The sequence below is a fragment of the Hylobates moloch genome, unplaced genomic scaffold (genome assembly GCF_009828535.3).
Source record: "Hylobates moloch isolate HMO894 unplaced genomic scaffold, HMol_V3 SCAFFOLD_13, whole genome shotgun sequence".
In the NCBI taxonomy this organism is placed as follows: Eukaryota; Metazoa; Chordata; class Mammalia; order Primates; family Hylobatidae; genus Hylobates; species Hylobates moloch.
In genome coordinates this window covers 52,127,383-52,196,324 of record NW_026652288.1, presented here as the reverse complement: position 1 = coordinate 52,196,324, position 68,942 = coordinate 52,127,383, and the positions used below count along the sequence as shown (strand labels likewise).

At 49.4% G+C, this 68,942-nt stretch overlaps 4 protein-coding genes and 1 long non-coding RNA gene across 7 annotated transcripts in view; 1 reads left to right on the top strand and 4 right to left on the bottom strand.

Moving 5' to 3' along the window:
- The window catches only part of KRT71 (keratin 71), a 9,228-nt gene extending 5,776 nt beyond the window's left edge, over positions 1-3,452 (bottom strand). Inside the window, exons 1-2 of the mRNA XM_032173670.2 lie at positions 2,938-3,452; positions 333-547 (exon numbers count right to left, since the gene is read on the bottom strand). Coding sequence (XP_032029561.1) covers positions 333-547; positions 2,938-3,384 — 662 coding nt within the window. The 5' untranslated portion in view covers positions 3,385-3,452. The remainder of the gene's footprint in view (positions 1-332; positions 548-2,937) is intronic.
- Positions 3,453-14,984: 11,532 nt separating this feature from the next.
- On the bottom strand, positions 14,985-22,991 carry KRT74 (keratin 74). The gene is made up of 9 exons (XM_032173669.2): positions 22,455-22,991; positions 21,600-21,814; positions 21,091-21,151; positions 20,525-20,620; positions 19,835-19,999; positions 19,039-19,164; positions 17,371-17,591; positions 16,862-16,896; positions 14,985-16,371 (listed from the first exon to the last, which is right to left on the bottom strand). The coding sequence occupies exons 1-9, from the start codon at positions 22,923-22,925 to the stop codon at positions 16,172-16,174; spliced, it is 1,590 nt and encodes a 529-aa protein (XP_032029560.1). The 5' UTR covers positions 22,926-22,991; the 3' UTR covers positions 14,985-16,171.
- An 11,435-nt stretch (positions 22,992-34,426) lies between these two features.
- KRT72 (keratin 72) lies at positions 34,427-50,242 on the bottom strand. 3 transcript variants are annotated; one of them, XM_032173666.2, is made up of 10 exons: positions 49,807-50,242; positions 47,679-47,893; positions 41,690-41,750; positions 41,211-41,306; positions 40,279-40,443; positions 39,651-39,776; positions 36,458-36,678; positions 35,773-35,807; positions 34,803-35,012; positions 34,427-34,675 (listed from the first exon to the last, which is right to left on the bottom strand). In XM_032173666.2, exons 1-9 carry the CDS (start codon positions 50,230-50,232, stop codon positions 34,822-34,824), a joined length of 1,536 nt encoding a protein of 511 aa, XP_032029557.1. In that variant the 5' UTR covers positions 50,233-50,242; the 3' UTR covers positions 34,427-34,675; positions 34,803-34,821. The 3 variants fall into 3 exon arrangements, with proteins under 3 accessions (XP_032029557.1, XP_058282271.1, XP_032029558.1); XM_058426288.1 differs by having other exon boundaries at positions 34,427-35,012; XM_032173667.2 differs by lacking the exon at positions 39,651-39,776 and having other exon boundaries at positions 34,427-35,012.
- Positions 50,243-56,273: 6,031 nt separating this feature from the next.
- KRT73 (keratin 73) lies at positions 56,274-67,644 on the bottom strand. The gene is made up of 9 exons (XM_032173665.2): positions 67,166-67,644; positions 65,254-65,468; positions 64,292-64,352; positions 63,591-63,686; positions 62,700-62,864; positions 59,887-60,012; positions 59,299-59,519; positions 57,950-57,984; positions 56,274-57,156 (listed from the first exon to the last, which is right to left on the bottom strand). Exons 1-9 carry the CDS (start codon positions 67,610-67,612, stop codon positions 56,900-56,902), a joined length of 1,623 nt encoding a protein of 540 aa, XP_032029556.1. The 5' UTR covers positions 67,613-67,644; the 3' UTR covers positions 56,274-56,899.
- On the top strand, positions 58,555-64,318 carry LOC116481040 (uncharacterized). The gene is made up of 3 exons (XR_004251405.1): positions 58,555-60,110; positions 61,024-61,518; positions 62,577-64,318. It is a non-coding gene; the product is annotated as an uncharacterized LOC116481040 (long non-coding RNA).
- Positions 67,645-68,942: the final 1,298 nt, after the last annotated feature.

Genomic DNA, 68,942 nt, shown 5'->3' with positions numbered 1-68,942 from the left:
TTTCCTCAGTTACCCTTGAGAGCAGTCTTGGAGCCAGATGCACTTAACCCTCCTCTTACATGAGAGGAGAACGTGAGTGGTTTCCCCAAACATTCCCTAAATTCAGAGCCAGAGATAACCCTCAGCCCACTGGGCATTTGTCCTAAGAGTCAGGCCAGAGGCTGGAGGAGCAGAGAGCAAGTTCCAGAGTTTTGTTGGGATGATTCTGCTTGGTATGACCAAGAACAATGCCCCCCACCGACCTCCAAAATGTTTAAGCTGGGGTGACTGCCAGGGGTCCCTCAGAGGGACAGGGGCAGTTGTCCAGTTACAGGGGGTCTCCTCCTGCTCACCTCTTCTTGTAGTCCTCCACTACGTCCCGGACATTCCTCAGCTCTGAGTCCAGCCTCACCCTGTCCCCGGACAGCGTCTCCAGCTGCTTCCGCAGGTTGCTGATGTAGCCCTCGAGGATGGGCTCCAGGTTGTTCTTGCAGTTGTTCAGGTCCAGCTGCTGCAGCAGCTCCCACTTGGTCTCCAGCACCTGGTTCTGCTGCTCCAGGAACCGCACCTGGAACCCAAATCCCGGAAACTGCTGAACCCCTGCAGTAATAGTCACACATGTCTCTCATGGGGCATTGTGCAAAGCTTCTATCTGCATTTTCTCCTCAATAGAGCTGAAGGAGGTGGGCAAATCATTACCCTCTGCCGTGGAGAGAAAACTGAGACGCAGAGCAACTTAGCCTCTTTCCAAGGCCCAACAGTTTAAGAAGCAGTGGAGCCCGGAACCGAATCTAGACACGTGTCCCTGTAACCTGTGCATCCAATCACCCAGCGCTCACCATGGCCACACCAACTCGGGGCATGGCTGTGATTGAAAATACCAGCAGAGAAGCCAGGATGGGTCCACCATTTTGGACAGTTGATCATCCTGAAGAACAAAGTCTGCTCTTCATTTCAGGGCATGTCAGAGCTCAGTAAGGCTGGGGCCAAGGGCTTCTAGGTATTTTAAATGCCTAGAGCAGGCACCAGCTTCATCTTTGCTTATAGCTTCTCCTCTCCCTCCTTGGTCCTGCTCCCCAGAACCATCTTCTCTACAACAAGCATGGCACATGGAATACCATGGACAGATGGAGCTGCTGATCCCATTGTAGCCCCTCACTGAGCCAGGAAACCAACCAGAAGGAGATGTCCATACACACCTCTTGTTTGGTTTCTGGGGATGGGGAGCACAGTTTTTAAAATGTGACTTCCCTTAATCTACATGAGCACAGCTACTGCTTGAATAAGGTTGTCTTCCCCCAGATCAGAAACACAAGACATGGGAAAACTATCTAAGATTCAGTGTTGAGATATAATTATTCCCTGAAAATTTGTCTCTAGCCCGTCTTCCAGCATTTGGTCTGGTTTAACCAATCCTGAATTTTTCATGTGATCTATGAGGCTGAGCATTAACCACAGAGTAAATCCTGCATGTGAGACACCACAATACACACCTGCACTACTGAACACATCTGGATGCCGAAAGGATTTACCCGTCTTCTCTGGCTGCCTGAGGTTAAGGGACTGATCTCTGGAGACTGAAATTATTTGGGAACTCTCCAAGCCTTTCAGCCTCCTTCCCTTCCCTCTGGGCAGACCATCTTTATAAACAAGATGTGACCATCCTCATGTTCATCTTTCTTCCCATGTCTCCAGACTTTATCCCTCTGTAGGTTTTGACCAGCCAAGCCAAGAATCAATCAGTCCACTTCCGATCGCCCGGACCCCACCTCAGAACACTTTGATCTTCCAGATATGAAAAGGCTTAGAAGAATAAGAAGCCACAGAGCCAGTCCTAGCCCCTGAGGCTGAGCCAAGGGCAGCAGGGACTCCTACAGGCAGGAAGTCTGAGCTGCAGGAGCTGGCTAAGATCTGGTGGCCACGTGACCGTCTCATCCATAGGCTTTGTCCTGAGTTGACCCGTCCTTGGTGGCTGACTGCCACAGAGCCAACAGAGCCCTCCAGTATCCTCCTCTGGGTCTGGAGGCAAAAGGCTGAGGGTCCGGCCTCTCTCTTCCCTTTCCCCAAATGACCCTGGGAATGCCATTTACCTCCATGCCTTCAGTGACTCATACAATGGGGATAATCATTTCTTCTCTGCCAGAAGTCAGGGGCCTATCTGCTGTGTCATCTCTTCAGGTCTCTAGACACCTTTGATTCCTCCCCCAAGCTTCCCTCCCCCACCTTCCAGAGATAAGAAATGAGAGTCACAATCACAATCATTTTTGGAGTACTTAGTGTGCGTCAGGCTTGTGACAAGATCTTCACCTGCATTTTCTTTTATAAGCCTGACAACAACCCCAAGACGGAGGTTATTATCTCCATTATAGAGATGAGGAGATGGCGACATGGACAGGCAAATAACCTTCCCAGAGCCACTCAGCTGGCCAGCAGTGACACGAGAGCGCTGTGGAGTCCCCTTCCCCAGTGCCCTCTTCTGCCTCTCAAGAAAGTCTTCAACTGACTGGAGCAAATGCCCAATCAGAGGGCTTGAAGCGGCCCCTTCCTGCTGCTTCTGATCCCCTGGGCAAGTGACTAGTGGGCAGGACAGCAAGCCAGGGGAGGAGGACAGCTTCCCTGCTTACTCTGGGTGAGACTGGCTCTCACAGGCCTTTTCTGCACATGGCCTGCAGGCCTAGCAATGGTACCAAGCTAGTCCTCAAGAGGAAGGACCACGTCTCTTGCTGGGAGCCCTGAGAAGCCTCTGCCAGTAGAAATTGACCTGCCTCTGTTTTCTCTCTGGAAAGACAACACAGAGAACCTTATACAGGTCACCCTGTTGATGGGATGTACCTACCTTGTCCACAGTAAAGTCTTCCTCACATCTAACCTCAATCTCTCCTGCTGTAACAAAATCTTATGTTCCAAGAAGAGAAGAGGAAGGCCGTTCACAAGTTCCCCAGGTCCTAGAAGACCCACCTTGTCGATGAAGGAGGCGAACTTGTTGTTCAGAGCCTTGATCTGCTCTCGCTCCTGGGCACGCACTTTCTGGATCTCAGGGTCCAGCTCCACGTTGAGGGGGGCCAGAAGGCTCTCATTGACGGTAACCTGGTGGATGCCTCCAGGTGGGCATACAGTTGGGCACACAGGCCCCAGGGCCACACTGCCAAACATGCTGCCAGCAAAGCCACTGGCCCGGCCCCGGCCAAATCCATAGCCTCCACTCTTCCCGCTGCCACTGGCCACATTGAGGGAGATGCTCCGGGCACCCCCCAGGCTGTAGAGGCTCCGGCTCCCAAAGCCCCCACTGAGCCCTTTGCTCCCTGCCCGGAAGGAGGATGAGCTTCCCCCCGAGAGCACAGCCGAGCAGCCACTGAAGCCCCCCTTGGCGGCAGCTCCCGACTTGCAGGTGAATTGGCGGCTCATGCTGCTGGTGGAGACAGAGCTCAGGTGCAGGAGGGAGGAAGGCAAAATCCCAAAAGGTTCTGCTGGTTGTAGTGAGGACTGGCAGGTGCCTTTATATGTGCTTGGCACTGGGGCTTGTGGATGGGCAGTCAAGAGCTTAATTCGTGGGTTTGGCTTGCCTGGGAGCAAGAAGTCATTTTCTCTATGCTGAGCTAGAGATCAAGCCTTCTCCACCTCTGAAACAACATGAAACCCTCAAATTGCTGGGCTTGCAAGCTTTGCTCATGTAATTTGGGTCTTATCTGATTAACCTGCTGTTATAGGGTAATTTGCCCCAGGCCCCAGCCTCTCCGGGGGGATGTCACTGGCACTGCACCATCCCTATCCTGATTAATCTTCTCTGGGTTGTTGGCTTCCTCCTGGGGATGCAGCAGGTGAAGACAGGATGGACTTTCCTGGATAGTTCAGGACACTGGGCAGAGTACTGGGGCCTCCAACTTCTGTTCTCCTCCTTCGTGGAAATGGACTGATCATTCAGGCATCACCTCTCCCCAGGCCTCCTGGAAACATAACCCATAGAGGGCAGCTGCTCTCACCCATGGGCGTATTAGGAGGTGGAGTGACCCTCTCCCTAGCATGGGACAGGAGCAGCCCAGGCCAGAGCCAACCATGGGCACTATCCTCACTTCACCCCTCTCAAACACCAATAATAAAGCAGGCTGGAGGCTTCAAACACTGGAGAAAATGAGGAAGAGAAAAGGAGGATGGAGTTGGGGCAAGTGGCTGAGAAATTCGGGGACTCAACTGGAAGGAGGCACAGAGAAGACAAAGACAGAGGCTGGCCCATGGCCTGGAGGGTTATGGAGATTCCTGGGTGGTCCACTTCATCATTTCTGTCTCTCCTCCAATGTGTATCTACTAATAAGACTAGGAACAACGTGAGGACAGTAAGCATCTGTTTAGAGTTCAAATAAAGAAGCTGTTATCAACATGAAACTTAACTCCTATTGCATCTCTCCAGGCCCAAGTGGGCCACGAACAAGGCTGGCTGAGCCCTCCCCAGGAGTGCAAGACTCCGGGCAGGCTCAGGCCAGAAAGATCCAATGGGGGTGACCCAGTAAGCAAGATGTCATTCTACTCCAAACAGTCCTTTGATGCCAGCCCCAGAGACTCTGACTGTGGCCCCTGCATCCTAGCCACTGGCTCCCGTGATGGGCCCCAGCTACTCCCATGATTGCCATTGCCACTGTGGTCCTATTCAACCCAAGGCAGCTCTGTCCCTGAAGATCACCGAGCTTCAGCTGAAGATGACCAGCTCCAGCCCAGAGATCCCTGCTGGAGCCCCATGGGTGAGCTGCAGCTTTTGGCTGGGTGGGACTCAGGAGGGAAGAAAATCTGGAGACAGGCTGGTTTGGGGCTCTCTCTCATATTGTTTAGGGGAAAAGCCTGGACCCCAGTCCCTCCCTCTCCTCTGCATTCCTTCCTCTACTCTTGCCCCTGCCATTTTGTCTTCTTCATTCTTACTGAAACTACCAGAATTTTTCTATCCCTCCCTTCTCTCTTTCTCACCTTCTCTCCCCATCCCTCCTCATCCCTCCCATCCATCTTCCCTCCATCCTTCCCTCTCAGCCTTTCGCCATCTCTTGTTCCGTCACTTCGCCATCCTGCTATCCTCCAGGAGGTCTTTCTGCACACACACAGGCCAGCTCTGAGCTCTCCTCACCTCCCTCCACTCTGAACACATCCTTAGCATGTGCTGGAGGGGCAGCAACTCTGTGACAGCTCCTATGGGGCTCCTCGGAAGTCATGTCACATGTCATCTTAGGTTTTCTTTGTAAGGCTGGTAGAGTCTTCTCCAGATTAGAGGCCACCTAGTGCACTCTGAGATGGAGCAGGGACCCCCTCATAGGAGCCTGCAGGTCCCCTCAAGCATGGAACTAAAGGAAAATCTTCAGTTCCTTCAAGGGAAATTCTGGGCACCTTGCTAGCCTGGAGAAATAAATAAGCAACTTGATAAGCAAGAAGGTAACAGTAGCCCAAAACAACAGCCACGAAAGCTAGAATCATGGGATATTTGGTTTCCCTATAGAAACTAAAGATAGCATCTTAACATATGTCCCTGACTTGTTTGTCAGAAACCCAAACCCCACCAAAAGGGATGCCTAGGCACATAGACCTCAGATAAAGGGACACTCGGCACTGAGCTCTGACCACCACTCTTTGTTCTAAATTTCTTCCCGAGGGGCCTAGAGAATGTCACACCCACAAGCCAGAGCCAACATTCTTTTCAGCTGACCCCAAATTATTAAACAAAGTTTCTCTTCCTTAACCAATTGCAAATCAGAAAATCTCTGAATCTGTTTATGACCTGTAAGCTCCCACTTAAAAACATCCTGACCAAACACCGCATGTTCTCACTCATAAGTGGGAGTTGAACATTAAGAACACATGAACACAGAGAGGGGAACAACACACACCAGGGCTTGTTGTGGGGGGAGGGGTGAGGGGACGGAACTTAGAGGATGGGTCAATAGGTGCAGCAAACCACCATGGCACACGTGTACCTGTGGAACAAACCTGCACGTTCTGTACAGGTATCCTATTTTTTTTTTTAGAAATAAAATAAAGAAAAAAAACAGACATCCTGCCCTTCTAGGCAAAAGCCAACGTGTAGCCTTCATGTATTGAGTTTTGCCTGTAACTTCTGCTCTGCTGAAATTTACCCCGCCTTTAAAGCCTCTAATCTTCACGCCATCAGGGAGGTTGAGACTTCAGCATTAGCTGGTCCTTCTTGCTTGGTGCCCTGCAAATAAACGCCTTCCTTTCCATTGCTGCAAACCTCAGTGTAGATATCTGGTCTTCCTGGGCCGGGCAAGTGGACTCCAGTTTGGTTCTAGAATTCCTGCCTCCCTCCCATCCTTCCTTTCTTCCTTTGGTGGACTTCTACTGAGTGCCTGCTGTATGCTGGCACCATGCTCAGCACTGGGGACACAGGAGTTAGTGGTGTGCACTGAAGATTTGAAGGTTTTCTAGAGCTCTTGCATGTGGTCCTCCATCTCTAGCTCTGCTGACTGCATTTCTTGACATGCATGGCAGAGCCCTAGCCCAGCCTTCAGTGTCTCTGCTGCTGCTGCAGCCTCCCCAACCCATCCCACAACCTCCTTCCTCGATGCTTCCTGCCCCTGCCAAGGACACCTCACCCACTGGCCCCATCTTCAACTACCTCCAAAATTTTGCCAAGCTATTCTTACTCAGCTTGGAACCCCTTATCTCCCGATCTCCTCTGACCCCAATCCCACTGCTCTTCTGAACTCCTGCTTAAAACCCTGGATTTTGCAGTCTCCCCTCCCCAGCGTCCCGATTCCTCTGTCCCTTGACACCCATGCGCAGGTTGCTGTTTCCTAGGACCTGGGTCCTGGGTCCTGGGGAGGGTCCCATGTCCCAGACAATTCCTCCCTCTGTGCCTTCCCTGAGAGCCCAGGACCAGCCTCTGAACATCCCCTCCCCTGGAGAAGCAACAAAACAGAGCAGAGTCAGGGCATCTTTAAGGGACTTCTAGGCCTGTGTCCACCTAGAGTGGCACCAGGTTGGAGCCCAGGCTGCAGGGATCTGAATTCCATGCCACCACTCAGCAGCACAGTTTGCTTGGTCTCTGTAAGCCTCAACTTCCCCAGCTGTAAATGAGAAATAAACTCCTGGTGAGATAGTTGTGATGATAACACATATTAATCCAAAGAAAGTGCCTGCTTTATAAAATACATAATAAATGTTATCAACAACTGAAAGCAGAGAGCTCAGTAGAATTGGGGAATTGGCCTGTCCTCCCCTCTCTCCTTTCTCTCCTCTGGACCAGCACATTCCCACACAGTGTCATCTGATGTTGGAAGAAAGGAAGGGAGTGGGGTTCCCACAGGCCCCAGGCTCAAAGAATCTGCCGACTCAGACCCTCCTTGATATTTGAAAATTCGCCATTAAAAATAAAAATAGTAGGCCGGGTGTGGTGGCTCATGCCTGTAATCTCAGCACTTTGGGAGGCCAAGGCAGGAGGATCACTTGAGGTCAGGAGTTCAAGACCAGCCTGGCCAACATGGCGAAGCCCCATCTCTACTAAAAATACAAAAAAAAGAAATAGCCAGGTATGGTGGCTCGTGCCTATAGTCCCAACTACTCGGGAGGCTGAGGCAGGAGAGTGGCGTGAACCCAGGAGGTGGAGCTTGCAGTGAGCTGAGATCGCGCCACTGCACTCCAGCCTGGACGACAGAGCGAGACTCCGTCTCAAAAATAAATAAATAAATAAATAAATACAACATCCACCATCTAATAAGTGCTAGCCAAGTACAAAACTCAGTAGGAGGCACTTTACAAACATTGTCTCAGATCTTTTGGTATTGATCCTTTTATCAAATATTTATTGGGCACCTACCAAGGGCTGAGGGGGGCCATAAAAAGTTTCCTGCCCTCAAAGGATTTAGTCTCTGGATCCCTCCAAATGCAAGCAACCCTGGGAGAAGCAGCTCATCAAGCTATTAACAAGTGGTTAACACCTTAGCATGAATTAGTTAATCAGACACTGGCCATTAGGCATGAGACACCGAGTGTTGTTGATGAGGCCAGTGATAGAGGAGGAAGGAGAGCTGGGGACCTCCCACAGGAAGGGAGGACCTAGGTGGGGCTCCTGAGGTACCTGTGTTTTTCTGGAGGGAAAAAAGGAGAAACTGAAGGAAACCAGGACAGGGCCACAGCTCACTAGGGGGACTAAACCCCCACTCCGCGCAGTCCCGCTTTAACTGAGAACTGGGAAGATCTAGGGGTGGGAGGAGCCAGCACCCCTGCTTGGGGAGTCCTCTGGCCTGGTGGGGAGGCAGGATCTGAGCTGCCCATCTGGCTTTGTTTTTCTTTCACGCCCTCCATGGGAGGGGGTCCAGCTTTCCACATGAGAATTGAATTCTGAGCAACGTTTGGGCAGGCGTGGACATCTCCGGGCCAGTTATACCCATCTGTGAAACAGTCGGGGGAATGCATCATATCAGAGGATCAAACCCCTAAGATACCAGGAACATCTGGCTTGGACGTTCAAGAAAAAAATTAAATGGTGTGTTACATTACATTTGTGTGGCTGGGTGAGAGGAAAGGGGAATGCACAGATGTGGGGACACTGAACCCACAAGGGCTGCCTGGAGGACACAGTTTGGATCTCAGTCTCTTACGGGAAGAAGGCTTGGATGGACAGGCATGGAGGAATGAGGAAAACTGCCCTGTGTGGCAGGAGGCGGGTCATTTGTGAGGAAAAGACCCACCAGGCTGGAGCAATCATGAATAAAGGACGACTTTGGGTTGGGGGACTCTAGATGCCAGGCTGTGCACATGATGGGGCAGGCAAGTGATGGGGAGCCATTGAGGGCTACTGAGCCAGGAAGGGCCTGAGCAATCCATGTTTGGGACAGCAGAATCCAGGTGCTATGTGGGCAGGGTTAGTGGCGGTGGAGAGAGGCTGGAGGCACCGAGAGAGGGGCAGGTGGTTCTCTGAGCAAATAATTGTCTCCAAAATTAGAGAGAATGAACTGAGCTATTTGGATGACATCAGCCCAGGTCCTGCCAGCCCTCCTCAGCAGATGAACCCAGGAAATGAGCATGTCATCTATGGATCCCCCAGAAGCCCCCCTCCTGGTACCCCCCTCATCTTCCAGTGGTTTCAGATAGGCAGAGCTTTCGGCCGCAGCCAGCCGGATGGAGCACAGTGCCGGGGGCCTGGCCACAACCCGCCGCTCATCAGGGGGCAGGACAGCTGGTCAGCATTTTTGCAGCTGCCAAGGCTGAGGGTGTGCCCACCCCAGAGGAGCTGGGATATAAAGGACAGGAGGGCTGTTCTTCCAGGCACAGGTCCCCTCCCATTCTGCCGTATTTCTGACAGAGAGGGCCTGCCCCTCTCCTCATTTCCTCCTCACTCAGCTCCGTGGCTGGGAGCACCTCCTTTGAGCCATGCTCCAGCCCCGCGCCAAGCCTCTGGCAAAGTGCATGGACTTGAGACTCTGAGGACCCAGGTCCCAGTCTTGCCTTGGCCACTCATGAGCCGTGTGACTGTGGGCAGGTCTCCTGCCTTCCTAAGCCTCTGTTTTCACATCTCTAAAAAAGGGGGTGCCAACACCTGCTCCACCTACTCCCCAAGGTGGTTGGGAGGCACCTTGTAAATAAGAATAATGGTGACGATGATAATAATAGCAGTGGTTAACACATATACAATGTGAGTGCTGTGAGGCATCCTTCTAAGCGCTTCACATATATTAATTCATTTAATTCTCACAACAGCCCTATGAGGTAGGTACCATTATTGTCCCCACTTTACAGATGAAGATGCTGAGACACAGGAAGTTAATTAAGTAGCTTACTCAAGAGAGTAGCTCAACCAGGATTTTTGTTGTTGTTGTTGTTGTTGAGATGGAGTCTCACTCTGTTGCCCAGGCTGGAGTGCAGTGGCACGATCTCACTTCGCTGCAACCTCTGCCTCCAAGGTTCAAGCGATTCTCCTGCCTCAGCCTCCCGAGTAGCTGGGATTATAGGTGTGGGCCACCACACCCGGCTAATTTTTGTACTTTTAGAAGAGACAGGGCTTCACCATGTTGGCCAGGCTGGTCTCAAACTCCTGACCTCAAGTGATCCGCCCACCTTGGCCTCCCAAAGTGCTGGGATTACAAGTGTGAACCACCGAACTCAGCACTCAACCAGGATTTGAGCCAGGGTTCAAACCCAGGCAGGCTGGCTACAGTCTGTGCCCTTAGCCTCCACACCATCCTGGCTTTCTTGAGTACAAATGTCTAGTGCCCCTGCATGTCCTATTCCCAGGTGAGCATGCCCACCTCTAACCCTCACCAGCTCTGGTCTCTGCTCTCTCCTGTCCCTCCAACACCTGAACCACAGTGTGAAAAGCTGAGCTCATCACTTTCTATCCCTAATATGCCCTCCCACCCCACGAGTGCCCACGCCCCCACTCACCCAGGTGCTCCCCACTCTCAAGAAGTCACCTGCCGTCTCTTAAGGCAGTTGCTCTGCATCTATTGCCACGGCATGGCCCAGACTGCCCCGCATCCTCTCCCCTCTGGAATTCTGGCAGCAGCCTCTTGGGTGGTCCTGCCGCCAGCCCACCCTATAAGCCTATGGTTTCCAGGATCGACGTTTCACACACTCCTGTCTTCCTGTCACAACCCTCCAGCCAGCCACATCTGACCCCTCAGTCCCCTTTTCAGCCTTCTTTGCTCTTTTGGAGAAAACAGATGTTATTTCAGGACCTGGGTGAGGATGGGGTTGGGGATGCTTGTGAGGCCCTGACATGTTTCTTATGGGCAGCTTCCTTTTTCCTGATGTCATGTTTTGGGCAATTCTCCCAGCCTCCTGCCTACCAGGCAGGACATAGCTACTCCAAGAAGCCTCCCCTAAGCCCTCCCGAATTTCCCTGGTTTCCACCCCTTCCCTGTAAGGGTCAGGCTGCAGCTTTCTCCTGCTGCTCAGTTTCTGGGAGCATCCCTCCACCCCAAAATGACCAAAGGCTCCAGGGCTTAATGCATGAACTGTGAGCACTGCATGTCTTACCAGCTGACAGACATGTCCCAAGGCATATTGGAAGATGTGTGTGCACATCTGTATGTGAACGGCTGGGAGCAGAACAGGTGTCCAGCCATTATGAACATGGCTGTCCTGGTTGTCCATGGCTGACATCTCTGATTGGTTACTGCCTGCTTGTACCAGCTGTTAAATGTTTTGCATCTTCCATAGACATCAGCTTTGTGAGCCTACAGCCTCATGTCTATGCATGTGTACATGGGTTTCTGATGACATTGCACCTGATAATTGCTCCCATCTTCTATTAGCTGTTGCTTTCAGACCCCTGAGTCTCCATTATTCTCCATTAGTGGTTTCTAACAGGGAGCTGATTGTCCCTTTTTCATATATTTTCAATATATTCTTTTTCAATAATAGCCATGAGGGGAGGGAGCAATGCAGTGACTCCCAGCTGGTGACCAAGTGAGGGAATCAAATCCATTCATTCATTCATTCAACATCTCTGAGACCATGAAAGCAGGAGAAGTCACGACAGTTTAGACCTGAAAGAACATCCCTTCCCCAGGGCAGGAGGATGGCCAAGGTGACTTTTCAAGGTCACAGAGGATGCATTTCAATGAGACTTTCTCTACCAATGAACACAGATTACTCAGTTAAAGCCTCCTGCAAAAAAGAGTTTGGAACCTAGAGAGAATGGTTGGAAAAATCAGAAAATGGGAAGGTCAGAGGCAGAGGGAGAGGCATAGGAAGAAGCTGCAGGAAAGGGTGGATGAGGTCCCAGGACACAGTGCCCAGACACTGATTGCTGTGTTCTTTTGCGTTCAGTGATCCATTTGACACTTACTAAGCAGCCTCTCTGTGCCAAGCATTTACCACATACAGGGATAGAGGAAGACACCAGCATGCCTTTGAGGACTTCTCAGTCCAGCAGCTAGATCTGCCATTGCAGAGCCTTGCAGCTTTCATTAAACCCCAGGTGGAGAGAAGATTCCAGTAGCAATTGGGTTTTGTGCTCACTTCAGCTAATGAACCAAGATAGAGTGAGTTTGGGAACTTAAGCAAGATTTTGGATGTCCAGTTAAAATCTTAATCCAAGTCACTGTGCAGAGGTTATGACCCTGACAAAGAAAAGAAATATTGCAGTTTTTTGGTCTCGGATGCTTCAACTCAACAGGCATCAGCAAGGGCTATGAGAGCCACTCGAGGGCACTGAGTTGCTCTTCATAACCAAAGTCTGAGACTCAGGTGGTTAGTTAAGCAAGCACTTAATTAGCCGAGAGAGAGCCAGTGGTTGCCCTCACCTGGGTGGCGGCCGAGTGTCAGAGACATGGTCAGCTCTTGGCCATCAGAAGTCCAGCTCCCCCAGGCTTGCCTTGGCCAGCCAAAATGAGGGTAAGTGGTGTCTGTCCCCCTGCTGGCCCTGGACAACTCTGTCTTTATGCCAGGTTGCTATTTGCCACGTGGTAGGGAAGATGGAGAGCAAAGTCTAGGGATACAGTTTCTCTGGCCTTTTCCCTGCTGCACTCCCAAATTTTATTTTATTTTTTATTGGGGTGAGATTCACATAACATAAAATTAACTATTTAAAGTGAACAATTCAGTGGCATTTAGTATGTTCACAATGTTGTGCAACCATAACCTCTATCTAGTTCTAAAACATTGTCATTACCCCAAAAGAAAGCCCTGTGCCTACCAGCAGTCACCCCCATTTCCCCTTCCCCAACTCCTGCAACCACCAATTTGCATTCTATCTGTATGAATTTACCTATTCTAGACATTTCATATAAATGGAATTATATAATGTGTGGCTTTTTTTGTTTGGCTTCTTTCTCTTAGCATAATGTTTTTGAGATTCATCCACATTGTAGCACATATCACTTAAGTCATTCCTTTTTATGGCTGAATGATATTCCACTGAAAGTGTATACCACAGTTCTTTTTTTTTCATTCATTGATGGACATTTGAGCTGTTTCCACCTTTGGCTATGGTGAATAGTGCTGCTGTGAACATGCATGTACTCGTTTTTGTTTGAGCAACCTGGTTTTAATTTTTTTTTTTTTTAATGAGACAGGGTCTTGTTCTGCCACCCAGGCTGAAGTGCAGTGGCACAATCACTGCTCACTGCAGCCTTGAACTCCTGGGCCCAAGTCATCCTCCCAGCTCAGCCTCCCAAGTAGCTGGCACCACAGGCATGCGTCACCATACCTAGCTTTTTTTTTTTTCTTTAAGAGACAGAGTCTCCCTATCTCCCTTGCCCTGGGTTGCCCAAGGGTAACCTCCCTTGCCCAGGTTGGTCTCAAACTCCTGGGTTCAAGCGGCCCTCCAGCCTCTGCCTCCAAAAGTGCTGGGATTACAGGGATGAGCCACTGGGCTCAGCCATGTTTTCAATTATTTTGGCTTTCTATCTAGGAGTGGAATTGCTGGGTCATATGGCAAATCTGTTTAACTCTTTGAGGAATTGCCAAATTTTCCACAGTGACTGAACCAGTTTACATTTCCAACAGTAATGTATGAATGTTCAAATTTCTCCATAATCTCACCGCGTTCATTATTTTCTGTTATTTTTATTATAAATCATCCTAGTGGGTATAAACTGGTTCATAGCTATGGTTTTGGTTTACATTTCCCTGATGGCTAATTATGTTGAGCATCTTTTCCTGTGCTTCTTGGCCATTGTGTATCTTCTAAAGAAAGTTTATTAAAATTACTTGCTCATTTTTTAACTGAGTTGTTTGTTTTTTTATTGTTGAGTTGCAATAGTACTTTATATATTCTGGATACTAGATCCTTTACAGCTCTATGATTTTCCAATATTTTCTTTCATTTGGCAGGTTGTCTTTTCACTTTCTTGATAATGTCCCTTACTGTAAATAAGTTTTTTAACTTTGAGGAAGTCCAATTTATCTAGTTTCTCTTGTGTTGCTTATGCTTTGGATGTCATATTTAAGAATTCATTGCCAAATCAAAGTCACAAAGATTTCCCTCTACATTTTTTCTAAGAGTTTTATGGTTTTAGCTCTTATATTTAGGTTGTTGATTCATTCTGATTAATTTTTGTATACGGTGTAAAATAGAGACTCAACCTCGTTCTCTGGCATGTGGATACCTCACTGTCTCAGCACCATTTGTTGAAGAAGCTATTCTTTCCCCCATTGAATGGTCTTGGTACCGTGTCAAAATGGCCATAACTGTAAATAATTGAAATTAACAACTGCCTCTGGTCTTGCCTTCATGATTTCTCCTCTTGGGCTTCAGAGGACTCTCTGAGTCCGAAAGCAAGAGCACAGTCACCCCTGTGCACCTCTCAGCATCTTCATAATCCCAGGTGGCAGAGAATCTCTCCATTTCTCAGGTGGATAAGCTGCAGCCAGAGAGGCTGCTCCTTCTGCCCATCTCAGCACTCTAGCAGAGGACACACTGTATCACATCTGCTTAGCTCTTCGTCTCTGCATCAAGAGCCACGTGCACATGCAGCCATCACAGCCCAACAGCACCAGCTCAGGTGTGCCCTGTAGTCAGGGGCATGGTGCACAGCAGCCTTGAAAGAAGTGATTTCACGGAGGCTCATGTATTAATACTTCTCCAAAGGCTATTTCAGGTTGTAGGTCTCATTCCCTCTCTCACCTTAGGCCCTCTTACTGGGTCCCTCACTGGGAATGTGGTCTTTTCGGAAAGATCTCCCACCCACTACTAAATAAGCACATGAAAGCCTGTGTCCAAACTACTGTGTTGCTGTGATTTAAATTCTCTTTCCAGGAGCCTATGTGTCCATCTTTCTGGTTATTTAATTAAACTCTCCTCCTTCTTCTCCAGGAAGCCTTCCTTGCTTAGCCTCTCTATTCCAGTCTCTTAATAGCATTGCTGCCCTAGGCTGCCCTTCCCTAATTTACATGAGTGTGTATCTGTCTCTTCCAGCAGCCTGAGATTGCCTCCAGAGCAGCCTCCTCTGAGTTGGCCTGCAGCTTCCCAGCAGGAGTCCTGCACACTTGCTGGCGAGAAATGGAGGGTGGCACATCATCACTAGAGGGTGGAACATTTGGAAGGATTGACAGACTGACAGAAGCATACCTCTGACACCACTCAAGGACAATTTGATGAATATACAGCAGAGATTCAGAGTCTTTAATTCAAGCAAAAGAGGAAATAGATGCTGCCATTCTTAGGAATATTTACACCCTGAGCCACGACATCTGGACTAGGCAGTACCACTCAGCGACAGAAAAGCCAGCTGCACTCACTGAGCTCAGCTCATGGCACCAGAAATTGAGAGTCAGAAGCTATGGAGGACACAGCCCCAGAGAGATGGCAGAAAACAAATCACATACCCACAGTCCTGACAAAAGGCAATGTAATTACGCTGCCCTCATTGAAAAGAACGGTGACTTTGACAGCCCTTTTGTTAAAGAGGCAGTGACACACCACAGAAAGAGCATAGATCCTGGTGTCAGCCAGGCCTGACTCTGGCACGTAGGTGGGTGACTGGGGCCAGTTCTGCAGCCTCTTGGGATCAGGCTCCCAGTCTGTTCTAAGGATGCTGATTGCATCTTCTTTGCAGGACTGGATGAGAATGGGAGGCAATGCATGTAGGGTGCCTGGCATCTAGTAGGTGCTTGACAAATGATGGTAGCTATTGCTGATAATGGAGGAGGTGGGTGGGTGACACAGGCTGGCAGAGAATCCCCAATACACCTTCACTTGGCTTTGTGGAGATGGGTGCAGCTGGTGGTCTACAGATGTACACACGGTGTCCTAAATATTGGCGTCATCCTGCAAAGTTGTTTCTGATGGAGCAAGTAAAGGCTGTCTAACTTCTCACCACCTGCTTACAGGTCTCATGTCACCCCACCATGCTGGCAGGGGATGTAAAACCTCTCAGACAGTAGCTAACTTGGCCTAAGCACGGAACAAACCAGCCCCTCCCCTGTCCTCTCCTGCTCCTTCCCTCTTTCTAGGGGTGATCACAGCTTCCTTAGGGCCAAGAAGGTTATAATGGCTTGTGCCTCCAAAGCCTCCTGCCAGCCAAAGGCAGCAAGGAAAATGGGAAGTCGTTAGTCCACATGGGACCTAAGGAAACAGGGAAGGTGACTGTGTCAATCAGAGCTTGAAAGTAAAAGCTAAACCATGATGCAGACAGTTGAGTGTACTACAGACAGTTTTAAAACTCAGGGCCTGGGAACTTGGATGTGGCAGACACCTTTGGGGATGGCAAAGTCACCTCTGCTTCCAGGTGCTGAGGTGGGTGAGGCCATGGGTCTAGCGGGTGGCTTTCCTTGCTGGGATGCTGGCTGGGGTGCTCTTGCCCTGGGAGTCCTTGAGGTCTCCCCCTCGCATCTCTGTGGTCTTGGTCTGCCCGCTCTGGGTGCTGCCAGAGCTGCCTGCCACAGCGCTGGCCCTGAGGTCAGTACCCACAGAGCTGGGGTGGTGGTAGCTGTAGCTGCTACTGCTGATGACAGCTGAGGAGGAGGGGCCAAGAGCAGGGGAGAGGAGCAGTGTCAATCAGCAGATAACAGCTATGGTAACGGCTGTCCCCAAGGGCTTCTCTACAACAACACCCCATTTAATCCGCAGAACGACCCTCAGTAGTCAAGAAGCACTACAGAGATGAAATGAGAGCCTATTATGGGCTGGACTTTGTGTGAGGTGAAGACCCCATAGGATAGATATAGTCCCTGCCCTCCTGGAAATTCTAGGAAAATCCATGTCCACCAACCCTTTCTCCAAATGACAACACCCCAGGGGAGAAACAGGAAGGGAAAGGGGTGGGCATGACCTCAGTCACCATTTCATAGGATGAAAAGGGAGAACATTTCCTTTGAAGCCCGGAAACCTTCCCAAGACAGTAACAGAAGCTTCTTGGGGGGTGAGACAGTAAATGGAGGTGACATCACTTAGTCCCAGGGTCCCTGGCTTTCCCAACCCAAGGCATCTCTCAAGAATACTCACAGATGCTAACAGAGGATGGATTCTCGCCAGACATCCTGTGAGACAGAAAGTTAGAGAAAGATAAAAACTCAGTGTCGAGATTCCACTGAACATTAATGGGTTCCTGCTTTTATACATGCATCATTTAAACTCATTCTTATAACAACTTATGAAACTGACACTATCACCTTCATCTTACAGATGAGAAAACAAGAAGCCTGGAGATACTAGATGATTTACTGAGACCACACCACTAGCATGGGGTAAAGCCAATAATTAGCTCCTGCTGTATAGCCAATCATTAGCCCCAGGTCTGTCTGAGCCCCTCGTTCTCTTCACAGCAGCACACGGCCACCTATGCTTCATGGCTCATGTCCGACAACCCCTTGCAGGAAGCTGCCTCTGAATTCACGAAATCACCACATCCCTTGCTTCTATTGGCATTAACCATGTTGTTTTCCAGGTGGCCCCTCAGCCAGACAGGAGCCACAGTGAGTCCCTTCTCACACTTTCCCCTCCACCCCGCCCACCTGCACTCCTCGCCCTCCAGCAGCTTGCGGTAAGTGGCGATCTCCATGTCCAGGGCCAGTTTCAGGCTCATGAGCTCCTGGTACTCGCGCAGCATCCGAGCCAGCTCCTCCTTGGCCTGGTGCAGGGCGCCCTCCAGCTCGTCCAGCTTGGCCCGGGCGTCCTTCAGGGCATTGTCTCCCCGCTCCTCAGCGTCAGCGATGGCCGTCTCCAGGCTGGCACGCTGAAGGGCAAAGAACAGAGAGACCATCAGAACAGAAAATTACATTTAGCTCATACCAGTTAAGTAGAACAACACCCTCATTTTGCAGATGGGGCCCTAGGTGACAAGGAGTAACAGCTGAAAGGCCAACATCAGAACTTTGTCTCTTCTATTTTCTATTGCAGAGGAATATTCAAAGCTGTTGTCACATGAAGCTGTGGAAGCAGTTGCATTTCAGGAGGTCAGGAAGAAATGTCAACGTTTGCAAAGTTAGGTAGTGCCTGAGACTGTAGGCCACCAGTATCTACAGATTCAAAATACTCCAGGTTCAGGAAAATCATGCCCGATCCCCTAGCAAGGCCAGCCCTAGGGACGAGACAGTATGCCACTGTCCCACTGCAATCAGATTCCTGCTGCAGGATCTCTCCCCACTGGGGATCCTTCTGATCTATTAGCATCCAGGTGAGTGTTTCTGGACTCCAGCACTCTGGGGAGGGTCTGTCTGAAGGCTCCCACATCTGGCCTTCCCTTAGAGCAGGAGGGTAAGGCCCTAAATTATAGGCACAACCTCAGAAGCTGGACTCTTATGAACATGTGGGGGGCATTGCGATGCCTGGTTCTAACAGAGGAGGAGGAACTATGCTCATGGAATTTGTGAATCGGCCAAATGTAGAGTCGTAGAGCTGTCCTTGTGTTCCCCTGCAGAGCATGGAGGGTCACCAGAAGAAGAATAGGCATAGATCTTTCCCCTGGGCAATTCTATCACTAGCAGAGCAGACCTGGTTCTCAGGTCACAGGAAGGATCCTCCAGCCTCCAAAATCATCTCCCCACTGATGCAGTGTTTAAGATTTGCTGCTGTCGGGTAAGACAGACCCCCCCACCCCGCCCACTAACATGGAAGTAGTACCATGGCACAGGGCAAGGGAACCCAGGAAGGCTTCATCGACGGCTGTGTTCCTCAGTGGCCAGACCGGGACCCACTCCAACGGCAGGAACCTGGTGTGGCCACAGAGGCGCCTGATGCATTCTCCCTGCACCCCACACACATTCCATGTCCAGTGGGAGGAGGAGACAGAGGGTCTTCCCTCAGAGGGGACACCCAAAGGGGACATGGGGCAGGTTCATTGGACACAGAAAAAATCTGCAGAAGAGGAACCTGGGTTCTAATCCTAGCTCCATTCATTATCAGCTGGGGCTCTGGGTAAGTCCCTTCCCCTTCCTAGCCCAGTTGCTTTATCTGCAAAATGAGGAGTCAGAGAAATAGGCTTGAGGCTCCTCCCAGTTCTGGGCGGGGTGCCAGCTCTGATGGTGGGATACTGAGGCAGGGTGGGAAAGGGAGACTGTGGGTGGCCGAGGGACCCCTAAGCCCAGCAGGGGAGATTTGCTTGTTCCCAAAGGTCAGGCCCCATTTCCTCATCCCAGAGCCTGCCGTGGAGGCCGAGAGTTCTTTGTGGGGCTGCTGCCCACCTGCTTCTTCACATTCCCGATCTCACACCGGATCCTCTGGATGAGCCGGTTCAGCTCCGCCATCTCGCTCCTGGTGTGTTTCAGGTCATCACCATGCCGACTGGCTGCCAGCTGCAGCTCCTGGATCTGGTTTCCCAGAGATAGGAAGTTGGCGATGAGACAAGGGCAGTGGGGAAGGGTCCTGTAAATAAGCCACCCCTGCCATCCTGGCTGTCAGTGGGATTTAACGGAGCCGAAGAGGAGTGCTGGAACAGGGTCCTGGGGCCCCAAGTTAGGGGTTTTCTCCCTGACAGCCCCAAAACAGTTTACCCAAAGCATAATTCCATTACTCAGAGCACTCCTCGCCTTCCATTTCCTTTTGAAAGTCTTCCCGTGGGGATCAGGAAAGAGCTACAGGCTTCACCTTCTCTCACTCGCCCCCCACCAAATTCACCCAGGGCTATGCTCCCGCAAGTCTGTGATTCTCCCTCTGCCCTGTGGCAGCATGCCCCCATTCCTATAAGTGTATTTGTTTTACCACCTCACTTCTTTCACATGCAACAGAGAGAGACAGGCAGTTCGTGGATGGAGGAAAGAAGTGAGGGATCCTCTCTGTTGCACATATTCAATCCCTACCAGTTTCATGATTTATCTTTGATAACAAGCTCTGCTAAGAATTCCTTTTGTCCTTGAAGCCTTGGTTGGAAACTTTCTTTCATTCAGCATGCCCACAAAAGTATTCCTCACATTCACTGTGCAGGTGACCCTTCCTAGGAAGTGAGGGGCTGCTGTGGGAGGAGATCCGTTCGGTGCCCACCTTGGTCTGGTACAGGGCCTCGGCCTCGGCCTTGCTCTTCAGGGCGATCTCCTCGTAATGCATGCGGACCTCGGCGATGATGCTGTCGAGGTCCAGGTCCCGGTTGTTGTCCATGGACAGGATGACAGAGGTCTCACTGGCGTGAGTCTGGATCTGAGCGATCTCCTGCATTGAGATAGGAAGACAGATTCAGCAACCCCCTGGCTTCCCTCTTCTGCCCCATCAGTCTTCTGGGCCCATGGTCCCTGGCCCAATAGGCTGCTAGGATCCACGGGGACAAAGTAGGGGGAAGAAGTGCCCTCTGGGATGTGTCTACAGAGCTGAGGGAGAGCAGCTCACAGCAGCAGGAACCCCTGCATATGACAGATGCCTGCTGGCACATGCAGATGGGTGAAGAATGCATTTCCCACAATTTCACAGAATCCAAGGGTCTGTGCTTTGTAAGACCTCACTGGGTTATCTTTTCCTGCCTGTGGGCAAGGCCACTATTGTGGTTGAGATCAATTTCCTCCTGTATGTATGGCCTCCAAGGACCAGCATCCTGCACTTCCATAGTCTCCTGGTGCAGGGTTTTGCACCTTTCTACTGAAACATCTTTCATTTTGTTGATCCTAAATCTCTCCTTTGGTATCTCCCTGGAAGAGTAGGGAAGGAGGCAGGGTGAGTGTGGGGGGATAGGAGTGTCCTTACTGCATCATACAGACACTTGAGGAATTTGATGTCTTTGTCCAGTGAGTCCACTTTGGCCTGAAGCTCCACCTTGACCGTGTAGGCTGCATCTGCATCCTACCAAGAGGCCCCAGAGTCATTGGGGGATGCAACCCTCATCCCACAGCTGCCCTGCCCAACCCCTGCCCCAAAGCCACCTGATTTTCTACTTTCTACCTACAAAGGAAAGCTCACTCAATATCAATTTCTTCTCAGACTCCCTGAAGCTTTGGGAATAGGGAAAGGAGGATGGGGCAGCGCTGTTATGCCTGGAGAAAACAAAGCCCAGAGAGGTAGTAGATTTCCTCAGGTCACACAGCAAGGCTGAGCTGGACCCGAGTTTCACAGTTCCCAGACCAGAATTCTCTGTCTGTCTCTGTCCATTTCCCGAGTGTGTCTTTCCTCTCCAACTCACTGGAGGCCAGGACTATGACTCCACCCTCACCAGGCACCAGTCCCCTCCCCAGCCTCCTGGGCTGAAGTCCTGAGCACAGTTGTTAAGATGGGAGTGCAAGAGACCCTAATAAGGAAGATCCTCCCTCCCTTACCTTCTTGAGCACCACAAACTCATTCTCTGCTGCTGTGCGCCGGTTAATCTCCACCTCATATCTGCCAGCAGGGATAGAAGATGGCCTTAGCCCCCTTAGCCAAGGAACTTCCTCTTCCTGCTGGCCAGGCAAATGTTTGGGATACAGGGTCCCTGCAGGGTCTCTGGGGTGAGCAGTAAGAGGCTAGTGACAGGAGTAAGATATCTCTGAGTTGCCTCACTTGCCTCCTACTCTTTGCATGTTAGGAAAACACCCAGGTGCCTATTGGGCCCCCGACACCAGCAACTGAACATTTCAGTGGGTCAGGGAGCACAGGAACTGCTTCCTATCAACTAGGCAGGAAGTTACCATCAAACAGGATAGGCCCTTCCCCCCAGCCAGAGAAGGGGATGTGAGCTCCTGACCCCGGAGTGTACTCCCCCATCTCCTAAAAAATAATGGCATAGAGATCAGGTGAGCCCAGAGGCACGGGGAACATGGTCTGTGACCCTCGGGTGGGGCCTGCTCACCTCTTCTTGTAGTCCTCCACCAGTTCCCTCATGCTTCTCAGCTCTGAGTCCAGCCTCACCCTGTCCCCAGACAGCGTCTCCAGCTGCTTCCGCAGGTTGCTGATGTAGCCCTCAAGGATGGGCTCCAGGTTCTTCTTGCAGTTGTTCAGGTCCAGCTGCTGCAGCAGCTCCCACTTGGTTTCTAGAACCTGGTTCTGCTGCTCTAGGAACCGTACCTGGAACCCAAATCAACAGACACCTGGAACCACAATGGGTGCAGTCATGCCCCCTGGACACACACCATTGACTCCCCAGGTTTGCCATAGATTGTTGTAGTCATTTTGCTCATGTCTTGGCTCTCCACCCTTGCCATTCCACACAAACTAGATCCTTTACAAGTGCTCATTTCCTAGCCTTCTGGACAAGCCGTCACTGAGAACTCACTCAAGGACATTCCACAGCTTTCTCCTGTTGCTCGGCCCTGGTCCCAGGAGATGTCCTTCCTTATGTCTCAACTAAGTGTCTCTTCCTGTACCACGAGCCCTTCCCTCTGAACACTGCTGGATTCTATAGCCTTTCATGTTCTTGGAAGATCCAGCTGTCCTCAAGAAACTCATCACTTTTTTGTCAAGGAAGGGCGCTGCTCTTTACCCAGCTTCCCATCCTTCCCTGCAAAATCGCCAAAAAAGCCAATATATTCGTGTATTCCTTTGTCCTCTTGTGGCTCACAGACCTGCTCTTCTTCCCTAATGATGAGGAAGCCATTCCTGAGGCCCAGCTGCACCTTTCCAGCCACAGTGCGCAGTCCATTCCCAGGCAGCAGGAAAACTGCTCAGGCCTCAGGGGGCTGCCTCATCCTCCTCCTATGAGACCCACCTTGTCAATGAAGGAGGCGAACTTGTCGTTCAGCACCTTGATCTGTTCCCGCTCCTGGGCGCGCACCTTCTGGATCTCAGGGTCCAGCTCCACGTTGAGGGGGGCCAAGAGGCTCTTGTTGACAGTGACCTGGTGGATGCCCCCAGGCGGGCACACAGACAAACATGCAGGCCCCAGGGCCATACTGCCAAACATACTGCCAGCAAAGCCACTGGCCCGGCCCCCTCCACACCCAGAGCCAGGCCTGAAGCCGTAACCTCCAGCCCGAACGCCGCCACCAGCCACATTGAAAGAAATATGCCGATTCCCTCCAAGGCTATAGAGGCTCTGACTGCCAAAGCCAGCTCCAGCCCCTCTGCCAGCTGCACAGTAAGAAGCCAGGCTACCCACAGCCTTCCTTGGCACCACTGCCGAATGCACACTGAAGTTGCCCTTGTCACCACTGGACTTGATGTTCAGTTGCCGACTCATGGTGGGAAAGGTGGAGTTGACAGAGCTGGAGAAAAGCAGTCGCCAAGGGGTAGAGAACACACTGATGGGGCACCCAGAGTGCTGCCTCCTTTTATCCCTCTTGAGCCCAGGACACCGGAAAAGGGCGTCTCTCCACTATCTCCTTTCCCCTGCTAATGGGCCATGGGCCATGGGCAATTTGTAGAACAGAGATCTCCAAGCCCTTTGCAGCAACAAATCTCTTCTGATAGCAAGTGGAATATGCTGCCCTTGCAGACTGGAGTGGTCTAATTTGGAGTTCATCTGTGCTCCCTAATTAGGGACCTGAAGAGTTATCCCCTGAAGAGATCTCCTAGCTTTATTTTTCCAGTGCTACCTCCTTCTTGCTTAACCATCAGCAAGGAGCAGGGGAAATGCTTGGCTTTCCCCAGAGAAGACTCACCTGAAAAACCCCAGGTTTATTCCCAAAAGAAACCATCTCCCTATTATAAGGTCTTGTGTGGAAGCTGGAATTTTTACGTCAGGGAAAAGAAGACATGGAAAGATGATTCTTCTTGGAAAGGTGTCCTCAAAGATCTGGATCTGGGTAAGAAGCTCCAGGGTCCGACCTTGGGCCATGCTAAGGACCACAGCTGTCTAGCAGTGACGTGGACCCCAGGAAGGAAGAGGAATGACTGCAGCATCTGCATGGCCCCCTAGCAGGGATATTGTCTAGGGCTCTCTGTGTTGGGAAGGGCCTGGATGGTGGTGACCTTGACATTGCCTTACAACCATGAGAACCTTTCCAGCCAGCTGCATTTCCTCCAGTTGGATTTTCTCTCCTGGATAAGATTATCCGTCCTACTCTAGGAGGTCAGGCAGGAGCTGGGATATTAGCCCCTGCACTCTCTGGGGAAACACCCCATGGCTGAAGTCACCAAGGAACAGGAACCCCTGAGTTTCACTCCCGTGTTCAGGGTAGGCTGTTCTGCCAGTTTCCTGGCAACTTCAGAAAGCACTCAATTTTGGAACAGGAAGTATCACCGCTTTATAGCTCAGGTAGTGTGGGTACAGTGCAATGTTAAAAAATTATTTCAGGGCTGGGCATGGTGGCTCACGCCTGTAATCCAGGCACTTTGGGAGGCCGAGGAGGGCAGATTGCCTGAGGTCAGGAGTTTGAGTCCTGCCTGGCTAACATGGTGAAACCACATCTCTACTAAAAATATCAAAATGAACCGAGCGTGGTGGCGCATGACTGTAGTCCCAGCTACTCAGAAGGCTGAGGTAGAAGAATCACTTGAACCCTGGAGGTGGAGGTTGCAGTGAGCCTAGATTGTGCCACTGCACTCCATTCTGGGCAACAGAGCAAGACTTTGTCTCCAAAAAAAAAAAAAAAATTATTTCGAAGCTAGGTATCTGGCAGCTGCCCTCATACAAGACTCTGACCATTTCCTATAACTAAACTGGGAATGCTTGGCTTGTTTGGATCCAGCCGAGGGCAGAAGACAACTGCTCCCACTGCTGGGGAGGGAAAAGGAGAAGCTGACCTGGGCAGGGAGCGTGGAGCTTAGGCCTGGAAGCTGCCCCAGAAGAACTTCCCCTTCACAGGGTGTTTTCCTCTCGGCCCCTGAGGTAACGGTGGAAGGTCCTTCCCCAGGGACCCTGTCTCAGGGGGGCCTTCCTGGCAGGGCCTAGCCCTAGAGCGCAGGAGCATGTAATCAAAGGGGTTGCTTGTGGTTTTCTAAGTCAGGTTGCAAAGGCAGCAGCAGGGGTGCTGCCAGATGCTGGGTTTGCCGCCTTCCTGTGCTGGAGTGTGCAAGACAACAAATGGTGTGAGTTCTTTGACCTGGGGGTGACTGTCCTAGGGCCCTAGCCACCAAGAAGCCTACAGACCAATGAGAGGAATCTACACAAAGAACTTAAAGTAGAGCCAAAGCTCTGGGATAACAGAAGAGCATTATGAACCATGAATCAGAGGTGCACTGAGGAATGGCTCATCTTGATTAGGGTTTTTGGGGATCTCCAGAAGCCAGGCTTATATTCCCAACAACACCCATTACAGGTGCTGACTCAGAGTAGTGGCTCAGAGGTAGTGGGGCTGGAAGTATTCCTTATGGTAGTAGTAGCAATACTGGTAGTAACGTTGTTGTATAATAGTGATGGTAGTAACAGAAAGAGTTAACACTTATTGTTCACTTCACATGTGCCAGGCATGGGATGTCTCACTTAACCCTCTTTAACTAACTTCATTTACAGTTGAAGAAACAGAGGAACTTAGCCATCTCACTCAACTAGTAAGTCAGAGCTGGGCCTGGAATTCAAGTGCGTCTGGTTTCAAAGTCCATGTTCCTGACCATCGTGTTATGTGATAGAGATGGAAGTTAGTGGCAAAGATGCAAAGACATTGTGATACATGTGGCAGGCATGGCAGCTGTGGGCTGGGGCCCTCGTGCTTGTGTTTCTGTTGTTTTTGATTCAAGTGTGACATGAGGAGAAGGGGAGGTTGTTGCTGAACTAGGGGCTTGCAAAGGGTAGCTGCTCAAGATAAGACATCACTCTAGGTTCAGAGAGAAAATCAGCCACAGCAAGGATGGGCAGGCGGAAGGAAGAGACTCGCTTTCATGAGCGGCTGTTTTATTCTAGAATCACCAGCAGCTGACCCTTCATTGCCTGGCTCTAAGGGGAAATAATCATAGTTCTGGCTAGCTGAGTCTTTGCGCCACCATTGCCTGGCTGACTATGAGCCCCAATCTGATAGGAACTTCAACAAAAAGCATTTACAAAGCAGAAAAGGCATAAGGCTAGATCTTTGAGGCTGGAGAAGACTTGGGGTAAACAAAAAGCAGACATCCAGGTGCCCAGGGAAATAACAGCAGAATGAATGGGGTCCATCCACACTCAGAAGTGATGGGCTGGGGAGGGCCAGGACTAAGACTAGGGGTCCTGGCACCCTTTGTATTCATTACAAAGGGTGCCCCTGTGGGCTGGGCCCTGTACTGGAGGCTGGTCAATAAGGGTTACTGACAGTGGCGGTAATGATGGTGGCAATGTGGCTGTGACGGAGAAGGAAAAGGTAGAGGCAGAGTGGAATTTCCTGACAACACTGTTGTGATTGTGGCCACACAGAAGCAATCCTCCTAATTGGTTCCTAGGGAGCTTAATTGCAGGGGAATTGCCTTTGGCTTATGCAGTCAGATCCCTAGAGTTCCAGCCTTCACTGTGTTGGATACCCTTTAATTAGTAATCACACACCACACCCTGGTCTTTGAGTTCATTGGACTAATGAGTGTCCCAAGGCCTGAAGAGATTAGTTCATTAAATGCATACAAAACTGGGCATCTACTGTGTGTTCAGCTCTATGCTAGACAGGGGGAGATGTCTGAGACACTCTCTTTCTCTTTTAGGAAGTTAATTGAACTGGAGGAGAAACAATATAAACATACAAAAGTTGTCTTGCTGTTTTTATTTCTGTAGTTTTAATTCTACATGCCTATATTGGATTATGTGCTTGAACAAGTAACTCAGACAAGCTGCTCATTGAAATTCTGATCTAAAAAAAAGAATTTAAAAAGTACATGAAAATCTACTTTTTGCTTACCCTAAATCTTCTCCATCCTTGAATTAAAAAGAAACAGAAAAATAGAATAAAAGACAGGTTGGGATCTCTGAGGTAGGGGTTGGGAACTGGAAGGTCGGCCAGATTGGGCAGGTGCATGGGGCATCCCTGAGACAGCGAGAGGCCCAGGCAGATTGTAAATGAAGGGTCGACTTGGGAAGCAGAGATGGAGGCAGAGATGGCAGCGCAGGCCTAGACAGTTCCCTTCTCCCTGCAGAGAGTGTGGAATCATGCAAGGGTCCTGAGGGGAAGCAGTTTCACAGGGCCAGTGCTTTCGGTTAAAGAATAGGCTCTGTGTTGCAACAGGAGGGCTGTGAAAGACACAGGTACCCCAGCTGAGTCAATTGTGCCATAGTCTCTCACCATCTTCCTGGAGGGTAAGAATCCCATTCTGCAGAGCACATCTCACCAGAGGGAAGTAAAAAACAGCCCCATGAAAAATCCCAGTGGCCATAACCATCATGTCTGTAGTTTGAAGATGAATAATGAAGGTCATTTTTCTCTAGCCCTTTGGCCTTTGACTGCTCCTGGGCACAGAACAACAATTGAAGGACCCAAATTCTGTAGATCAAGGTCATTAAAGAAAAGAGAAAGAAGGCCGGGCATGGTGGCTCACACTTGTAATCCCAGCACTTTGGGTGGCCGAGGTGGGCAGATCAGTTGAGGCCAGGAATAAGAGACAAGGCTGGACAACATGGTGAAACCCCGTTCTAATAAAAATTAGCTGGGAGTGGTGGCACATGCCTGTAATCCCAGCTACTTGGGAGGCTGAGGCAGGAGAATCATGTGAACCCAGGAGGCAGAGGTTGCAGTGAGCTAAGATTGTGCCATTGTACTCCAGCCTGGGGCACAAGAGTGAAACTCCATCTCAAAAAAAAAAAAAAAAAAAAAAAGGAAGAAAGAAAAGAGAAAGAGAAAAAGAAACTAGAAGGATTCTTGAGCTAACTTTGCGGGAACAAGACTTGGGGACAAACCACAGCACCTTAGCACTGGAAAGGACCTGAAACTGAGTTCTCTGATTTTCCTTTGAAAATAAGCTCAGTGCAGAAAGCTAATAACCTCTGCCTGTCTGAACCGGTTTGAAAGGAGCCTGTTTGTCCATCCTATTCCAAAGTTAGCTAGCCCAGACAATAGAGTTCATCTGCTTTTTCCCCATGTGTCTCCCAAAACCTTTCACTTTCCTGACATTAAATTTTCTGTGCTAGGAGTCCGATGACAGATGGGATATGCACCAGAGACATGGGCAGAGCCCACTGCTGCAATCCCTGGCTCTAGACATGGCTGGGGGCCCTTGATCGCCGGAACATCACCCACCATATTGCAGAGCTCTGAGTACCAGACTCTCCAGTGGACCCTAAGGATCACTGAAGTCACATCTACCAAGCCTTTAAAACTTAAACACTCAAGCAATCCTTGGTCTGTCTCCATCCCTACTAGACCCGCTTTTCCCCTCACACACACTCTTGTTAAATGAATTCCTAAGATTATGAGAAGAAAGCAGGCGGCTGGATGGCATCAATTTTTATTTAATTCCAATCCCTCTCACTCAATGCCTATTCTGTTACAGGCACTGTGCTAAGTGAAATCCCAGACGGGCAGTCAGCATGGTCAAAATTCCCATTTCTTGGTGTCACATTAGTGTACAGCATATTGTGCAGTAAGCCTCTATTTATGAAACACTTAGCAGAGGATGTTTAGTGACCTGAAACCTGGCAGTTTCCTTATCACTGCCAGTCTCATGGAAATTTCTACCTGCACCTCTCGGGGTAAACATGGGGGAGCTGCGTCTCTGCAGACACCCTTCTCTGAGTCTAGGACCTTCCCCACTTCTTCCCAGCATGGGTATCTCCCTCGTCTCTGTTGCAGCCCAGCTCAGGAGGGGTATGCTCCACCCTTCCCACCTGGAGAGAGAAACATCAAAGCAGTTTAACCAAGTGGTTGCAGGGCCCATATGGCGCCTTTATGCCAATCAGAAAAAGGCACCCCTTCCTCTGGGCAGATGCAGCCCTTTCCCAGGGTGCATGGCTGGATTTCAGCCTCTACTTCCCCTGCACTGAGACTTAGTGCTCAGCACAACCTGCATGCCCCTCCAGGGCCGCCCTGGTAGCTTGCCTAAGTCTTGGGGATGGGCTCACGTTCCACAGATGAGTTGGAGCCTCTGGTCAGAGCTGTCCTCCTGCACCAAGGAGGTAGCCTCCTGGCTACCCCCAGCACTTGCCTCCGTCTCCAGGGCTGCCTGAGCTCTGTCTGCCAGTTCCCAGGGTCTTTCCTCTCTGATCCCTGGGGAAAAGTGGTGGTCTCCTAGCTCCCCCGTCACTGGTATCCCCAAGGGCCTGTCCACCAGGAACTCTGCCCCACCTAGCTTTTCTCTGGCTTGGGGATCAGCGGACTACTGTTCATTGTCCCAGCCTGAGTCTCCTTTTGTCTTCAGCACCTCCTGGATTGTGTCTCTCCAAGCTCCTCCATGCTTGGTCCTCTCCCTGCTCGGGTTCCTAAGGCTTTTATGATGGAACAGGCCCCTGGCCCCTTACTGTAGATCAAACACTCTGTAGTTCTCTTTCTCTCCTCTTTTTTTTTTTTTTTAAAGAAAAGCTCTTTGAACTCTTTACGACTCTACCCACCACCTACCTAGTCATCACAAGGAACTTTTCTCAGCTCCAATGCACATAGGTACATGAAGACAAGCACCGTCTTGCCCTGGGAAGGACACATTTCTTCCATTTGTTCATTTTAAAATTCCACTAGGCCCCCATCTGGGCACTATTTAATCCATCTCCTTACCTCAGACCTCCTCCACCTCCCCTCCAGCCACTTCAGGAAGAAATTTATATTTTCTGAGACCCCAACATCCTTTATTACAGGATTCATTTTTGAAAGAGAACAGGGAGGCTGGGGGAAATGCCTTAATCTTTTGATCTTCACTGTGAAGTTTGATGCTTGATCCACCTCTTCCTCTGCCCATTTGCAAAGCAAACAAGCCGGCTGTGCACTGGGCTGTAATTAAGCCACATCATCGTTAATGACATGCTCTCTATCTCCCATCATGAGAGCATCACACAATCCATCCAAACAGGAAGGAGAAGCCCAGCCCTGCACTGTCCCTGGGGAGTGCTAGAGTGGTGGGTCAGTCCTGGGGTGGCAACTGCCTCCAGTGTGGAAGGAATGACCAGCTTCCCCCCCGGGCCCACATCATATCTGAGCCTGCTGAGCCCTGGGGAGAGGCGTTAAGAAGGGACAGGAGAAGGGGAGAGATACCAGGCAGGGCAGAAGCACTAGGGGCCTGGACCACCATAGGCAATGTGGAAATTGGGAGGAAGAAACATCAAAGTAGCATGTCAAGAAGAAATAGAAGAAGTGGAGTCTTTAGAGAAAGGAGCTAGGGAAGGCTGGGTCAATGGGGAGGGGAGATTGCTGCTGAGGGAAGGGCTAAAGACAGAGAGAATGGAGGATGAACCCCAGGCTGGGGCAGGGGGCTGAATTGAGCCCTCCAGAGCTCCATGAGAGACACATCCATGCAGCCCCGGCCTGCGGGTGGAAGGGATGGGTGGTCTGCTGGGTACAGGGAACCTCTCACTGCTGTGGGGTGAGGGACCCTCAGCACCACCCTCACCGATGCAGACCTGCCATGGAATTAGAGGCTTGGGCCTGTGGGGCCTAGGGGAGGCTGGACGCTGGCACCTCAGCTTCCGGGTCAGAGAGTGAGCTCCTCCATCTGGAGCCAAGACCACAGGCAACCCTTTTGGAAAGTTCTATCCCCTCTCCTGCAGAAAAGGAAGCAGGAGATGTTGACACCAGGAGACCAAGTCCCCATCTTCCCAGTGTCATGGGCCCCCACTGAGGCAAGTGGTGTCTTATGCAGTGCTACCAGGTTGGACACACAGCTGTGGGTTCAGGAGGCAGGTTATGAAATGAGCCGGGAGCCTGCAGATCCGAGAGTTGGGGAGAATGACTCATATCACAGGGAAAGCCGTCTGGAAGTGAGAACCAGTGAAAGCAGGTCCTGGGTCATGGTGGCTCCTATTTCAGGGAAGAGGAACAGGGGCAGCGTGGAGCAAGGGTGGGGGCTGCATGTTATAACAGGGGGCCAAGGAGAAGGCTCAGAGGAACCGGCGGCCCTTCCAGGAGGAGAGAACCTTCTGGAAATGGATGTGGGCTGGGAGGCTGGAGGAGAATGTAATGGGACTGGAACGGAGCCGGAAGCTAGCCTGGCAGGTGTGCCTCAGGTGCGATGGGGCTTGCTATGCACTAGTCACTCTGCTAAGCTCTTTGCACATTTTAACTCATTTCATCCTCGCACCAACCTGTCAGGTAAATACTCTTGTTTTTCCCACATTACAAGTGAGGAAAGAGAAACTGAGCAGAGAAACTGAGTTGCCCACATCTCAGTTATAACTGGGAAAAGAAACAAATCAACAAAAGGATTCAGATCCACACCTGGCCGACTGCAAAGTGTGTGTACCTCCACACGGGACTTCTAAGGTCCCTTTCAGTCCTGGATCCACCACGCTATGGTTCAGGTCCTGAGCTGGGAGCAGCTTTAATCTAGAACTTGGGCTGCATCTGGAGTTCCAGTAAGAAGAATCTGGAACCTCTCCTGGAGATGGACGAATTGGAAGCAAGAAGGAGGGATTTCAGGGATAAGCCCCCTAAGAGGGGTCTGCATCTAAATGGGGATGCGGCGTGGATGACTCACCAAGGAGGAGGAAGGGACAAGCCAATGGCAGCTGGTTTGCAGGAGAGGAGAGACCCTCAACATCTCTGGTGCTCCTGGAAGCTGTGCTAAACGTGAATGTAAGGACTGAGGGGCAGTGCAGAACAATTGTCCTTTGTCTAGTTGCCATTGTCTAGGTAGCAGAAGTGGCAGAGCCCCTGAGAGGGAGACTGGAAACAGCGGCAAAGGGCAGCTCAAACCCCAGAGCAGCTGCCAAATGGGACCTAAGCAGTCTTTAACAAGCTCCCTGTCTCCAACAATTCACGTCCCTATGACTGCCTCCTCCAGGAAGCCTTTCTAGATTGAGTTCATCTCTCAGGCCTTTCTTCCTATGGAGCCCCTTGGCTGTGCCTTGCCAGTGCCTCCATGCCTGGCTCATCTACTGCCTGAAAAAGAAAGAGTTATCAGAGGAGGGAGGGGTTTGCATGTGCAGGCAGGGCTTAGGAGAGGGGGTCTCAGCTGAGTCATGGGGGCCCCCACTCCAAGGACCTCTAGATCAGCACCAAGATTTTCAGGAAAAGCTGTCTGAAGGCCTCAGGTTCTCTAACTAGAGGGGCGGAGGTTCAGGCATCAGGCAGCATCAGCCCCTGCCCCCTCCTCCTTCCTGTAAGAGAAGAGGCCAGAGAGGAGAGGAAGAGGAGACAGGAGTCAGGCCCAGGCAACACAGAGGCTGGAGCCAGCCTGGGCACGCCAGGGAGTGAAAGAGCATCCCCTCCCATTGGCAGCTCCGCGAGGGGTGCAGAGGCTGTCTGGGGTCATCCCACACCTTCTCTGCTCTAGGGAAGTCTTTCCACCCGAGTCACAGGAATAGAAAATGCAGTATCCAGGACCGATGGCAGAGGGCAGTGTGTGCACAAAATAGAGGCACCGAGGGTTTTTCCCCTGCTTGGAAATGAACAGCCAGTGACCAGATAGGAATGCATTTTAGTGAATGGACCCAGTGCCCTCCACCTGTCACTTAGCCCATCTCGGCCAGGTCTCTGGGCAAAGTCCTGCTGTTGGTCCACACTCCTCGGACATGAACCAGCCCACAGCCGGCAAACACAGACACATGCTTTAAAAATACTAACAGTGAGCATCTACAGGTGGCAGACTGTGTTCCAGGCACTGTTTTACTTCCCTTATCTCTTTTCCTATTCTCTGATCCCCTCTAAGGTGAGTTCTTTGAAAGGTAAGGGGGTGTCGAAGCCGGGAGCAAAGACTCCAGAATCAGACTGGAATTCAGTGCCTCCCATTTACTAACCGGGTGACGTTTGGTTAGTTTTAACTCCTGTTAGCTTCAATACCCTCACAAGTTAAATGGATATTATAAAAATCGCATCTTATAAAAATAATACGTGTCAATTGTTGGGAGAATTAATTGAGTTACCAGCCATAAAGTGCTTACCAGAATGAGTGCTGAGAACAGTTTCTGGCACACAGAAAGCACTTTATAACGGCCAGCTTGTATTCATCTTCTTTTACAAGGGCAGGAGCTTGCACTAGGCCACTACTGGCAATTAGAAGAGCCAGAATTCAAAGCTAGGTATATGACTCTTCTGCCACAATGCTAGGCCCAAGGGGACCATTTATCTGACAGTCCTGGCTTTGCCAGTTGTCCAAGGATCCACCTTAGTATGTATTTAGATCAAAAGGGTCCCAGTTTGAGTGACTGCCTGCACACAAATGCATATAAGACACAAATTTATTAACACGAATATGTCTCATCACTTGCATACCAGACCATCGAGACATGGGTATGTTGTGTGTATATCCAGCTCTTTTTCCCAGGGAAGGTGGGCTAAACTAAGGCATGCATTCCCATGGCAAAAGTGCTGACTGTGAGCCGGATGTAGGGCATGGAGTGGGATGAAACAAGGGGATGTAGGGCATGGAGTGAGGGACAGACATGTGAGCAGCTGACATGACATCAGAAAAATAGAGTGCCAGCTTCAACACACCTCAGGACAGGGCTGTGAGTGTACAGGCCACTGGTCCAACCCCGGCTGCTCACCAGTGCTATGAACATGGACAGATCACTCAGCCATCTGGGACTCTGTTTGCCTGCCTGTAGAATGGGGGTGTGGGGTAGGGAGGTGTTGGGCCACAGCCGTAATGATCCTTCTCGTGTAATGCTTGAAGATGGATGGGTCCACCTGGAGAGACCAGGCACCACAGAAATGTGGGTGGTGCAGTCTCAGCCAGGCCACACAGGTGCGCAGGCTGTCCATCAGCGGGTAATGGACATCTGAGGTTGAGAAAATGATATGTGCAAAGGCCCTCAGGTGTGGCCTGCATGGGGAAAGGCTGGAGAATAAGGTGGGAAACGATGCGGCGGAGACAGGATCTCGGGCACTCTGAACGCCATCCTCAAACGAGGCTTGCACTTGAAAGATGGTCTCGCATTAAGGGTTTTTCTCAAGTCAACTGTGCTAACTGACTCTGAGAAACAAACATTCTTGCAGAAACACACACATACACACACAGAGCTAAAAGAGCATGCTTGAATCTCTCAGCTTCTTACTCCACTGAATTTTTCTTCATAGTAGTTAACACTGCTTGACTTCATATTATATATTGCTTTGGTAGGTGCATATTTTCACTCTCCCTCTATAGGGCCAGTGTCTGTCCCTATTTTGTTTACTCGGGTATTCCCAGTGCCTGAGCAATGCCTAGCTCACTGAATATTTGTTAAACGAGCACTATTTCATATACACCTTAGATAGAGAGGCTTTAAGCATATATACACACAGGCCTTACATATTAGGGTGACAAGGAAGTCGGTTAAAAGAAGAGGAAGGCAGGGCCATTGTGTGGCAGCAGGACTGGGGAGTGAGTGGTGAGTGGTGGAGAGTGAGACAGTGGGGAGAATGAAGGGACGACCCCTTGCTACACAGACAGTGGGTGTGCACAACCGTGGGTGCTTTGAGAACCAGAGCAGGAAGCCATGCGGAAGCTCTAACGTCTGTATCTATCGTGGGGTAATGATGTCTTGCAGGGCTATTGTGCAGAATAGGTGGCACAGGGCACATGAAGCAACGGGCCTGCCCGGCAGTGGCCTCGGTAGTACATTTCACCTGTTTACAAGGATCAGCCCTCACCCAGTGCCTACCTGGCTAAAACCAGTGAAGAGCCTCATGAGCCCAGGGACCCAGAGTGAAGCAAGAATCAGATGAAGAAAAGCTAAGGCACTGCAGATGGTGACATCCTGGGCAACAGATTCAACTGAGAACCAAACAGATTTAATCATTTATTGCAGGAGAAGCAGAGGACTGGACACAATCCCAATCAGAAGATGAAGAGAGTCCCTTAGCAGTGAAGGCCCAAGAAAGGCATGGGGGCAGAGGGGCTTGTAGCTGGCCTTGGGGAAACATCCTGGGCATGTGTGCTGTCTTTGCATTTCAGGCAATGACCCAACGAAACGGGACCAAGAAAGAGGCCACTGAGAGAGCTCCTGACTGGACTCCTTGCATCAAAGCATCACACCTTGAGGACAACAGGGAGAGGAAATGGGGTTGGGACTGTAGTGACAGACAAAGCATTTCTTGACTTGGAAAGGGAGCCCAGAGAAGGAGAGGGAGGAGATGGGTGGGTTGGGAAGCCTTCTGCTCACAGAGCCAACTACTTGTCCATCATCTGGAGGCCTTTTTGGTGGCACAGCTGCTCCCCGAGGTTTTGGCAAGGGGATCCTTGAGCTCGCTGCCACAGCTGCCTTTGGTCTTGATGTCTGCAGCTGCAGTTTTGTAGCTATAACTGCTCGAGGCTCCAAAGCCCATGCTGAAGCCAGCCCCTCCTGCCCCAGCATTGGTGCTGCTGATGACAGCTGGAATGCATGAGAGAAGACCTCAGCCCCAGTCAGCTCCAGCCCCACATCAGAGCCCCTCCTGGGGCATCCTGGGCCACCCCCTTTACTCTTGCCCGCAGTGGCTTCCTGCTGAGATGGATTGTCTCTGTTGTGTGTTTCAGTCTACTGAGAGATTTTTATCAGCACTGATCATACAGCTTCATTTTTCATGCACTTAGCCTCATACATTTTACCCTTTCCTATTAGTGTGTGAATTTCCCCCATGGGCAGGACCAAATGAAAAGAGGCACTTCTCAGGGCCCATCTGGTGCTGCTGGTCTGCTGATGAGGAAAGGGGCCACTGAGGGCCCTGTCTCTCAGCACCACAGCATCTCCACACAGGCTCTCTGAGGACATGCTCTCATTCATTCATTCAACCATTCCATCTCATTCATTCATTCCATCACTCAACCCTTCAGGCCCCCCAGTTCCCCTTAACTACAATTGGAGGCCTTTGCTTTGATCGACAGAAAAATAATGTCACCATTAAGCATCATTCGTTGGATGATACACTCATGAGTATCATTTGATCTTTCTATAGGTTGTACTTTTGTCTCTCATGATAGTCTTCTCCATCCACTGCTTCCCCTTAGTTACTACAGCCAGCTCCTTCCTTTTGCCCTTAAGTCTCCTCTGAGCCCCCTCTGTCATTCTGATTTCTCTTTTGTGTCATGAATTAAAGGGACTCGGACTTTTGGTAAGGTGACCAAGGGCAGAACTGAGATCTGCAGATACTTACAGATGCTCACAGAATTTGGATATTCGCCAGACATCCTGAAAAAGGAGAAGAAAAACAGGTAAATCCCCCATAAATAATCACCCCAACCACCTGGAAGTCACCTCTGTGAATAAGCCTCTCCACACAGAATGTGCCTTCCCAACCTCATCCCAGCCTCCTTTCTTCCCACACACCCCAGTGCGACCCCCCCAAGAAATAGAAAACTGAGATGAAAATCTGCTGCAAGGAGTCAGCCCTCCATCAAGATGCTTTAGAACTGCTTGCTGTGTGGGATCATTAGGCTTCCACTTCCCTCTAGTCATGCCACTGTTCTTAGACGATTAAGAAGAATGAGCTTACCTCCCCATTGGAGCCCCAGGCTTTGCTGGAGTGACCTTGAACTTGGACAGCCCTTAGAGGCCATCTTGTTCCTCCCCCCCACCCACAAAAATGCACCATGAAGGGTCAGGGGATGCTGTTTCTCAAACATTGCCAGCATTAATACCTCATCTCCCACAGCCTTTGGGATTTTTTACAACTTGGTCTTTCTTGCTGTCTAACTTTGGCCTTCCTAATCATGTGACAAGCCCATTTGCTGTATGGTTTTACTTCAGTAGGACCTAAACAGGACAAAACTGTTTGCCTTGGAGCTTCCTACCAAAGCAGAGAGAAAACTGGCCCTGACACATGGTATCCGGCCCCTCACCTGCACTCCTCACTCTCCAGCAGCTTGCGGTAGGTGGCAATCTCCACATCCAGGGCCAGCTTTAGGCTCATGAGCTCCTGGTACTCACGCAGCATCCGTGCCAGCTCCTCCTTGGCCTGGTGCAGGGCACCCTCCAGCTCATCCAGCTTGGCCCGGGCGTCTTTCAGGGAGCAGTCCCCCCGCTGCTCAGCGTCGGCTATGGCAGCCTCCAGATTGGTGCACTGAGGGGCAAACAGATCCAGCACTTAAGAGTCAGAGCCCAGTTCTGAGATCTTGCTTGGACAACCTCCCCTCGTTTTGTCATGCCTGATGGTAAGTGCTTGGGATCCTCCTGGTTTATCCAACTTTGGCCATCCCTAGAGGTGAGTCTGTCCTTCCCCTAACTCCAGGCATGGTTCACCCTGGCTCATGCCTCTGCATCTGAAAGTAGTAAACCTTCACCTGGGAGGGGGGAGGGGAAAGCACTGAGAAAGTGGGTGGCCTGGGCACATGGCCCCTGCCCTCTCCCTCCTGGCTGAAATATCAGCTGTAAGATTCTTATGTCAACTCTGAAAAAAAGTCTCTGAGCAGCTAGACTTCAATCAGCTCTGCAGTGTACAGGTTGTTTTAGGAGATCCCATAAATCACAGGGAAAACATGAGGGCTAATAAAGGTCCTATTAATAAAATGTCCTATAAACTTGCCACATTTAGAGTTTGGTCCCCAAATCCCACAGAGAACTATGCTAAATGGCAACAGGCTTAGAAGATACCTTTACATAACTAGAAACAGAAAACCAAACACCACATGTTCTCACTTTAAGTGGGAGCTGAACAATGAGAACACACGGATACAGGGAGGGGAACAACGCACACTGGAGCCTGTTGGCGGGTGGAGGGAGATAGAGCTTTAGGAAAATTAGCTTAAAAAATAGCTAATGCATGCTGTGCTCAATACCTAGGTGATGGGTTGATAGGTGCAGCAAACCACCATGGCACACGTTTACCTGTGTAACAAACCTGCACATCCTGTACATGTGCCCCAGAACTTAAAACCAAAATTAAAATTAAAAATAAATAAATAAAACAGACTGGGCACAGTGGCTCATGCCTGTATTCCCAGCACTTTGGGAGGCCAAGGCAGGTGGATCACCTGAGGTCAGGAGTTCAAGACCAGCCTGGCCAACATGATGAAACCTCATCTCTACTAAAAATATAAAAATTAGCCGGGAGTGATGGCGTGCAGCTGCCTGTGGTCCCAGCTACTCGAGAGGCTGAGGCAGGAGAATCACTTGAACCCAGGAGACGGAGGTTGCAGTGAGCCCAGATTGCGCCACTGAACTCCAGCCTGGGTGACAGAGGGATAATCCCTCTCAAAAAATATATATATTAATTAATTAATTAATTAAAGAAGATAGCTTTGCATAACTGCAGCTGGGGCTGTGTGCTTGCACTTATGTGAAAGCCCCCAGGGGGCTTCCTGAGCCCTTCAGTCTGAGTATGTGTTTCCTCAGTTAAGGTTTTGGTGGGAGCTGAGGTTTTCTTTCTGGGCTGTGCCCGACTGTGGAGCCACATTTGCTTCACACCAAGGAAAGCAGCTGATCCAAGGCCAAATGGGCTCTAGAATATTGTCCAGCTGCCGCCATCCTCCTCTGCTGGGCAGGCCCCCAGCAGTGCCAATGCCCTCGCATTTTGGATGAGTGGCTCACAGCCTCAAGGAGATGCCTAGGACCCAGCCTTCTAACCACAGAAAACCCTGCCCCACCCTTGGGACTGTAGAGGTTTTAATCATTCATGGAGTGGCCACACACACTGTCACCTGAACTCATCAAACTGTCTTTTGTTCTTTCTTATTGACCAAGATCCCACAGAGTGAACCTGGGGCAGAGGGACACCAAAAGCTTGGGTCTTGTGAACGTGACCCGAGTTGAGAGGACTTGAAATTTTAGCATCCTTCGAAACAAATGTCACATGAATGCTGAGGACACCAAATGCCAAGAAACTCTGCATGTGACATGGTGGGCTTCTTTGATGGAGGAGGCCAGAAGGGCAGGAAGCTCCTTAGCTGAGGGCCCTCAAAAGGAGCCGCAATGGGGACTCAGCATTGCGAGGGATCCCCATTTGTTCCCCACACAGGGTATCTTCCCTGACCACCAAAGCAAGTCACTTTCTGGTAATAACCTCATCCAACCGTAAACACATAGCATTTCATTAGTTAAACACTGTAGTAGAATACTGAGGGTAGCTTCAAACATCTGTGTTTTTTCTGCACTTATATAGCTCTTGATTAAACAAAAACACCATAAGTTATTTAATGCTGGTCTTTCTTCTTCCCACTACCATGAGCACAGAGGATTAGTGTGTGTGTGTGTGTGTGTCTGTGTGTGTGTGTGTGTACGTCTGTAAGCATGCACCATGCAGGGTGAGAGATGGGGTGCAGGGGAGGGTAAGGAGATGGGACAACTTGACTTTCCTGGGAGCTGAAAGCCTTAAACTCTTGCACTGCCTTCACAAACTTGAGGACTCATGGGTTTGCTTGCTTTAGAGCCACAGATGTGGTTGCACGGGTACTACCTCCCAAAAAGGGGGACCTCGGTGCAGTGTCCTCCCCATAGCACAGCACTAGTTCAGGAAGGCCCCACACGAGTGCAGGGCCCTGAGCCCGATCTGGGTTGTGGGGGCTGTGCCTCCTCCATTTTGTTCTAAAATCTCCTGCTGGATTCTCTCTCCTCCCACAAGGTATCATCATGGGAAATCTCCAAATTGCTCCCTTTTACCTCCTGCATTAGGTCTAAACCCCAAGGCCTACCTATTCCTACCCAGTGGTGTCCCCTGCTCCCTGCCACCACTGCTGAGCAGCGAGCCACCTGCCCCAGATAGGCAAGCCCACCTGCACGTGTGCCGTGCACATCCCTACCTAGGCCCATTGCTCCTGCGGGCTCCTTCACCTACTCCTTCCCCTCTCCCAGTGTAATCTCACCTCCTGCAAAGCTTCCCTGGGGTCCTCATTCACCTCTCACCCTTCTGGGCTCCTGTAACACTTACCTACAGTGTGTAGGCTGCTTTATCCCTCCATATCTGTTCAGATCATCCTCTCCTGGTAAATTAGAGGAGGCCCTAAGGAGGGCACTGTGTTTTACCCTTTCTTCATATTCTGTCTGGCCCAGATTGTGACTCAATAAATACTGTTAGTGGATTAATTTCATAGAACGCACCTGCTTCTTCACATTCCCTATCTCTGAGCGGATCCTCTGGATCAGGCGGTTGAGCTCAGAGATTTCAGCCTTGGTGAGCTTGAGGTCATCCCCATGCTGGCCTGCTGTGACCTGCAGCTCCTGGATCTGAGGTTGGGTGACAAGAGAAGAGGAACACAAGGATCCTACTGAACTAGGGAAGGTCCCTTTTCTTCTGGACAGAAAGGATCCTGCCCTAGTTCAACAAGATCCTCAGGTTCTCAAACACGAGAGCCTTGGCAGAGTGTGAATTTCCTATCCTCATTTTGCCAAAGTGGAAACATGAAGAAAACATGAAGATAAGACAATATATGTGAATTACCCATAGAAACTGTGTCAGAATCCTATCAGGGTTGTAGCTGGTGTGGCCTCAGCCAAGGGCCATGACAGGAGAAGGGCTAAGCCCCACATGTGTCAGCAAAACAAGCCAAGACTGTAGTTAATCTCCCTTACCCATGGGGTGGCATTTCCGTGAGGCCCACCTCCAGGACAAAGGAGGTCTTGACTGAGCCTAAATACACACACACACACACACACATACACATGCACACATACTGAGAGGGTGCTAGCTGTGGCCAGTGGGACTCAGCACACCTGGCACCCAGCTCACCTTGGTCTGGTACAGGGTCTCAGCCTCGGCCTTGCTCTTTAGGGCAATCTCCTCATACTGGGCACGGACCTCGGCAATGATGCTGTCCAGGTCCAGGTCCCGGTTGTTGTCCATTGACAGGATGACGGACGTGTCGCTGATGTGGGACTGGATCTGAGCGATCTCCTGGGGATGGTTGGGGGAGGGGAGCTAGTTAAGGGGTACTCGTGAGGAACTGGTTCTCCTGGTCCTCCCTGGGCAAATTCCTCACTGTCCCTCTGCCTTTCCTCAGCGTTTGAACTCTGCCTCCGCACCAGTGCCCGGCAGGCACGTGAAGGAGCGCCTTAGGCTTTCAGCCACAAACGCTTGGACTCCTCTATCCATTGCACACTCAGAAGCACTCCTGCCCTCTTCTACATTCTCATCCTCAGAAACCAGCCACCGCCACCCTCCACCCATAGGACCAAGTCTGAACTCTTTACCTAGCACGTGAAGGCCCCTAGGGAGTCACCAGCACCAGTCCCTTCCCCAGGCCTCTGCGCCCTTCCTCATTCCTTATGCTTTAGCACAAGACAGGCTCCTTGACCTTCTATTTTTCTGCCCCCCTCAGCACCCACTGAAATCGTCCTCTTTCTCCTCTCTCTCCAACAACCTTCACTGATGGCCCAGGCGGAACCCACCATTCCTTCCTCTGTTCTCTGAAAGCTCAGCTACATGGTGTTTTCCTGCCAGGCTGTGAACTCCTGGAGGGCAAGAATCACTTCTTCTCTTTCATGGACTCCTCAAAACCTAGCTCATTGTTCAGCACCCAGTAGGGCCTTGGTGAATGTCAGGGGCACCAGGTTGAAAGCTTTCTCCCTCCCAATTCTTGGTCCACACCACCTTCCAGCCAGGGGCCAGAAACCACTTGTTAAAAGAGCAGACCTCACAAGAGAGGTCAGCCAAGTCCTTACCCCTTCATAAAGGCACTTGAAGAATGTAATCTCATCTGTCAAGGAGTCCACCTTGGCCTGGAGCTCAACCTTATTCATGTAAGCAGCATCCACGTCCTGGGAGCACATGACAGTCAAGCCGCCCTGAGAGGGCCTCCTCTGCCCATTCCTCCCCCCCGCCACAGGAAGCCTTGCTCTCTCCACTCCCTTCACCCTGTGCTTCATGGGGGGCTCAGTCCCTGAGAGTAAACCAACTAACGTGCAGTGCAATGGCTACACCAGTAGTGCAGTAAAATGCCCAGATTTTAGACTGGCAAATTCTAGAAACAGCATGCATCCCAGGCAAGGGCCTTGGAGGGAGGGGCTGGGAAGTTAGAGTGCCAGTCACCCCTGCCCAAGGGACTGAGTGACCTACAGGGCCCCTTTCCTCACCCTACAAGCATCATTGTGCCAGGTGGTCAGGTCTAGGCTTCTTCCAGCCCACCTTGCACCCCTCTTACCTTCTTCAGCACCACAAACTCATTCTCAGCAGCTGTGCGTCTGTTAATCTCCACCTCATACCTGCATGGGGCAAGACAATGAGGTAATTCCGTTCTGCAAACACTCACTGAATAGTTAGTGACCACCTCTGTGCTGAGAGCTGCAGGGTGGGGGTCTTCAAACTGGGATGCATGTACCCCTAGGTACATGCATAACCTTGCTTAAGGGGATGCAGGCAAGGACATATTTAAAGGAATCAATTTCCAGCTCCTCTGTGCCTATGCAGTCTGTCTTAAAACTACCTGCCTCAGAGAGCACCTGTGGTTGAGATGTCATGCACATTCTACTGTCCCTCTCCCTGTCACAATTAGCCCCTCCTACATTACAGCAGAGGTGAAAAGACACTCCCTTCTGGTACACGGCATCTTAATACTGTGCAATGGCTCAGGGTGCAAAAACCTCCTAGGCACCAAACAAAAGCACCATTCTCACTTTCAGACTGTATGTTTTACCTATTTCTTATACATATTTCTGTTCCAGGTGAAGCAGAAACAGAAGCAAGGTCTAAGACACAGAAATGTGGTTAGGACTGGGATGTTCTTAATAGACATATTGTTGATTGGGGAAGTAAGAGTACTAACCATTTTATTTAAAGAGCTTACCTCTTCCATCTCTTAGTATTCTCAAAGAATGAGTTACAGGACATTTGTGAGAGTATGGTAACGAAATAGAGCATTGGTAAGAAATAATTAATGCTAAATGGATAAGCAAAATGTGGTGTATACATACAATGGGATACCTTCAGACTTAGAAAGAAAAAAAAATTCTACCATATGCTACGACATGGATGAACCTTGAGGACATTCTGCTAAGTGAAAGAAGCCAATCACAAAAAGACAAATATTCCAAAAGACAGATGATCTCATTCGTGTGAGGTACTTAGAGTAGTCTAAGTCAGAGACAGAAAGTAGAATGGTGGGAGCCAGGGGCTGGGAAGAGGGGAGGGAAGAAATGAGGAATTAGCGTTAAGTGGGTATAGAGTTCCCATTTCACTAGATGGAAAGCATGTTCTGGAGGTGGACAGTGGTGATGGTTGCACAACATTATGAATGTATTCAATACCACTGAAGCATCCACTGAAAAATGGTTAAGATGGTAAATTTTGTTATGTGTATTTTACCATAGTAAAACATTGAAAAAAAGAATTAAGGCTAGATAATAGCTTTTTTATTCATGTACTTAACATAAACAATCCTTTTCAGCTCTTCGCTCATTCCTAAGGCATGTCCTTTTGGAAGCCCCCTCCTCAAAAAGCACTGTTGAGTGTGGCAATTCCTCGAGGATCTAGAACTAGAAATACCATTTGACCCAGCCATCCCATTACCAGATATATACTAAAAGGATTATAAATCATGCTACTATAAAAACACATGCACATGTATGTTTTTTGCGGCACTATTCACAATAGCAAAGACTTGGAAGCAACCCAAATGTCCATCAGTGATAGACTGGATTAAGAAAACGTGGCACATCTACACCATGGAATACTACGCAGCCATAAAAAAGGATGAGTTAATATCCTTTGTAGGGACATGGATGAAGCTGGAAATCATCATTCTGAGCAAACTATTGCAAGGACAGAAAACCAAACACCGCATGTTCTCACTCATAGGTAGGAATTGAACAATGAGAACACCTGGACACAGGAAGGGGAACACCACACACTGGGGCCTGTTGTGGGGTGGGGGGAGGGGGGAGGGATAGCATTAGGAGAAATACCCAATGTACATGATGAGTTAATGGGTGCAGCAAACCAACACAGCACATGTATACATATGTAACAAACCTGCACGTTGTGCAAATGTACCCTAAAACTTAAAGTATAATAACAAAAAGAAAAAGCACTGTTGAATGGCTGAGCAGTGCAGGGTAGTGAAGGGAGCTATTTCAAATGTGACTGGGATGTTTTCTGAGGCTGTAGATCTTTCTAGTTATGCTGTATAAAAGACACAGAAAGCAGTTTATATGATTTATCCCCGATTCTGTGTCTTATTCAAAAGATAACTGAAACTTTTTAATCAAATTATGTCATGAAACAGCTATTTCTATTACAGTCAATCTTTATTTTATATTATCTTACAAAATGATTAATAATGTCTACCCCCTCTTAATAAAAATAAAACATATGGTAGTTGCCAGGCCAATTAATTTTTAGTAGTTTATATCTATTTCCTAAAATACATAGAAAACGTTTGACCAAGTGGACTATCAAAATCAATGACATTAGTTGTAAATAATTTTACATTATTTACTTCTACAGGCCAAACACTAGAGTTCAATACACACATTAAAAAGAAAAATAAGTTTTATAGCATTATTAACTTAAAAATAACTTATTATTTAAAAATATATTGCAATGAATAACTAAAAGTTAAATCATGAAAAAGTACGTATTGATTTCTCTTGTTTTATAACATAAATAGTTGTATTCGTTATATTAAATCTAAATCATTTTAATCTTGAATGCTTTCAATAATCTATTATACAAGACATATTTCTTAGTTTATTGCTGAGTGGATTTTATAACAGTCCCTAAAGTACAAAGTCTTATTTTTACTTGAATTTAGAAATGAAGTCAGGCTTTTTCTGATAAAAAGCAACTCATGTCTCTGATTTGAACATGAAAATTGGCTTTTCCAATGAAGCTAGAGGGCAGATATTTTCTATATAAATTGAATGAGGTAAATCTGCAGCTCCAAAGTTTCAAAAATGTGCCAGTGTGTGTATTCGTGTACAAAACCATGAGCCAGAATCACATTATTTTTTAAGGATAAAGAATTGGCATAGGTGTATTGAGTACTAACAATGTTTTATGTTTCCAGTTCTTTCTGATCCATTGGATTAAACGTGGTGCTCCTAAAGGACAGAATAAGTTGTATAAGCATGGTCATTTGATCAGTCTTGGTAAAGCCTTATTGAAAAATTTTCCAGAAATTTGGAAGCTAATGACTTTACTGACTAGGAAACAAGTTCTTTTTGCAAGTCAGATGGTTTTTAATTTTTGCTTTCAAAAAAAGAAGGATTTGAATTGTCAGCTGACAGATGGTTAAACATGATCTTTAATGATGAGTCATTATGTGATTTTGACATGTAATCATTCACCTAAGAAAGTATGTATTGAGTGTGGGGTACTTTGTAGACACAAAACAAAACAAATATCCCTGCCCTTACAAAGCAGAGAGAGACAAACGACAAACACAACAAATAAGTTGTGTCAATTATGCAGCATGTTACAAACAGTAAGCACTATGGAAGAAAGAAAAAGCAGAAAAACTGGAAAGGCATTCCGAGAACTAAATAACACTGGGCTCGCAAAGCTCCTTCTATTAAAATCTACTTATATAATTAAAGTTTCCCAGCACTCACCTAAGAATGGAAAACACACAGGACTAGAATCCTATCTCAGCTCAATAAGAATCAATATTCATACATGGATAACTAAGCCACTTAGAAAAAAATCTGCCCCATTCAACTCATTAGGAAAAGTAGTTTCAATTTTTTTCATTTTTTATGTTTAATACTCATTTAACAGAATTAGCAATACATTTTGCTGTTTGGATAACTCAACCCAAAATAAGTCTTTTGACATTTAAAAACTTATGATCACAAAAGCTAAACTTTCTTTTTTTCTTTTTTTTTTTTTTTCTAGACAGAATCTTGCTCTGTCGCCCAGACTGGAGTGCAGTGGCTTGATCTCAGCTCACTGCAACCTCTGCCTCCCAGGTTCAAGACATTCTAATGCCACAGCCTCTGAGTAGCTGGGAACACAGACACACGCCACCATGCCCGGCTAATTTTTTATATTTTTTGTAGAGACAGGGTTTCGCCATGTTGGCCAGCTGGCCTCTAGCTCTTGAGCTCAAATGATCCACCTGCCTCAGCCTCCCAAACTGCTGGAATTACAGGCCACAAGAAGCAAACTTTCTAAGGTTTCAAGATACATGCATATTTTGTGATAGGGTGATCAATGAAAGACTTAGAGGCATAAAAATATATTATAACAAAATTATGTGGGGAAAGTGGCATGAAAATTGGAGTCCAAATGGGAAAACGATCAAGGTAAAAGTTATGATTTTTAAAGCAGAGCCCATTCATTGGCTTTTTAGATGAAGGGTGATGGGCACTAACCTGCTGCAGCACCTGGATGCAATTGGATACATCTAAATGAGTGATGTGGCTATTACAATTTTAAATGGGAACACACATAATACGTTTGAAATTACACCCTTTGAAACTACTTACACTTATGATTAAAAGGTTGTAGCTTCAATTTTTTAACTGTGAAATTTTTTAATTATGAAGTTTTTTAAAATCATTTTAGAGAGTCTATGAGAAAAGCTTCAGCGTGTACAATGATGCTTAAGACATATACACTGTGCATCTTCTAGAAACTCACAGTTTAACAGGAAGGCAAATGCACTGAAAATTCTAATTCAATGATGATATATGATTAGCATTTCTTATGATATAAGAGAGATGCAAAAACCTGGCATGAGGACCCACAGGTGGAAGAGATGGGTGATAAAATCAGTTTTAAAATACTCCTAATAAATGCAGCTAATATTTATTGTACCCCTTACTATATGCTAAACACTGTGCTAAATTCTTAGCACAAATTATTTCATTTAATCCCCGCAACAGCCCTATGAAGTAGATTCTATTATTATCCCAATTTTATAGATGAGCTCATAATGCTAGTTACTAGTGAAGCTGGGATTCAAATCCAAGCCTTCTGACATAGAGAAAACAATGCCTTACATTTGTGTAGCACTTGGATTCTTTTCAAAGCTGCTAATACGCTACTGTCTGGCTGGCATTATCCTCTCAATAGCTCTTTTAGGTAGCAAGGCAAGAATCAGTATTTGGTTTCCATAAACACTAAAACTAAAGTTCACAGAGGACACAGAGACTCATCTGTGGTTGCTCAACTAGTTCATGGTGGTTCAGGAACACAAAGCCACTCCAATCTGAAAGGCCCAGAGATAGCACCGCCCCTGGACGCCTCCATGTGAGACTTCTGGACTGTGTCTGGCAGCCGCCTGTTCTTTCCAGACCCTGCTTGCATCTAGAGATTGGGCTCCAGTTCCCATCTTAATTCCACCGATCTCAGTTCACACCATATTTGTTTCTTCTTGTTGGTGGCTATCTGAAACTGTTCTTTAAGCCTGTCCTCACAATCTGTGTGCTTTCTGAAGTCAGGGACCGTGTCTCCTCCTTCCTCAGGTTCTCCATGCATGGCTTGGGCCAGGGTTCCGCTTTGAGGGAATTTCAGAATAGGGATGGGCAGGTAGATTGAATACGGAACAAGAGAAAGAACTCAGCTCTGACGGTCTCCAGCCACTTGAATTGTGGAAGAAGCCACAATTCAGGATTTCCCTAGAAATCCTGGCATCTGGAAGCAAACTTCCAAAATATCAGGTCACACTGAGCCTTGATTTATTACTGTCTCATATTCAGCTCAACTTGGAGGAAGACACAACCTCTGGTTCCATCTCATTCTCAATCATCCTCAAACATTCTCAATTATTCTCTTTAAAGCCAGGATTCAGCAGCACAGCCATGATTCAACATGGAATAAGTTTTTAAAATTCTTTTTTTTAGATTTAAAATTTGTTCTGGAATTGATGGGGTGTCTTACGTTCTGGGAACTGCCATGGAAAACTTAACTCAGGAGGAACTACAAAGGCCTTTGGGTTGTCCATCTGGTTTTGATACAACTCTCTTTCCCCATTCCTCCATTTTCAGTGCTAGAAATTGAGCACACATTTCCTAGACAGTTTGGAAAACCGGTGTAGGTAGATCTATTATTTTCCTAAGTCCCATTCTGTCTGGATGTTCCTTCCTCCCCCGGTATCAGCAAAGGTTCTAAGAAGCAAAAATGCTGTCTCCAAACAAAAACCTCATTTGAAATCAGATCCTCCAGGGGCATATTCCCTGCCACTCACTCACCTCTTCTTGTAGTCCTCCACCAAATCCTGCATGTTCCTCAGCTCTGAGTCCAGCCTCACCCTGTCCCCAGACAGCGTCTCCAGCTGCTTCCGCAGGTTGCTGATGTAGCCCTCATAAATGGGCTCCAGGTTCTTCCTGCAGTTGTTCAACTCCAGCTGCTGTAGGAGGTTCCACTTGGTCTCCAGCACCTGATTCTGCTGCTCCAGGAACCGCACCTGGAACCCAAAGGCAGTCATCACCCAGAGTCCCCATGTTGTTGCCTCCCAAGAGTGAGGAGAGGGCCCCAAAAACCAGAGGCAGCCATCCTGGGGGACTGAGGGTAGGAAAGAACAAGGCTCATCCCGGGGTGGATTGAGCCGAGGGACTTGCTCACCTGGATCTCCAAGACAAGAAATAGGACCCAGTCTATAAGAAATCAGGAAGAGGACTTAAGCAATGGTACCATCTGCCTCTGCCTCAGTGAGTTTTCATGAGATAGAGGTAGCTTCTCTTGCTATAAATGCTGGTGTTTTCTGAGTAAAGAGAAATGGGGAGCAAGGGAGAAACAGGGACTGGGGAGTGACATTGGAAAGCACACTGGCATTTAGAGCGTTCCTCCTGTTGTGTAGCCTAAATTGCACTTGGTTTGTTCGTTTCTTTGTTGTTCACAGCAGGTTACCACATCTTCACAAGGTTCCTTCGTACTTGACCAGGGTGCACATTTTTAGACTCAGTAACTCCAAGCCCTCTGCCACACACCAGCATTCCTCTTCTCACCTATCTTTTAGCTTGAGGGGCAGAAGGAAACATGCTAGGGAACAACAGACATAAAAGAGCAAGAGAATGCCCCGGCCTCTGGAATAGCCACTGTGTTTCTTCCATGCAGACCTGTGCCCTCCTGCCACCTCACTTCCTCTTCCCTAGCAAAGTGGTGACACTCGGTCCACCACTAACTGTCCTGTCCAAGGTGAGCTCATTTCTTAGCCTCCCATGTCTTACTATCCTCACCTGCGAGGTAGAACAACGACAGAATCATGGGTTGTGCATTAGTAAATGAGAATCACTTGGGACGGCACCATAAATGTCAGCTATTGTTATCAGGCTGTCCCCTTATCACTCACCGTCTACACCTTCCACCCAGGTGGAGACAAGAGAAGCCCATTCCCTGTCTCCTCTCCACTCACTGGGGTCATTGCCTCGGAAGCTCCAGAGACAACTTCCCTATTACCCCAATTTCTGGATGCCCCACCCTCAGCACACACCTGTAACTTTACATGCACTCTTTCCAAGTGCCTCCTCAGCCTCACCCTTCAGTTTTCTGGCCCTTTTCTCTCACCTCCTCTATCACCTTCCTGGCTACACACTCACCCCACTCCTCAGGCACCAAGCACCATGTCCTGCAACGTCTCTTGGCCTCTGTTCCTAATGCCCTGCCCTGAATGTGGGTCCCATCTCTTCTTCTGATATTGGGAACTCTCAAAGTGCCCATTCCTTGGAGATCCTGCCCCCTCCCTTCCCACAGTCTTGTCTCATGCAAGAAAGAAATGAAGGTCCTTGACGGGTTTTGGCTGTGTCCCCACCCAAATCTCAACTTGAATTAACTCTCCCAGAATTCCCACGTGTTGTGGGAGGGACCAGGGGGAGGTAAATGAATCATGGGGGCGGGTCTTTCTCCTGCTATTCTCCTGATAGTGAATAAGTATCACGAGATCTGATGCGTTTATCAGGGGTTTCCGTTTTTGCTTCTTCCTCCTTTTTCTCTGGCCACTGCCATATAAGACGTGACTTTGGCCTCCCGTCATGACTCTGAGGCCTCCCCAGCCATGGGGCACTGTAAGTCCAATTAAACATCTTTTTTTTTTCCCAGTCTCGGGTATGTCTTTATCAGCAGCATGAAAACGGGCTAATACATCCTGTTTATTGGAAGTATGTGCCAGGCACTGTTCTGAGCACTTTGTAAACATCCCCATTAAGCCTCATCTCAACCCACTGGAGTAAGACCCATTATTGTGCCCATTTACAAATGGAAAAGGGAGGCTCGGAGAGGTTATGACCCGCCCACGCTCCCACGCAGCTCGCCAGTGGCAGAGCCAGCACCACTGTGCACACTGCGCCCAACGCAGGGACAGGCCGATGCCTGAGGACTCACCTTGTCGATGAAGGAGGCGAACTTGTTGTTCAGAGCCTTGATCTGCTCCCGCTCCTGGGCGCGCACCCTCTGGATCTTGGGGTCCAGCTCCACGTTGAGCGGGGCCAGGAGGCTCCTGTTGACGGTGACCTGAGGGATGCCCCCGGGCGGGCACACGGAGGGACACGCGGGCCCCAGCCCGGCGCTGCCGAAGACGGTGCCCACGAAGCCACCCAGGCGGCCGCCGCCTCGCCCCGCCGCAGCGCTGAGCGCCAGGCGTCGGCTGCCCCCAAGGCAGAAGAGGCTCTTGCTGCCAAAGGAGGCCGAGCCCTTGACCCCGGCCCGGAATGAGGCGGAGCTGCTGCCGATCCCGCCAGAGAGGACTGCGGAGCAACCGCTGAAGCCCAGGCGCTCCCCGCAGGGGAAATGGGTCAGTTGGCGGCTCATGGCTGGCAAGGAGGCAGGAGGGGCGCAAACAGCCGCTGCGTTCTCGGTCCGGCTTGCCTCTTAAATAGCCTGGCTGGCTGGAGTCAGCCTAATTTGTATGTCGACAACACCTTTTAGATCCCTTGAGGCCTCTTGGGTTCTTCATGTAGGAAATTACCATGCACTCACCGAGATTTTTGTCTGTTCCACCGTGAACTCCCCATGAATCCCTATAAAGTGACCCAGAACCCAGCATTTACTTGGCTCACCTCCTGCATTATCATGGCTTAGCGACCTTATCTCCACCTGCTGGCCTCCAATTACTGGGGTTATTACTCCCAAGATCGCCCCTGGAAACTTCCAGTGGGGCTGACCCTCTGGGTGTGTGTCTGGGGAGACAGAGGTGTGTGAAGCAGAAGTCCAGGCTGCTTCTGCTTCAGAAGGCCATGGAATAGAGTCAAGACTATCCCAGAAAATCATCCTTAGCCTGTCCTCCTCCTGCCTCCCAGGCTTCTGGATGAGGAAAGCTCTGTCCCGTGTGCAAGAAGGAAGTTCAGAAGGAGGAGATTTTGGCCCCGTCTGCAGAGACCTCTCAGTCTATTGGGGAAGGCAGGACACAGAGAGCTCTGGTCACAAGTGTTGGGGGTTGACTTTGGACCAGAGTGAAAAGATTTCTCCACTAAGCATTTCTGGATTAAGAATGGGGACCATGCTATCTGGAAGGGAGGGAAGAAGGCCTGGGGAGGTGGCACAAGAAGGCTCAGGCGTGGTTTAGCAAATGATATTTCCTAAGGTTTTGGTTGTTTTCATTTTTGTTTTCTTTTAATAGCAGAAGAGGCTTATTTATCCCATCCAGGAAACCTCTGCTCAGGTCATTTGCAACCCTGTCATTTCTAATTCAGCATCAAAATGTGATCAGTTATTAGGAACAGGTCAAGACTCTTCAGATCTAAAACCAAGAACTAGATTCTAGAACTTCATTCCCTTTAAGCTACAGAGGCTCCTTCTTCCACCTAACCTGATTTCCTTTTCTCAAACTTAAGCTGCCTTCAAGTCTCCTCCTCTCTTAGCAACAGCTCTCCTGTTCCTCTGGCATGCAGGTGGGATTATTTCATTGCTCTTATTTCTCAAGCTGCCTGAGTCCTGGGTGTGTGTTCCATTTCCTCTATCAGATTGACAGGGACCCCTGGATTCACCCTTCCCTCCCCTGCTTCCCCAGTGCTCAGCCCAGGCCTTGGCCAAAGGGACATTCAGGATGATTGTGAAACAGCAGAGTGCTTAGGGCAAGGCTTGTTTCTGCACCTTCAGTGATACCCTGAAGGCTGGGCTCCCCTTGGGGACCTCATGGGATGGCTAAATGGTACCTGGGGGTAATTGGCTGACATAGCCTCCTCTGGGCCAATGACAGGACATAATAACAGCCGAAGCGTTTACTCCATGGGGAACGAAGTTGTGAGGGCATTGTTAAGCGGTGGAGATGGCACCGATCACAGATGAACAGATAATGGCGTCTGGGTGTCCTAGGTGGGACAGAGGGTGGGCTCTCAGTGCTGCCTCAGAGGAGGGGCTGTAGTCCATTCCCTCTGAAGAGGAGAAGGGCAGTGTCAGTGTGGCTGGGTGACAGCAGACCCTTCAAGAAGATCAAGGTTATGTTTTTCATTATTACATGAGATTTTCCCTCTACCCCGTAATTTTAGCCAGTTTTTTTTCCACAAGCACAAAAATGAATTTATGTATTCTAGCCATTGAGAGTAGAAAAGCAAGGAATGGATTACATTGAAAGAGGAGAATTTTTCGTAGGATTGGCTGAAAAAGGGTGTGTTTGAAATCATTTTTTTTTTCTTCCTAGAAATTTTCTAAGGAGTTGAGATATCCTGGGACCAGGGCTCTTCTGCCCAGGGTTAGGGAAGAGTAAGATGACCTTTTCTTATCTTCCTATGAGGGGTTGACTGGCCGGATGAATAAGGAATTCCTCAACCCCTGAATCACCTTTATTACAGATCATGAGGAGACAGAAGTGACACATGCAGATTTCAAAGGCTTCAGATGTGTGGGGATGTCAGCAGATCAAAGGGGATTGAGGCCAGGGAGGAGGGGTTCTCATTGCCTCTGCCTCTGACAGCAGCTTACAGTGTCACCTCAGGCCTTGGTGACCACCTCTGTCATTAGTTCTTGGGTTAAAGCAACCCCTGGATTAGTAAACCAGACAAGGAACATTGCCCTTAGAAATCAGATCTTTACTACAAAAGACGGATGAAACCACTCTAGGCTGAGAATTGAAAATGCATTGCTGGTTAAACTGGGTCTCCTTTGCCCTATAACACTAGTTCTTGGGAAGTTAATAGGTATCATGCAAAAAAAAGATATGGGAATGGATTCTGTGCTTGGCTTAAAAAAAAAATGAAGCGAGCATCTTATTGCAGGACTTTCTAGGCCCATTAACATGCTTAGTGCTAGAGCAATTTTAGGGCAGTGAACTATTCTGTACAGTACTGTAATGATGGCTACATGTCATTATACATTTGTCCAAACCCACAGACTTCCCAGTGAATGCCAATGTAAACCTGGGACTTGAGGTGATAATGCTGCATAAGTGTAAGTCCATCAGTTATAACAAATGTACCCCTGTGGTGGGAGATGTTGATAAGGGAGGAGGCTATGCATGTGTGGGGGTAAGGGGTAAATGGGAAACCCAAGTACCTTCCACTCTATTTTGCTGTAAACCTAAAACTGCTCTAATGAATAGTCTAGTAAACAAAATAGATGTATAGATGGGTGGGTGGGTAGATGGATGAATGGATGGACAGATGGATGGTATTAAACCATAAAAACAGAAAAACGCATGATACTTTCTGTTGTACCAAAGGGTAATACAAAACTTCATGTTTTTCACACCTGATGGCTGAGAGGTGAACTTGTGAATGGGGCAGTGTCAGTGGGTTTTTTCTATTTTTTAATATTTCTGAATTTTCTAATATGAGCATATAATGCTTTTATAAATAAGTTATATTAAAAAAACAAACTAAAGATGAAAGGAGAGGGAAGTTGATTCTAGAATCAGAAATAAAGTACTGTTCTTGTCACACACAAAAAACCTCCACAAAACTCAGTGTTTTCAAAACTATTTTTTAGGCCATTGAGCCCTCTCTTTGGCCAAATACTTTATGGGGCCAGAGTTTCGAGGAATATACTTTAAGAAACACTGAACAAGGTATCTCCACTTCACCATTAAATTGACTTAAATTTCCCATATCTGAAGAGACTTACAACATCTCCCTAAAAACATGAAGGAGGCCTAAATATAATATACAGGCTTATCTAGTTTATGGCAATATGGCCAGGGTTGTACTGTCCAAACCAAAGGGAGGTAGTTTGCATGGACTCCTGAGAGCATGGTCAGCATCATCCCTGCACTGGCCAAGGGAGAGAGAATTCTCAGCCTCGTGATCAGCCTTGGGTACCTAGACTGAGCAAGGTGAGCCACAGACTGCCAGAGCTCACCAAATAACCTTGCTCTCCTCTCACTTCCCAGCCTCCTTTGCAGTGCTGGTGGGGCTTGGGGTCATGTGACTAGCGCTGGCCAATGAAACATGAGTGGCATTGAAGTGTATCATTTCTGGGGTGGGGCAGTAAGCAGGTCATGTTCCTCCTCCATCTCTTTTCCCCTGTCTGGTGACCTTGGAGTTCATGTGTTCCATGTGGCAGGGCTACAAGGCAGAAGAGCCTGGGTCCCTGAGACACCCAATGGGAGAACCACATAGGGCAGCTGCCCTAACCTGCCTTGGACAGTGAGTGAGAAATAAATCTTTGCTGTGTTAAGCTGCTCAGATGTCAGGGTTTGTCTCTTGAGGGTGTCAGCATTCATTATATGAACCCAAGCTTAGAAGTTAGATGGCAGAAATCTTACATAATAGCTAATGTTCTGTATCCTAAGTTCATGTTCTCAAACAATCTTCTGATCACTATCAGACATTCTCTACTTCCCTTCTCACTTCAGTTTCCTGAAAGAATAGTCTATACCTAAAAACAATAGGGGCAGCCATTTATGGAGCACTTACTATGTGCTAGAAGAACTAAATTCTCGTACATTATTTCATTAAATTTAATTCTCATGACAACTCTATGAGGTAACTCCAATTATTAACCCCTTTGTATGGATGAGAAAACTGAGGCTTATGGAGCAGAAGTGTCTTGCCTAAGTTACACAGTTAGTAAGTGGCAAAGACCTTCTGACTCACGGTCCATCTGACACCCAAGGCGTTAACTTCTCTCTCAAGCGCTACAGGATAAAATCCCAGCTCTTAGCATACATGAAGGGGCCTCTCTTACACATCTGCTGCCTGCCTCACCAACTCTGGATGCGACTGCACCCTCCTTCTCCACCTGCTGAGTCTCCTCCATCCTTACGCTTCACACTCCAGCAGCAGTCACCTATTTGTACCATGTTGGTGCCTCTGGCTACAAAGCCCACTTCCTCCTCTTGTCCACCTAGTAAATTCCTATCCATCCTCTAAAACCTCTACACATATTGCCTCCTCTGTGAGCTTTCCCTGACCTCCCTGAAGTTCCTCTCTCTCTTCTGTGATGCCTCTGTGTCTTCTATTGTTGCTGATACCTCACCATGTTACAGTTAGGTGTTTTATGGTTATGCCTCCATTAGGGGCATGGACAAGATTTCTTCATCACTGTATCCCCAGCACTAGCACATGCCAGGTATATGATATATGCTTAATGAATATTTGTTGAACTGACTTTCTTCACTGGCTCTAAGAGTATACTCCTGAGACTAATTATTCTGCCTGCCAGTTCTCCTTTGGGAAATAAGCTTGTGCTGTAATTTATGAGATGGTCTCTTTAAAGTCAGAATTTTTGAATGGCTTTACTGGCAGCTGTACACCTCTTTCGGCAAGCTAATTAAGTCAAACCAAAAATACGGAGGACACGCTTTTGTTTCCACTAACATTTATTAAGCATCAATTTTGTGCCAGTAATTGCACAAGACATCCTCGTGTTGTCTCATTTTAGCTTAACAACAATTTAGGGTCATTAGTCTTCCTGTTTTATAGCTAACGAAATGAGGTTCAAGAAGATTGAGAGCTTCGTTCATTATTGCCACTTAGTTGCAGAGTCTAAATCTGAATTCAAAGCTATTGACTTGAAGTCTAGGACCCTCCCAGGAACCACAGGGACCTGTTCAGATGCAACGTGGTGGCCCCAACCTGAATGTGTGCTAGCCTCTCACTTGCTTTTGCATCCTGTTGCATCCTGATGGCATCGTCATGGCCTGGGGATCTATGAGAAATCTCTGAGCATTTTCAAAACAAACATTTCCCCCCTGAGTTCCTCCCTGGGCCTCACTTCACCTCTCCCATGCTCACAGTGGTTGAGCCCTCCTCTGTCCTGCTCCATCTCCTCCTAGAGCAGAGACCCAGCCACATCCAGGTGGAGTCCTGTCAACCTGGGACTGAGAGGCTTGTTACGCTGGGCCCCACAGCTTTATGAAAAGAATCTGCAATTGTGTGTGTAACAGAGGGCCCCGTTCTTAAACACATACACATATGCACACACATATTCATACATACATAAACAAACTCATACATACACACATATACATAAACACCCATGCTCAACTCAGTGGGAACTTTACTAAGGGCCAAGAGAAAATGTGTCATTACTTCAAAGAGGAGTCTCTACCTTTGGGCCTTTCCTTAGGGGACATGGAGCCATCATAATTCGACCCTAGGCTGCCTAGAACTGGCCTTCTTCTGCCTCTTGACCAGTTTTAAATCTTGATACCAGGCAAGTGTGGGCTCCTTCTCTCTGCCAATAACCCGAATGTTCTTAGAGATCCCCCATTCACTGGAGAATTGGCCTGAGAAAAGCATGACTTAGAAGGTGATGGTGAGATAACCCAGGCTGAGTAGGGTCTCTTTCACTCAGATCAAAAGATCCTTCCAGACTTCAGGTGCCTCAAGCTCCCATTCATTGACCACTCCACAGGCAGAAGACACATGGACGGAGATGAGGACTCCCTTAGGAGAGAGAAGCAGCCTGACCCCACGTGGGCTTTATAAGTTTATTGGTAAGACACAGGAGCAGGGAGGTGAGGCCTAAACAAGGACAAGTACCCACAGATGAAGAGCACAAATCCCTTGGTTGATAGAATTAGCCTCAAGGGGTACTCCCGGCTATGTAATACGCAGTGGCTATGCAAGATACGACTTCCCACCAGGCGTTTTGCCTGAGCCACTGTTGCTCTAACATGAGAGAGTTCCTGCAGGTCTATCAGTAGATCTGAAACCTTATGTACCCAGGGAGCACATGGCCAAGTAGTTACTGAGACAGGACATGAAAGAGCAGCGCAGGCAGATTGGGGTTACCCTTGAGAGATAGCCTTCCTCTGCACAGGGACATGCAGGCAGAGAAAGGGCCAAGTCTTCATCCAGAAGGGGAGGCTGAGTTAAAAGGCCTCTTTGAATGGAGGCAGAAAGATGGGCTCCAGCTCTCAAATCCTGATTCAACATTAACAAAGACTGAGGCAGAGAGGTCAAGGAGAAGGAGGAGAGGTCCACAGCAAAGCAAAGCAAGAAGGAGATGAGGACAAATGAGACAGAGGAATTTCCTAGAGGAGTCCGGAGCAGTCTGCCAGGGCAAGGCAGACTACTGGGAAATGGGCCGCCTTGCACTTTTATCTCACGGTTTTTTTGGTGGGTGAGCTTAGAGCTAAGGTCTTTCCCTGGGAGTCCTTGAATTCACTTGCACTCCCCAGCCTGGTCCTGGCTTCCCCACGGGGGCTGCAGTTCCCACTGCCAGTGACACAGCCCCCAGGCAGCATGCTGTAGCCCCCGCTGACAGAGCTGGGCCAGTAGCCATAGGTGCCAGCATTGCTGAATCCAAAGCCAGCCCCTGTGCCTGCCGTCCCGGCCATGGAGCTGTTGATGACCGCTGCGGAGGAGGGAGGGATGAGTGATCAGTGTATATCCCAGGACAGAGGTGGCCCTAAGTCCCCCTCCAACCTCCCAGCCCCACTAGCTTAAATGCCTCCTTCTTAAGCAAACACTTCCCATCAACCATGAACTTGGGTTCATCTGAGCAACTCAAGCACGGGAAGAATAGCCCCAATCCTGCAAGACTCCCAAGTCAGGCACCTTGTCATTCTATGAACAAACAGGAGTAGCAGGGGCTTCCCCCAAGGGACAGATGATGCTTGAGCATCAGATAAGCCAGCAGGTTCTTGCATTTAGCTTTACAATACCTTCTGAGTATTTTTCAAACGAATTTCCTGATTGTTAAAATTAGGGAGTTTCTGCTGGTCCCGCTATAAGAGGGAGACTGCCAAACCCTGTGGGGCCAGCATTAAACTGGCTTTCACGGTGGTCCACACACCGGTCTCTACTCCCGGTGAGGAGGCACCACTCTGTGCTCCGTTTCCTTCATGCAGGAGAGCTGGTGTGGGGGTGACAGAAGAGGGGAGGGGCTGAGAGTTTCACTGCAGCAGGGGGAGATTGCTATGAAAGAGGCTAGTGTGCAATATCAGAATGTGCTGGGCACTGACTCCACCTGGAAGAAGCAGCTCTGAACAGGGAGGCCGCAGGTCTCAGCAAGGAAGGTGAGTATGTGACAAAGTGGTCAACAGGCAGAGCCAAGCTGTTCCCCAGGGGGCTGGGCGGTGGACACCCACCCACTTTGTGTTTGTTGTTGGACTAAAAGTATTCCCTCAGAGTCATGAAATACTCACAAATGCTCACAGAGTTGATATATTCTCCGGACATCCTGAAAGAGAGAAAAGCACTGGAGAGTCTGAATCATGTGGACTCCCATAGTGGCCCTCACTGCCTAAACACAGGCTGGGGATCCCCAGCCAGACCGACTCAGCCTCCATGCACCCCACACTTGCCGGATGGCACTGGCTGCCCTTGCGTGTCTCTAAGCCCTCCCTCTTGCTCCTCAATCTACTCTTCCCGCTGCAGAGATGCGGAACCTGCAACTTTGGAACCCCCAACAACATTACCACCCCCAAGGTCCCTCCTGCAGGGTTTCTCTTGAACCCTTTTCTTTACTACTGTGAGCAGCTGCCTGAATAAATACATATGTGGAAATATCAGGATCAGGAGTTGCTACTAATGAACGAACTGTATGATTTTGGGACAAGTGACTTCTCTCCAGGTCTCAGTTATAAAATGGTGCTAGGTTATAACAGGGTTTTTCAAATGTTCCTGCTTCGTGTGTCACCCTTCCGACTGTTGCTAGGACCATGTTTGGCTTGTACTGTTAGATATTTAGTATTTTTAATTGACTCTGCCTTTTACGACAAAAGTGCATTTCTTTTAAAAAGATGTTTTATATCACTAGGGTAAATAGAAACCAGTATTATTACCTAATCAAATAAGAAAAAAAGTAGCAGTAAAAATAAATATAATGAAAAGAAAACAATTTAAAACTTTTGGGCTAGATAATGCTATTATCTTCCCAGAGATTCTGCACCTGAGATCTACTGTCTCTTTATCAATAGGGGATATTTGCAAGTGTCTGAGAGGTGTTTTTGTGTTTTGTTTGTTTGTTTGTTTTTGAGACAGAGTCTCATTCTGTCACCCAAGCTGGAGGACAGTAGTGGGATCTCAACTCAGTGCAACCTCAGCCTCCTGGGTTCAAGCGATTCTCCTGCCTCAGCCTCCCAAGTAGCTAGGATTACAGGCGTGCACCACCACATCCAGCTAATTTTTGTATTTTTAGTAGAGACGAGGTTTCTCCAATGTTGGCCAGGCTGGTCTCAAACTCCTGACCTCAGGTGGTCCACCCACCTCAGCCTCCCAAAGTGCTGGGATTACAGGCATGAACCACTGTGCCTGGCCATCTGAGAGGTGTTAAAGACACAACAGAACCCAGCTAAGACTTTTTCCAAAGAGTCAAAAGAGAACTGTAAAGGAAATTGCTGTCACATTATCTGGCAGGATGCTGTTTGAAACTATGCTTGTGGGTGAAGTAAACACATCTCCAGCGCCCCCTCCCCTCCCCGCCCCCAACCACACTCTGGGAAACTTTAAGGTGGAGACTTGCAGTTTCTTCCAGTCCCTCGGTCCCGCCCACCTGCACTCCTCGCCCTCCAGCAGCTTGCGGTAGGTGGCGATCTCAATATCCAGGGACAGCTTCACGCTCAAAAGCTCTTGGTACTCCCGCAGCATCCGTGCCAGCTCCTCCTTGGCCTGCTGCAGGGCGCCCTCCAGCTCATCCAGCTTGGCCCTGGCGTCCTTGAGGGCGCAGTCCCCCTGCTGCTCGGCGTCAGCGATGGCCGTCTCCAGGTTGGCACACTGGGGTCAGGAGGTAGCATTTCTCCCTGAGTTCCTCCCTGGGCCTCACTTCACCTCTCCCACGCTCTCAGTGGTTGAACCCTCCTCTGTCCTGCCCCATGTCCTGGAGGAGAGACCCAGCCACATCCAGGTGGAGTCCTGTCAACCTGGGACTGAGAGGCTTGTTACGCTGGGCCCCACAGCTTTATGAAAATAATCTGCAACTGTTCCAAACTTCAGATGGGAGCTAAAGGTGAGGGATGAGAGCAGGACCTCCATTTGAGGAAGGGGATTCTGAAATGGATGCTCAGGAGAAGGAGGGGCAGGGGGTGCTAAGAAGTTCACCCCTCCCTTAGGAGTGAGTAAGGAACGCTCCAGTCCCCTTCACCTGCTTCTTCACACTCTCAGTCTCCGAGCGCAGCCTTTGGATGAAACGGGTCAGCTCTGAGATCTCATTTTTGGTGTGTTTCAGGTCATCCCCATGCCGGCCGGCTGCTAGCTGCAGCTCCTGGAACTAGAGGAAAAGGAACCAAAGCAAGGACACTGACTCAGGGCTTGGCTGGGATCAGCCTGGTACAGAGACTGTGCCTGCACTTGCAGAGCCTGGCAGAGGTTGGTCCAGGTCCCCCGCCTCACCATGACTATCAGCAGCCTCCCATTAAAGCATTGGGCCATTGCATTTGCTTGCCTTAAACATGGCTGATCTCATGGATGGTTAGAATTGGCCATAAGGACTGGTGAATGTCCCAGACTCTCCACGTGGCAACTTTATAACACACTACTCCAATTATGACATTCCTCTGCCTATCGTCCTTCAACGTCAAGGTCAAATTCAAACTCTTACATGGCATCCAGGGGCTCATTTCTTCCTGCCCTTGCCTAACACCTGTCTGACTCCCAAGCTGGGCCAAACAGTCCCACAGTTCCCCCAGATGTCCCGTGTGCTCTTGTGTCTCTGAGTCTTTGCCTGAGCCTCTCCTCTGACCTGAAAAACCCTCCCCCATCCATCCTCCTTTTTCCCTAGCTAGCTCCAACTTAGCCAGTGCAGAGTCCCTTCCTCCATGAGGCCTTCCGTGATGCCCTGGTTGGGTGCAATCCTACTCCACTGCCACTGGCACACCAGTCCATAGGTCTCCCCACACTATACTGTATTGTGAACCTGTTTCCATGTGTTCTCCATCAGACCCAGAATGAATGGATGACAGAGACTTTTTCTTTTAACTTTAAATTCCTAGTACCTAGCATAGTGCCTGGTTGGTGCTCAAAAAAAGTCTCATGAATGAATGAGTGAGCCAGTGAGCTGTCCCTCTGTATTTTCTGTGACTCCCTCCCCTTGATACCTTAGCTGGGCCCCAACCCACAGGCAGCTTTGCTGGGCTGGGATGGAGAGAGGCATTAGCATGGAGGAACATTTTGTGTGCATGATGGGGGTGGATTCAGCTATACCCCAAAACCACTAGCCATGAATTTTAGGTCATCTACTAATTTGGGATTATTTCTGCCTTTGATGTCATCTATTAAACAGTCACAGAGAATACATCAGTTCTACTCAGAATGTGGCTCAAGGGGAACACAAAACAGGGACCCTTCAGCACTCTGGAGGTAGTGTACTGCTCTGTCTCTGTCACTGGGTGCTCCACCCCAGCATGGCCCAAGATTTAGGATTGTTCCTAAAGATGCCAAATTATCCAGAAGGCAGAGAAGGCAGAGGGGCTTCTCTCTTCACTCCTGGTGTTTTATCTTTGGTGCCAACCCTAAACAAGGGGCCTTCTCCCACTTCTCTGCAAGGCTGTATAAGCAGGATGCCTCCCCGTACACTGGTTCTGACACCAAGCAGCTTCATTCTGAGACGAACAGGTGAACATCTTCCTGCCACTCCTCTGTCAAGTCACACAAAGCCCTTAGAGTAAATGCTTCTTTCCCAGAGTCACCTTCTGATTTTCTGCCTAAATGCAGTGGAATTTGAAGTCAGTCACCTAGATTCTGATCTAGCTGTGTCACTTGCCAGCTATTGCCTTTGGTAAGTAGCTTGAACTCCCTGGGCCCTACCTTCTCTATCTTTAAGAGGGAATCATCAAAACAAGCAATCATAATACTGTTATGATTCTGGGCATTCCTGACCCTAGCTTGCAACACTAATGTGGAAGGCTTTGGGGACTGAGGAGTTGAGTTTGAACCTCTACCAAGAAGCCCTAGGCTATGTCTCCTAGACCTTGAAAGCCTCCCTCCTCCACCGCTGCAGGCTAGCAAGGAGGCAGGCAGAGGGATGAGATAAAATCTCCCAAGAGTGAGGATTCCCTTGAGAAGGAGCCTGATAAACAGCAAGGAACAATTAGGAAGTTGCCATCTTGATCTGAGAAACCAAATTATCTAAAGAATCACTTCCCAGGCAGGGCGTGGTGGCTCACGCTTGTAATCCCAGCACTTTGGGAGGCCGAGGTGGGAGGATCACGAGGTCAGGAGATCGAGACCATGGTGAAACCCCGTCTCTACTAAAAATACAAAAAAATTAGCCAGTCATGGTGGCGGGCGCCTGTAGTCCCAGCTACTCGGAGAGGCTGAGGCAGGAGAATGGCGTGAACCCGGGAGGCAGAGCTTGCGGTGAGCGGAGATTGCGCCACTGCACTCCAGCCTGGGCGACAGAGCGAGACTCTGTCTCAAAAAAATAAATAAATAAATAAAATTTAAAAATAAAAAAAGAATCACTTCCCACCCACTACCATTAGGGGAGTTAAGATCTGAGGCCTCAAACTTCTGCTTTATCCTTGGAGTTAGACTTGAATGAAAAGGTAGAAATTACTTGATTCCAGATCACACTGAAGAGACCCCCTCACTTATGATAATTAGCAAGGGAGTTGAGATGCCAACTACTCATGTTGCTTCTCCCCTCCAGACAGAACTCTCTGCCTCCAAGGAGTTGTTTCTGACCTGCCCCACCTGGTCCTAGTTCCTCAATCTGGACTCTGTTTGCACCACATTCACCTGCACTCAGCTGAGTGCATCCTCCAGGGGTGCTGTTGATCTAAGTGGGTGCCAAGGACAGAGCTGTGTCTTCTCCTCCCCTCTGGCTTCCCCCAGTGCCCAGGACAGTGCTGTGCTCCCAGCAAGCTATGGGCCACCACAGTGAGTCACGGGGCAGACAAGACAGATCTGGAGCAGAGGGCCCTGCATACTTCACTGTGGGGAGTTTTGCGGCCTCACCTTTGTCTGGTACAGGGCCTCGGCCTCGGCCTTGCTCTTCCGGGCGATCTCCTCATACTGGGCGCGGACCTCAGCAATGATGCTGTCCAGGTCCAGGTTCCGGTTGTTGTCCATGGACAGGATGATGGATGTGTCGCTGATGTGGGACTGGATCTGAGCAATCTCCTGCAGGGGAAACAAGGAAGCATGAAATGCCTTCTATGACCAGAGAAAAGTGCCAAGGTGATGGCCCTGTCCCAGAGGGATGGCCCTAGACCATCCCACACAGATGGAAGCTGCACTTCCCAAAGCTTGTAAGAACGGAGCTCACAGCCCAGAGGTTCCAATACCACATCTGAAAACTGCTGAATGGGTTTGAAGCAGCCCAGGAAGAAAACAGCCCATACGTCTGTCCCCTGAGACAGGACAGGAGTGGGGAAGGTGGAAGACAACAGCCTGGCTGCCACACATGGGACACTAAGGGGCACAGGAGCCCAGGAATGCTTGGCCAATAGGTTGAGGCTTGAAACCAGATGTGCATAGAGAAGGTAGAAGGAGTATGAGGACTTCCTACCTCTATCCCTGGGGATTCCTGCCCAAGACCCCAGGAAACATCCCCAGCCACAGAGAGAAGAGAAGCAGGAATGAGAATATGCTTGGCTGAAGTTCAGTGGGAACCCCTTAAGCACTCTGCTTTCCTGGAGGAAGTGAAAGCAGGACATCCTCAGGGCAGTCAGGGATGGATGGGGCACCAGGATAGATGGCCACTCCCACCTTTGATCTACAAATTTCTCAGCACCCCAATGCTGGAGGTGCCCTGGACTGTTTAAGTTACTGATAGGTAAGAAACTGTTCATCACATATCTGTCCTTCCAGAAGACAGAACCAGAGGTGGGGCAGGGGGAGCCTTACCCCCTCGTACAGGCACTTGAAGAACTTGATTTCTCCATCCAGGGCATCCACCTTGGCCTGCAGCTCCACTTTGTTCATGTAAGCTGCATCCACGTCCTATGGAGAATCCAGATACCCCTGACCTCACCTTTCTTCAAGCCCAGACAGGCCTCTCCAGCGAACTGACACCCGCAGGCCCTGCCCTAGCTAGCTGCCCAGGACTGCAGATCCAAGGGGCAGGAACCTGCCTTCCAGCCACAACTTCACTGTCAGACTCACTGCGAAACCTGGGGCAAGTTTCTCAAACCTCTGGAACTCCTTCTGCCTCTATTTCTCAGAGAAGGGTGTGGGACTCTATACCCCACTCAGCCAGTCATTCAGCCAACAGAGAGAGCCAAGGACAGCCACGGTGATTTGCCAGAAACTAGCAGAGTTGGAAGGCAAACCTGCAGCCTCTCCCAAAGCCTGTCCTGTTCCCCAGCCAAAGGGGACATGAGTTGGGACTGACTATCCACATCTAGGTTCCTGTCCACAGATAAAGTACTGTGTGCTAAACCAACACCCAGGTGTCCCAAAATGTCCTGAGCAGCCATCCCTTCATCTCCTTCTTCAGCACTTCGGCTCCAGGCCCTTCTGCGGGGGACTCAGACCTCAGCTGCTCCTCTCTCTTAGACCAACACCCACTGCTGGGAGACTGAAGGGAACCCATGCACCCTCCTCACCTTCTTAAGCACCACAAATTCATTCTCAGCAGTTGTGCGCTTGTTTATTTCTTCTTCATACCTGCAGGGAAAGCATCACAGTGAGCAGAGTGTGTGTCTGTGTGTGTGTGTGTGTGTGTGTGTGTGTGTGTGTGTGTGTGTGTGTGTGTGTGTGTGTGTGTGTGTGTGTGTGTGTGTGTGTGTGTGTGTGTATACGTTCTCATAGTGAAATGAGATACCCATATTCTATGCCTTTTAAGAGGTATTATTCTATACCTTTGCAAGTCCGTCCCAACACACCAGGACTATTTGGCCAGAGTTGGAGGCCGGGCATGAAGTAACCTCCTCCTAAGCCTGGGTGGTTTGAGGCCTGATTTCCTCTGATGCCTGGGGAGTGAGTAGGTTCTCCCTCTTCCCACTCAGTATCTGAATCACAGAAGTATGCCAGCTACCCCTTTCAGCCATGATTCTTGTGCCAATCCTGCTGCCTGACACCCTACCAACAACTCCCCTCCATCCCTAGGCAGGGGTCCCAAGGAAGCCAGAACTATCCCCCAGGGGAAAAAGGAGGCACATGGCCCAAGTGTCCAGGACCTAAAGGCAATGAGAGAGGAAGCCCAACAGGAACTCCACCTCCTTCCCTACGGCAGAGAGCAGCGGGTGGGTTGGGGCTGGTTCTTTGGAACTCAGGGGCACAGTGGTGAGCTTAGGAGCCAAGAGGCTGTGGCACACACAATACAGGCTCTCTTGAGTGGGGAGCAGGAAGGAGCGTGCCAAGGAGGGGATCACCTGCCAGGACCGCCCTGACGCTGCCCAAGAGGCTGGTTGTCCACTGTCCAGTCTGCCTCGTTGCCCACAGAAGGCTCTCATCTTGCCGGGACAGATGAACCCAGTACCTCTGAGGCCAGAGGCAAACATCCCAGTGCCTGCTGGGAAAGCCTCACCCTGGGAGGCAGGCCAGCCTGGAGTGGCGTCCTGCTCACCTCTTCTTGTAGTCCTCCACCACTTCGCGCACGCTCCTCAGCTCCGAGTCCAGCCTCACCCTGTCCCCGGACAGCGCCTCCAGCTGCTTCCGCAGGTTGCTGATGTAGCCCTCAAGGATGGGTTCCAGGTTGTTCTTGCAGTTGTTCAGGTCCAGCTGCTGCAGCAGCTCCCACTTGGTCTCCAGCACCTGGTTCTGCTGCTCCAGGAACCGCACCTGGAACCCATGCCACACATACTTAAGCAATGTGGAGAGGGGATGTGAGATTTCCCTTCCTGGACAGGAACTGTGTTTTCTTATGCTACACTAGCTTTAAAAATGAGCCTCAGCCCTTAAAAACTGCCACCCATGCCACTCACACCCCCACTCCTTACCTAGGGTCCTTTGTCTGACTAAAGTTCTCACTCTGAGGCAGCCCCTAAGGTTGGGAGGGGCACCAACATCTTCATTTCCCTCTCAAACTATCAAGATCTAGATCTCCTGTCTCCTCTGCACTTATCCAAACCTGCCTGGACCAATGTCCATGTTCAGCCCAGGCCACCTCTCCAAGGCAGCTCCTTAGATACAAGCTGGCCTGTGCTAGCCTTCACACTGTCAGTCCCTCTGCTCAGGGTCTGGTGGCCCGTGCTCTGCCTATTCGCTCCCTCCTTGTGCGTGGGCTCTCCCAGCCCAGCCAGAGGCAGATGCTCAGCTTATCTGGGGTCTCCGGCCCTCCTAAGTTGCTTTCATGTCTAAATCTCTACTGTCTCAATCACAGCATTTGCCCAGCAGCAGAACAAGCATTCTCAAGTTGCAACCTACAAATATATCATTCCCTTGCTTACAACCCTCAGGTGGTTCCACATCACCGTCAGCGTCAAGTCCATATTCCTTATCACACTCTTCATAATGTGCCCAGCCCTCCTGGCTTCCTTCTCTACTCATACAATGATATCGTAAACCCAAGGTCTCCCATTCCCCAGACAAGTTCTACCATGCTGCACGTGCTGTCTCCCTAGATTGCGTTTTCCCCACCTCCATCTGAAAACTCCTACTCATGCTTCGCCACCCTACCTCACTGTCGCTCCGGGTGAGCTTCCCCTGCTCCTCTAAGCTTAGGAAGTCTCTGCTTCCCAATACCTTCCTACCACTTTGTTCCTCAGTGATTCTCAAACCTGAGGGTACATCAGCATCACCTGGAGAGCTTGTTAAAATGCAGGGTACTGGACCCTACTGCAGAGTCTCTGATTCAGTTGCTCTGGGGTGGAGCCTGAGAATGTGCATTCTAACAAGCGTCCAGGTGACGTTGCTGCTGCTGGTTCCAGGGCCACCTTTGAGAACCACTGCTCTAGGGCACCATGACCTCCAGCTGCCTTGCCTCATAGGCTGCGTGTGTTACAGACTGAGTCTGAGCTGTCAGGGGACACAGGAGGAACAGCTGGGTCGCATGGCAGTCTAGATGCCCCAGGCTGTCAAGGGCATCTCCTTCGCCTAGCTTCTAAGTCTCACAGGCTGTCACTCTCCTACTTCTCAACTCAGAGACCACTCTCACTGCTTCCTGGACACCTTCCTGGACTAGGCTGCTGGCTCCTCTCATGCCTCCAACCCTGGTCCCTTTGCTCTGATGTCCAGGCTTTGTCCAGTTCCTCCCTGGGCTATGTCTGCATCCTGGGGAGGTGTCCTGCCTTCCTCTGCTTCAGACAGGGAGTGCCCCAAGGACAATGAAGGTGGGGGAAGGAAGGGGCTCTATGGCATGAGCAAACCTTATGGGCCCAGCACCTGGGGAGCTTTCAAGTTGTTTACCTGGTGTCTGATTTTGCTGGGAGAAAATGATTTCTTGCTCTCAGGCAAATTGAACCACAAATTAGGGCAGCAGCTCCCTCCTGAGTCCTTAAAAGGGGAGCCCAAGATCAGCTTTCTCCAGAAAGACCCACCTTGTCGATGAAGGAGGCGAATTTGTTGTTCAGCACCTTGATCTGCTCCCGCTCCTGGGCACGCACTTTCTGGATTTCACGGTCCAGCTCCATGTTCAGGGGTGCCAGGAGGCTCTTGTTGATGGTGACCTGATGGATACCCCCGGGCGGGCACAAGGACGGACACACAGACCCCAAGGCCACACTGCCAAACATGCTGCCAGCAAAGCCACTGGCCCGGCCCCGGCCAAATCCATAGCCTCCTGCCCACCCACTGCCACTGGCCACATTGAAAGAGATGCTCCGGGCACCCCCCAGGCTGTAAAGGCTCCGACTGCTGAAGCCCCCTCTGAGCCCTTTGCCCCCTGCTCGGTAGGAGGATGAGCTGCCCCCTGAGAGCACAGCCGAGCAGCCGCTGAAGCCCCCCCTGGCAGCAGCTCCTGACTTGTAGGTGAATTGGCGGCTCATAGTGGGGAGGCCAGGAAGTGGTGATAAGATGCCAACCCTTAGCTGAGATGCAGTTCACCAGCCTGTGATCCTGGGCTCCCACTTTATAGGACTCAGGAGGGAGCCACTGGCCTAATTTGTGGGATCAGTTTGCCTGGGAGCAAGAAATCATCTTCTCCCAGCAAAATCAGACACCGGATAAATGACTTGAAAACTCCCAAAGTACTCGTCTTGCAAGTCTTGCTCATGTAATTTGAGTTTTATCTAATGAACATGGGTAATTAGCATGGGCACATTATCCATAGAAAGATCTTAGGTGGGAGGTTTGTCGCAGTCTCAATTGCTGTTCCCCAGGGAGTGGTGGGGCCTGGGATTGTAGGGGTACAGAGGAGAGACCTTTAATTGACAGTGTCATCTGTGGGAAATCTCACAACCATGCCAGCATCAGATGGGCTGCTTCAGGGACCCTGGCTGAGCTGCTTTTATGTGGTTAAGAAGAGGCTCCTGCTGCCCAGCTTCCTGGGGTTCCTGGAGACAGGTTTCATGGCTGGCCAGGGCCATAGGAGAGGAGCACACTGGGATTCCAGCACCAGCCTCTGGCTGCCAGCCCCCTGCTGTGCCCTCCCAGGCAGCTCTCCTGCTCCTCTGTGCCAGCTGGGCTGCCCTGCTCACCTTTCTTTGCACACACTGACTTCTTTGTCCCTTTACCATCCCACCAACCTGACTCTTGACCTTGAAATAATGGTCATTGCACCATTCACGATGGCTGACACTGGTGCAGCACTTTACAGTGTAAAAGAGCTCCTCACACAAGAAGCTCATTTAATCCACTTAGTCTGCCTGGAGGGGAATGGTGATGATCCACATTACACAAATGGGGAAAGCAAGGTTCAGATAATTAAGGATGTCATTCCTTTAGCAAACATTTAGTGAGTCCTTTCTTTGTGTGAATCCCAGAGAATGAAAATGCCCCAAAAAAGCACAGGCCCCAGCCTTGAGGACTCCCTTGGCTGGTCTTCTGACTCCACATTCAGAGCTATGCCAGCCTTATTCATTCGTCCATCCATCCATCCATCCAACCAGCCAGCCAGCCATCTACTTGTTCACTCATTTATTCATTTGTTTAACAGACTTCTTTTGAGGGCTGACTCTCTCCCAGGTACTGTGCTAGGCTCTTGGGCCCCGAATTATGAAGACCAAACCTAGCTTACAATTTTGGAGATGGGGAGATAGGGGCAGACATTTCAATTTCATGGATCCTTGACATTGCCAAAGTATGTGACCCAAGAGTTTCCCAAATCCCAAATCCCAAATATATCCATAGTATAGAATTTCCTCCATAAAAACACAA

What these genes read in the sequence shown, in the direction of transcription:
- KRT74 (XM_032173669.2), bottom strand. Translation starts at nt 22,925, where the DNA reads ATGAGTCGGCAACTGAACATCAAGTCCAGTGGTGACAAGGGCAACTTC. An exon ending in AGTTTGTGGTGCTCAAGAAG is followed by an intron (nt 20,621 to 21,090) that starts GTAAGGGAGGGA and finishes GCCTCTTGGTAG; the next exon opens with GATGCAGATGCAGCCTACAC. An exon ending in CTGGAGGGCGAGGAGTGCAG is followed by an intron (nt 16,897 to 17,370) that starts GTGGGCGGGGTG and finishes TCTGTCTCACAG; the next exon opens with GATGTCTGGCGAGAATCCAT.
- KRT72 (XM_058426288.1), bottom strand. Translation starts at nt 50,232, where the DNA reads ATGAGCCGCCAACTGACCCATTTCCCCTGCGGGGAGCGCCTGGGCTTC. An exon ending in AGACCCTGTACCAGACCAAG is followed by an intron (nt 39,777 to 40,278) that starts GTGAGCTGGGTG and finishes ACCCAACCTCAG; the next exon opens with ATCCAGGAGCTGCAGGTCAC. An exon ending in TCCAAATTCTGTGAGCATCT is followed by an intron (nt 35,013 to 35,772) that starts GTAAGTATCTGC and finishes CATGCATTCCAG; the next exon opens with CTGTCATCAGCAGCACCAAT.
- KRT73 (XM_032173665.2), bottom strand. Translation starts at nt 67,612, where the DNA reads ATGAGCCGCCAATTCACCTACAAGTCAGGAGCTGCTGCCAGGGGGGGC. An exon ending in TCGCCTCCTTCATCGACAAG is followed by an intron (nt 65,469 to 67,165) that starts GTGGGTCTTTCT and finishes CATGGGTTCCAG; the next exon opens with GTGCGGTTCCTGGAGCAGCA. An exon ending in TCAAGTGCCTGTACGAGGGG is followed by an intron (nt 62,865 to 63,590) that starts GTAAGGCTCCCC and finishes TTTCCCCTGCAG; the next exon opens with GAGATTGCTCAGATCCAGTC.